Source organism: Ochlerotatus camptorhynchus, unplaced genomic scaffold (genome assembly GCF_037179485.1).
Source record: "Ochlerotatus camptorhynchus isolate MF236.1 unplaced genomic scaffold, CSIRO-AGI_Acam_v1.1 ptg000432l, whole genome shotgun sequence".
Lineage (NCBI taxonomy): Eukaryota > Metazoa > Arthropoda > Insecta > Diptera > Culicidae > Ochlerotatus > Ochlerotatus camptorhynchus.
Genome location: NW_027040918.1, coordinates 8,492,306 through 8,553,253, shown reverse-complemented (window position 1 = coordinate 8,553,253; position 60,948 = coordinate 8,492,306). Strand labels below are relative to the sequence as shown.

General features: G+C 41.5%; 3 protein-coding genes across 5 annotated transcripts in view; 2 read left to right on the top strand and 1 right to left on the bottom strand.

Moving 5' to 3' along the window:
* Nucleotides 1-2,440: 2,440 nt before the first annotated feature.
* rig (rigor mortis) lies at nucleotides 2,441-13,568 on the top strand. 2 transcript variants are annotated; one of them, XM_065234204.1, is made up of 11 exons: nucleotides 2,441-2,830; nucleotides 2,895-3,442; nucleotides 3,506-4,124; nucleotides 4,618-4,851; nucleotides 4,911-5,269; nucleotides 5,344-5,586; nucleotides 5,648-5,941; nucleotides 6,010-6,694; nucleotides 6,763-6,856; nucleotides 13,052-13,215; nucleotides 13,279-13,568. In XM_065234204.1, the coding sequence occupies exons 1-11, from the start codon at nucleotides 2,652-2,654 to the stop codon at nucleotides 13,400-13,402; spliced, it is 3,543 nt and encodes a 1,180-aa protein (XP_065090276.1). In that variant the 5' UTR covers nucleotides 2,441-2,651; the 3' UTR covers nucleotides 13,403-13,568. The 2 variants fall into 2 exon arrangements, with proteins under 2 accessions (XP_065090276.1, XP_065090275.1); XM_065234203.1 differs by having other exon boundaries at nucleotides 3,497-4,124.
* Nucleotides 13,569-13,666: 98 nt separating this feature from the next.
* LOC135711390 (uncharacterized) lies at nucleotides 13,667-36,824 on the bottom strand. Its single transcript, XM_065234262.1, has 6 exons — nucleotides 36,729-36,824; nucleotides 36,550-36,665; nucleotides 36,395-36,494; nucleotides 14,619-14,787; nucleotides 14,181-14,432; nucleotides 13,667-14,113 (listed from the first exon to the last, which is right to left on the bottom strand). The coding sequence occupies exons 1-6, from the start codon at nucleotides 36,761-36,763 to the stop codon at nucleotides 13,673-13,675; spliced, it is 1,113 nt and encodes a 370-aa protein (XP_065090334.1). The 5' UTR covers nucleotides 36,764-36,824; the 3' UTR covers nucleotides 13,667-13,672.
* A 5,343-nt stretch (nucleotides 36,825-42,167) lies between these two features.
* Nucleotides 42,168-60,948, top strand: part of LOC135711387 (cytochrome b5-related protein-like) — a 22,931-nt gene continuing 4,150 nt past the window's right edge. Inside the window, exons 1-3 of one of the 2 annotated variants that reach the window (XM_065234258.1) lie at nucleotides 42,168-42,389; nucleotides 48,711-48,964; nucleotides 49,027-49,418. In XM_065234258.1, the coding sequence (XP_065090330.1) occupies nucleotides 48,743-48,964; nucleotides 49,027-49,418 (614 nt within the window). In that variant the 5' untranslated portion in view covers nucleotides 42,168-42,389; nucleotides 48,711-48,742. Of the gene's footprint in view, nucleotides 42,390-48,702; nucleotides 48,965-49,026; nucleotides 49,419-60,948 lie in introns of both variants that reach the window. The other variant, XM_065234259.1, reaches the window with a different exon arrangement.

Below are 60,948 nucleotides of genomic sequence, written 5' to 3'. Positions count from 1 at the left end.
TTACATTTGAATAATAATTACTTTCCTATTTTATAACATAGGAAGTATTTGTCAACGCCGGTGAAAGCTAGAGTCGGTGTATAATGAGTCACGCCAAGAGAATAACATTTGAACTCGCATCACGGTTTTCGGAAGATTTCCATTCTTTTCACTTGGCAACAGAGGACTTCTACAACAACTTCAAATGACTTCTAGCGAGAGAAAAAATATTGCGGCTGCAGTAAATCATTATATCAGTGATTTTGTCAAATTATCTTAACAAAAAAATAGTAGAAATTCTCATTACTAATCATTACCGAGCGTATCCCATGACAATTTAACGCTCACTGCGTGTTTATGCTCATTTCTTCGATTATATTTTATATTTTATTGCAATACCTTTCGTGGAACTTTCATAGCATCGTAATGTTTATTTACTTTGCACGATAGGTAGCCGGTTTGACAGTTCAATAGGTAGACTTGGCTTCACTCTTGGCGTGACTCATTATACACCGACTCTAGTGAAAGCAAACGCAAACGGAAGTAGAAGAAGCTGAATGAAGACGATGAATGATGACACCGCTTCGTGTTTTGATTTGCGCTGTACCGTCCGCTCAGTTGTGTGGGTTCGTAAATGTATAGATGTTGGTGTGCGTGTTTTCGTTCAACGTTGTCTCGTCACAAACCGTTTGGCGCTGTTATCTGTCTCTAAAAATCCAAAGAGTGAAGGGGGTCTGATGGCGATGTCAATAATACAAGGTCTGGAACAACAAGTAGCTTGCTGGTGTTAGAAGCAAAAATGTTGTTGCAAGCGAATGCCGATGTCACGGCAGCACAACATTCCATACTGCGAATAGCAGACGTGTCGTCACAGAAAACAGCTGTTTCGTGTAAAAAGATAAACATTGCGATGAAATACGACCACCACTAGACATTTTCACATTTCACTAATACCAATACGCCGGTTGGGCCAGACCTTAACATAGGTCTGATGGTAGGTACACCTGTACACTGCAGTGTACCAAAGGAACTACATATAGGTGTTCTAATGTGTCAAATTCATGATTCAGCGATGTTGGATTTTTGTATGGGACAGCGACCGAGTTTGTTTCCAATTTGCTGTAAAACCGCTCTTCCCCCCCCCCCCCGCGACCTCCTCGCCTATATAGTGACAAAGCTGTATCACCATTTGTATACCCACCATGCAGTGTACACTCAAAAAATATTGAAATCTAAATAGTATAAAAGTTACGCTAAATCGCAGCTCTCCGTACCGACGCAAAGGTCGGTATAAAGGGAGAGAATGCAAATTTAGTATAAAAATGGTTTATGCGTGCCATAGTATAAAATCGAAATATACTTTCAATGCATAGATTCGGTTTATTCGAGAGAACGTATTTTTCGCTTCTTTATTTTATTTATGGAAAATATTATTGTTTTCAAATAAAAATAAAAATTGTCTCAGGAAGCTTTTTTAATTAGTTTATTTTTTGAATATTATATAAAAAAAATACTTACAATTTCGATGCTGCCCAGCAGATCACAGTCGCAGTAGAAATCCGCCGGGACAAAGTTCTTCACCAGCACGAAGCTCCGAAGGGAATCCAGATGGTCTTTTTCCTGTCATTTTAGTAAACACTGATCGAATTCCACTTCGTTATTCGGACTTAGTATAGTTTTGACGAAAATTTTAATCGAACCAATGTATACATTTTGAAAAACCATAAAATGCATAAAATTTAATATATATCCATTTTGTAATATTTTTGAGTGTACCTTTTGCATTGTACAGGTTGAAATCTGGCCTCCCTGAAAGTGCGACGGTGTAATCGATGCAAACACTGTTTGATTAAAGCCCTACAGTAAAAGTATGGACGTCTGTCAAAAGTTGTTCCAATCGAACCGTCAAAATGCACCGCTTTGCTCGATTGGAACAGCTTTTTTCAGTTTTGTGGTGTCAGTCGTCCATACTTTTACTGTAAGGCTTTATGTTTGATCCGCACAGAAATTCAAAACAACCCAAAATTAAGTTCGTTTCACTCATCTCCCATGTTCCGTACGATAAGCCAAATTTGGGTAAACCGGCTCAAAGTAGTTTGCATTTAAGGACGGCAAAAAAAATTACCCATCGCTAAGTTATTTTCAATTTTTTCTACCCAAAATTAAGTTCAATTAACTCAAATTTGGGTATATCGCATATTACTCAATTTTGGCTTCTCGTATGGAACTAGACGGTTGAGTCGAATCTTTCGTTCTATTTTTGACAACAATAGCGAGAGGAAATGAAACGGGCAGAGGTCAAATAACTCAAATTTGGGTTTAAAAAACCCAAGCGGTGGGTAGTTTTGTTTTTCTGTGCGAGGTTTGATCCGTTTTTCTCTCTTTCGCGCGTGTTTTGTACGCGACGGCTGTTACACCGTCATTTTTTTGCACTCGGAAAGTCAACACACGCAAAGGACAAACAAAACAAAAGAACTTCGGTTTATCGGTGAATGTGCGTATTAAATTTTGATTTTTCTAACATCAACCGTCTCGTTTCGATCCTCTTCGTCGAGTTAGAAGATAGAACATAATAAGCTGTTACGGGACGCCGAAAAACGTGGATCTGATCTGTTTATCGAAGTTTTCAAGCTCAAAATTTTAATAAGTAACATTATCTCGAATCATTGACGATGGAGTTGGATATGAATGGATTAGTGGTGCCGAACATGCAGGTTTGGTACCGGCAGAACAGTTTCATCAGCACTCCGGACAATGGATTGCTGTATTATTCGCGATCGGACGTTAACTACATTGCTCCTCTTGTGAAGGGTCAGTTGCCCCAGGTGAAGATCATCAATGTGAAGTCTACGTAAGTTGTCATGTATTTTTTTTTATGGTTATTAGTCGTCTTAATAATGTTTATGTATATTTAGAATTAAGGCTTTGGCCTGTTCTCCAGACTGGAGCGAGCGGAGAGAGTTTGCTACTCTGGACGAGCAGAATAATTTGCTGTTATGGGATGTCGACCAGGGAAATTCCATCAAAGGTCACAAAGGCCACATGTATAAGCTGTGCAGGGTGGAAAACCGTGGCGGCCAGAGCAATGAGGTGACCTCGGCGATTTGCTTCACCCTGACCGAAAAGATTATATCCTGCGAGTATTCGGTTATGATTATTTATTGTCTGGTGACTGATACGTATAAAATTTATGGTGACTTCATCAAGCCCAATAATACGGTGGTTGTGATTTCGCCCTGTCCGACGGATCGAGACATATTTGCAGTAGGAATGAAGAAAGGGTTGATTCAGTTGATTTCCATTCGCGATATGACGGTTATTCGGAATATGCGAGGCCACGATAAGGAGATCGTGTCCATCGACTGGATGCAGATTAGAGTAAAGCCGGAGCAAGCCAACTGGCGACAGGAAGAACGCCCCAAGAAAGAGGCCCATAAGAAGAATGGCAACAAAACAAGAGGAAGTAAGTTTTTCGTGTTTATTTTATGTATTTCGTTTAATGATTAAATCAATCCAGAACCCGCAGATACATCCGCTGCCACAGCCACGGAAAATTCGGAAATTTTCGATATCTACGACTACAACGAGAATGAGGAAGAATTTGGTACCATAATCGATCGGGAGTCGTCGAGCTATGATCAGCGAGATCGTTTCCGGGACAAAGTTCACTCCACGGAAGGGTTCAATTTTCTGGAAGAGTGCCAAAACTTGAAGGAGGATTTGATCAATGCAAGGCAGCAGCAAGAACAGGACAGTGAGGATGTAGCAGATGATGCCGAAAAGCCACATGAAATCAATACCGACGACGAGAACGAGCTGGACGAAGCTGAGAAGTTCCGAGATTTCATTATAGTTGACGATGAAGGAAAGGAGGACGCCGAGGAAGTGAAAGATGATGAAGAGGAAGGGGATTTGAAGATGATCTTGGTAACCGGAAGCCGGGAGAATGCTATTTTCTTCTGGGATCATGAGTCGGGAGTGGCCATTGACAAGATCATGCTGGCCAGCAAGCAGAGCTCCAACAATCGGCTGGGTATATTCATAACGGCTGCTTGGATGAATCCAACGAAGATCGTTGCGAACAATGCGTCGGGAAACGTGTACGAGTGGAATCTATCGTTCTTCTACCGCGCATCTCGGGTGAGGTAAGTCTCAGTGTTTTGTCAAACCATCGTTTTAAATATGGATTTCATAATGTTTCCAAGCCTTGTGCGATCGAGAGTTTTTCGTGATAGAATATATTGTAATCTTCTGAATTCCTTCAGAAACATCTTCTAAATACCTTCGGAAGTTTCTTCCGATTTCATTTGAAATATTCTTATGACTTGCTCCGGAGATTATTCTGACTTCTCCTGAAAGTGCGAAAGTTTTGTCCTCCGAAATCTTTTTTTTCTGATTTTTCCGTGTAAATTTTTGGGACACAACCTTAGAAAACATAATCCTGCTTTGATGGTGTGCGTGCCCATAGAAAACCCGTGTGAAGCGCATCCACAAATCGATTTTCATCGCATGGTAATCAAAAATGTTGACACAGTTTTTCATACACTGATTCGTTCACACTTCCTCTTCTGTTGTGAGCCGTTAGGTCAAGTTTTGATATGTGAAACCTAGTAAACTCTTAATATTTTTTTTCTGTAGAATGACAGCCACTCAGAACCCCAACCGATACCCAGTGGACATGGCAATCTATTTGGTACGGTCTCGTGGCCCCATCGGTGGAGGTGATCCCAAAGGGAACTACGTGTGGTGCCAGTCGATCAATAGAAAGATCGTTGGTGTGTCGGTCACCAAAACGCCGGAAATCGTCGCCGATCTGACTTGTTTGGCTACCGGAAATACGTGCATTGCAGAGAACCCACTGGAATCGACGATGTAGGTTTTTCTTCTTCTTTTATTTTCCCCAGCTTTAATTTATCATTATTTCTTTCCAGACTGGCTATCGGTTGCATCGATCGAAAACTGGCCACGCTCAATCTGGCCAGCTTGGCATACAACGATGTAACCTGCGTTCCATTTATGAACAAGATTTGCAGCAAAGTTACGGCTCTCGATTGGCATCCGGTGCGGGAGAACTACATCGCGTTCGGGACAGCCGAGGGGCGGATCGGTATACTTGATACCAACGGGCCGAATAACGTTCCGGTGCTGATGAATTCGTTCCTGTCGACCGATGTGTATACGCTCAAGTGGTGCGAAATGACGGATGAGTTCCACCAAAAGACTATGGTGCTGTTCGCTACTGGAAAGTCGAAGATTGCGTACTACAAGATAATCGGAGTTGGTAAGCACGGTAGGTAACGGTTTAAACGTGTGATCGGCGCGGAAACGTAAATAAAATCTATCCTTCTGAACGACTACTTTCAGATCCCATCGAGCTGCATCAGTTCGGTATGGTTTCAAGCGTGTCAGCCTCCGGGCATTACCTGTTCGTTGGTACCCAGGATGGTTTCGTGTTCATCAACGATCTTAGCAAGAGCTTGACTCAGCTGTACCACCGAAGCATTTCGCGGCGGTACATTTGTTCAATGCAGTTCAAGGATAACGTTCTTGCTGTGGCATCCAACGAGATCAACATTCGGCTGATCGATTTTAGCAACGGAATGGATGGTGAGTCAGTGACATTTATGGTGATTGTGATTACCATGCCTAAATCCCATTTTCCTTTCAGATAAAGTTGACGACAACATCACAACGCTGACGGGTCACCTCGAGGGTGTATGCTGTTTGAGATGGGGCCACGGAGACAGCAAACTGCTGGTCTCCGCAAGCTTCGACGATACGGTTCGAGTTTGGGACACGGCCAATGGCAGCTGCATTGCAGTGTACCGGAGCATCGATTCGGTATTCTGTGCCATCTTCTCACCGATCCAGGAAAATATCGTTATTCTAACGGGAAAGGGCATCACATTGTCATTTTTCGACTACACCAAGTATCCTGTCACGGAACATTCGCTGGTCAAGAGTAAGCTAACATTTTATGAATTTTGCAAGGATTTTGTTTTGGAATTCAATAATTTTACTTATTTTCAGAACCACGTGTTCTAGTCAAATGGGCAATGGAGGAAAAGAGAAACGACAAGAAAGCATTACGAGACAGAAAACGTGCCGACAAACCTTTGGAACAGTTGCAAAAATCTCTTGACACGTTACAGATCTCCGATAACGCTCCGGCGCCGGACGTGGTGGCAGTGGCTGTAAATGGTGATTTAGCGGGTCATATTGAAGTTGAAGAAAAACCTACAGCAAAATCCACGCCGAATGTGGACGAACTGGCGGATCATTTGAAGGAGATCAAATTCAAGGAAATCAAACCAGCACAGTTGAACTCCAACGTACCGACGACGTTCCATCTGACCTATAGGGAAATTAATAAGCCAGCCGATGTGCTGGCATGCATAGTCAAGTTGACCAGCTACGAAGAGCCAAACGAAGATGTGGATGAAAATGGCGCAGAAGAACAACTGCCGGTCATTAGCGAATCCACTGAAACCGATGAAAAGAGGTACTTCAACGAGAAACTGTTTACGAGTGAGAAAGATCTGAAAGAGCTTATCGAAGAGGAGACTAAGAATCACATCGTCGCACATACGGCATCCATTGGGACCATCCTGTTGCCGCAGATTGGTTTCCGGTTAAAAGAGGAAATCATTCGAAGGATTGCTTCGAAAACACTCACCGACCAGTTGGTAGCGTTGGCGCCGTCAATTTCTTACGAGTAAGGGGTGGACTTTATCCGATCAAAGGATGAGGCTTTAAAGGTTGTTATTTTTTTTGTCTCCGTAGATTTTGGCGCAAGTGCTGCGAGGCTTACGGATATCAGTTCCTAGAGAAGCAGTATACCCTGGCATCGATTCCATACTTTTTGGCTAGTCACAAGGTAGGTTCACTTATGCATACGGAGTGTTTGATCGTTGATTATAACTATTTTATGTACAGCTTTTTTTTCGTTATGGGGTTATTTTTATTTGGGAAATGGCTCTAATGTTGGCCTATGGATCTAAGATTGGGCCCATCGCTAAAAATCTGCTTTGTATCAATTTTATCTAGATGAACGCGTCATTGGGACTGTTACTTACCTTACCAATCAGGCTAAGGCCTGGTTGTCCTCTGCTGTCCGAAGAAGTCGTCTCCACTCTACTCGATCCATGGCCACACTTCGCCAGCCTCGTAGTCTGCGAAGGGTCCGCAGGTCCCCTTCTACTTGGTCGATCCACCTTACCCACTGCGCGCCTCTTCTTCTTGTTCATGTTGGGTCGCTTACTAGAACCATTTTCACTGGGTCGTCGTGCGGCATTACTACGACGTGCCCAACCCACCGTAGTCGCCCAATTTTTGCAATGTGGACGATGGATGGTTCTCCCAGCAGCTGGTGCAATTCGTGGTTCATTCGCCTCCTCCACGTTCCGTCATCCATCTGCACTCCACCGTAGATGGTACGCAACACTTTCCGTTTGAAAACACCAAGGGAGCGTTGGTCCTCCACGAGCATAGTCCAGGTCCCGTGGCCGTAGAGGACCACCGGTCTAATCAGCGTCTTGTAGACAATCAACTTCGTGGGCCGCGAATTTTAATCGACCGGAGCGTCCACCGGAGTCCAAAGTAGGCACGATTCCCTACCATAATGCGTCTTTGAATTACTCTGCTGGTATCATTTTCGGCGGTCACCAGTGAGCCCAAATACACGAACTCATCGACCACCTGGATTTCGTCACCGTCAATCTGAACTCGGGGTGAGAGGCTAACATTGTCTTCCCTAGAACCTCTTCCTTTCATGTATTTTATCTTTGATGCGTTGATGGCAAGTCTAATCCGCCTAGCTTCAGCCTTCAGTCTGATGTACGTTTCCGCCATCATCTCAAAGTTCCGTGCCATAATGTCAATGTCATCGGCGAAGCCAAGAAGCTGGATGGATTTCCTGAATATCGTACCACTCGTGTCTATCCCAGCTCTTCTGATCACACCTTCTAACGCGATGTTGAATATCAGACACGAAAGTCCATCACCTTGCCGTAACCCCCTTCGAGATTCAAAGGGACTTGTGAGTGTCCCCGGTACTCGAACAACGCACATCACTCGATCCATCGTCGCTTTGACCAATCGAACTCTCTTGCAAATGGTGACAGGCGGCGGCAATGAATTTGGGAGAGTACCTTGTAGGCGGCGCTCAGCAGTGTGATCGCGAGGTAGTTGCAGCAATCCAACTTGTCGCCCTTTTTGTAGATTGGGCATACGACACCTTCCATCCACTCCACCGGTAATATCTCCTCCTCCCAAATCTTGGCAATTACCCAGTGCAGCGCTCTAGTCAGTGCTTCACCACCGTATTTTAATAGCTCACTTGGTAGTTGATCTACACCAGTTGCTTTGTTGTTCTTTAGCCGACCGATCTCCTCCTCAACTTCTTCCAAGATATAGTGGGATGATAAAGTTCCCTGGGAGATTTACTGTCATTGGAAACAGTGGCTTGCTGTACTCTGGAAGATGAGCACTATCAAAGTCAATCAAAGTCTGTGCAAAGTTATCCTGAATCGGATACTCCGGCATCAGCAGGCAGGATTTCGTGCAGGAAGATCTTGTGTATTATCACGCTCGGCATCATCCTGGAGCAGGTCAATGAATTCCAAGAGTCCCTTTATTTGGTATTCATTGACTAGGAAAATGTTTTCGACGGACTCAAACACGAGCATCTGTGGGGCGCCCTGAAATGCAAGGGAGTCCCGGATAAAATCGCCAACCTCATCGAAGCGCAGTATCAGGCTTTCACGTGTATAGTTCTGCAGAACGGAGCCTTGTCAGACCCTATCCGGGTAGTCGCTGGTGTTCCTCATCGTAATCGGCGAGATCATGCTGGGTGCAATTTACCGTGTACCGAACCGTGGGCTCCTTTGGCAGCCTATCACCATGGAGCATCTCAACGACTTCGATTTGGCTGATGATGTTGCTCAAATAGCACAACGGCGCTCTAATATGCAGAGTTAGCTCAATGACCTAGCCTAACGCTCCCCTGGGGCGGGTCTCACCATCAACGTCAACAAGATCAAATCGTTGGATGTCAACACGGGCAAGCCTTCCAACTTTACGGTAGCGGGGCAAGCAGTGGAGAAGGTTGAAAGTTTCCAATATCTTGGCAGTCAAATAGCGTCGGACGGTGGGACCAAGAGCGACATAGGTGCACGAAACAAGAAGGCTAGAACTGCCTTTGCGAGTTTACGAAACGTATGGAGATCAAACCAGATAAGTCAACGCACCAAAATCCGAATTTTCAACACGAACGTGAAATCTGTGTTGTTATACGCCAGCGAGACGTGGTGTGTATCACCAGAGAACACTCAGAAGCTTCAGGTCTTCATTAACCGATGCCTGCGGTATATAATTCGTGCATGGTTGCCTCACAACTGGATCTCGAATGCCGAGCTCCATCGTCGATGTCATCAGAAGCCGATAGCAACATAAATTCGAGAGCGAAAGTGGAGGTGGGTCAGCCACACACTTCGACGGGGCGGAAACGAAATCTGCAAGCAAGCGCTGGATTGGAATCCGGCAGAACATCGCAGCAGAGGCAGACCCAGGGCGGCGAAACCTCAACAAGGAAATAAAGCAAGTCGATAGGAGCAAAAGCGAGCAGCCGCCCAGGATAGAAGTCTTTCACTTTGGCGATCTAACTCCCGTGCTAGTCGTGCTTGTCGCACACTGGATGTACTGAAACGGCCAGCCACAGATGGTGGAGCAGGATTTTGTGGAGCACACAGTAAACAAATAAACGATGTCATAGCATATCAGTCGACTTCACATATGCACAAGAATAGTGCCAATAACACTGACATTCCCGACACAATACCATCGACTCGGTATTATTTGGACGATTACAGCCAGCACAATCGGCCGCTACTGTTTGTTCATTGTTTGTGGCCGTCGCAAGGTAGTTTTCTGAAGCTGACTCAGACAATGATCGTATTTCGTGTCCCATGTCGTAATGGAGGTTAGCTTGTGGGATTAATGGTTGTCAAAAGAAACATCATCGACTGCTGCATTCCAACAACTCACCGTCACCGTCCATCGACAGTTTAGTTCGTCTACGTTGTTCCGAGTTCTTCCAATTACTCTCTACGGAAAGAATGGTCAGGCGAATACATTAGCGTTTCTCGACGACGATTCTTCAGTTACGCTGACTGAAAAATCGTTGGTGAGCACTCTTGAAGCGAATGGCCCAGTAGATTCTCTGTGTATTCAGTGGACAGGTGGAGTTAGAAAACAAATAACAGACACATGTAGAGTGCAGCTTGACGTATCGGTAGTGGGAAACAGCAAACGATACAAGCTCGGTGAAGCGTACACCGTGGAGGATCTTGGCCTACCCGAACAGTCATTACATTTCGACGAGATGTCTGCGCGCTTCAAACATTTGTAGGGTTTACCTGTGCAAAGTTTCGACGCCGCAGTTCCAGGTGTTTTAATTGGGCTGAACAACACGCACTTGCTGGTTACGCTCAAGCTTCGTGAGGGTCGAGTAAACGAGCCAATCGCAACGAAAACCCGTATTGGATGGGCTATCTATGGCTGCCAACGTGGACCCGAGGCCGTTCTGCAGCATCGCCAAATGCACATCTGTGCGAAACCTGCTGATCAGAATTTACACGATTATGTACAAAGTTTCTTCTCCCTTGAAAGCCTTGGAGTTGCCTTGGTACCGCAAGTAGAAGGATGAACAGCGGACCCGTAAGATTCTGGAAGAAACGACTGAACGCACAACCAGCGGACGATTCATGACAGGACTTTTGTGGAAGCATGACGAAGTGGCGTTTCCCGACAGCTGGCCTCTAGCGGAGAAGCGGTTGAAGTGTTTGGAGAAGCGGTTGTCATAGGATCCGCAGCTGTATAACAACGTTTGTCAACAATTATTGGACTACCATAAAGCGACTACCGAAGAGCTGCGTCAATTTGATCCACGTCGAACCTGGTACTTGCCTCTTGGTGCAGTACTACATCCTAGAAAACCGGGAAAAGTTAGGGTAATCTGGGACGCTGCAGCGAAGGTAAAGGGCTTTTCGCTGAACGCAATGCTGTTAAAGGGCCCAGATCTTCTGACATCTCTACTTGGTGTGCTGTTCCGATACCGCGAACGTGAGGTGGCCATTTCATGAGACATCAAAGAAATGTTTCACCAGCTCCTAATCCGGGAGGAAGACCGTTGTGCTTTGATGTTCCTGTGGAGAAACTTTCCCAGATATTCCGATCGAAGTCATGGTAATGAATGTTGTGATCTTTGGTGCGTCGTGTTCTCCAGCTCAATCTCTGTTCGTAATGAACTTAAACGCTACGTAAAACGAAGTCGAAGCCACGATTAAACACCGTCACTACGTGGACGACTACCTTGACAGTCTGTATACGGAAGAGGAAGCAATCGAATTGGCGTTGGAGGTAACGGCAGTCCACTCAAGGGCTGGTTTTCAAATAAGGAATTGGCAATCCAATAGAACGGCTGTGCTCGACAAAATCGGCGAAGTGAATCCCAGTTCCTTTAAGTGTTTCGCAGCAGACAAAGAGACAGGGAAGGAAAGGGTCCTGGGAATGGTTTGGTTTCCAGATGAGGATGTATTTTCGTTTTCTCTGTGCTTCCGGGACGAACTACAGACACTATTAGCAGGAGAAGTTGTTCCCACTAAACGGGACATGCTTAGTAACGATGAGCATCTATGACCATCTAGACATCGTGGCAGCCTTTGTTATTCATGGAAAGGTTCTTGTACAGGATGTCTGGAGGTCCAAGATATAGTGGGATGATAAAGTTCCCTGGGAGAATTACTGTCGTTGGAAACAGTGGCTTGCTGTACTCTGGAAGATGAGCACTATCAAAGTCAATCGTTGCTATTTCCCAGGTTATAGTTCCAATTGCTACAGACCCCTGGTTCTCCACATTTTCGTCGATGCTAGTGAGCAAGCCTACGCAGCAACTGCCTAGTTCCGAGTTGTTGACAACGGTCATGTTAGATGTTCCTTGGTATCCTCAAAAACGAAGGTTGCACCACTTCAATCTTTATCTGCTGTTTTGTTTATGGAGCTGTTGGCAGCGGTACTTGGAGCTCGTTTGAGGAAGACGATCGAGGAGAAGCATTCGTTAAAGATTCAACGTACCTGTTTTTGGAGTGATTCATCGACAGTCAACGCCTGGATTAAGTCAAACGCACGCCGCTACCGGCAATTCGTTGCGTTTCGGATCAACAAGATTCTCAGCTTATCGTCGGTAGAAGAATGGCGGTGGATACTAACGAAGCTCAACGCGGCCAATGAAGCCACAGAGTGGGGGAAGGGACCATCCTTCGAACATGACAGCCGATGGTTCCGTGGACCTGAGTTCTTTAACGACAACGAGCAAGAGTGGCCGAGTGATTGCCGTGACGAAATCGAACCGACAACCGTAGAACTTCGTCCTGCCTTTGTTTGCAAGCATCTTGACATTGAACCGATGGTGAAAGTCGAGTGATTCTCGCGATGGGAGCGGCTAATACGAAGTGTTGCATACGTTCTGCGATACATCGACAATCGGATGCAGCAGAATGAATTGACAGAAAGCTGAACGGTGTTTGTGGCGGATGGCACAGTCTGACGGATTTCTAAATGAAGTTGCAGTGTAGAAGCACAATCTTCAGCCAGTTCCTACAAAATGTCGTCTCCTGGTTCGAACCAGCTCGCTTGCTAAACTCACTCCAGCGATTGACGAGTTCAACGTGCTCCGGTGGTGTACAGGACCCTTGAGTAAGTAAGTAAGCAATCACTTTACCGTGAAGTGACATTCGTAACAAGGGCCTCAATAGTTTCGCCACAAATGGCCATGTTACACTTTTTTTTATTTCGTCCCACTGTGCGAGAGGTTAGCTTTTAATCAGCAAGTGAGGCTGCGAATGTGCCTGCGTCTCGATGTTCATCAGTAGCAACAACTACAGCTATCGGGTCGCTGTGACCTCTCGGTCAATAGAAACTAGCCGAGAAAAAAAATCACATAAACCGGAGAAAAGCTGTAAACCAAACATTTTTGCGTAACTTATTGATATTGATCTGATACCCCCAATTTCAGATTACCGAAGCGATCGACTACCTTTGCAAGCACAAGTTCTTCCGCGAAGCGTGGGCCATCTGCAAACTGCGCAAGGCGCAGGATGATCCCACCCACGACCAGGTGGCCACCGAGTGGGCCCGGTATCTGGAGACCAACGGAAATTTCGAGGCAGCTGCTCTGGTGTAAGTCATTGTCGTATTTTAGGCCTCCTCCGGTCCTACCTTGATGCTGAATTTCCATTTCAGGTGGACGGCATCGAAGAATTACAAAAACGCTGTGACAGCGCTGTTGAAGCGCCAGGAAATTACCGAAGATATTCAGCGTGCCATCGATGCGCTGACTGCCAAGCAACAGCAATCAACCGAGTAAAAAGTGACCTGCAGTATTTTAAGCTACTCTAAACGGTTTTCATTTTTATTTTTTACTTTAATCGTTAACTCCGTTGTTTCTATCACATTGATACTGACTCTGGCAGTGATATTTGAACTGAAAAGTTGAACACGATTGAAATACATTACCTATTATTACATAAGACTGGTTGTCTTTGCAAAGTGTGAGATACAGGTCGCAGAGGATTAAAGCTTTTTTTTTGTGTTAGATCGGAAAATTCCTGACTGCATTCCGCTCATTTCCCGCTAACTAAGTTGCATGCAAGGGAAGATAGTTTCGGTTTCTGGACCTACAGCAGGACCAGTATCGTTTGAAGATGTTGCACCAGATTTGTCCGCATATCAGCTTCATTGGGATGATCATCAGCGAGTAGACCGCCAACTGGTAAAAGCGCTGCGATGTCCAGAGAACTGTGTACTTCAGTTCGTCTCCATCGAGTACCGCGTACCCATAGCCAATTTTCATGAAGCCCATCCGGTACGAGCAGGTAGGTACATTAATCTCCAGCAATTCTTGATTGTGTCGAAGATTAACGAGATTGAAAGTTGAGATATCCTGCCGCCTGTTGCGGTCAGTATTGAGTGGAACGTGATTCACCTCTTTGAAAAGGTTATTTCGATGAAGGATTGCAATTTGAGATGTATGATCGTGCCCGGAAAATATCACATTTGGATGAAACGTTTCAATTGCCTGATAAGAAGTACTACAATGTTATTTAAAAGTGTCAATTGTAATTTGAAGTTTGTTCCCAAATTACCTGTTCGGAGAAATAACCAGCTGCTTTTAGCAAACTTATGTGACTCAAGAAAATCGTTAACGATTCCGAATCGGGATTGATATGCTCTGCCGTAGGCATACTGCCGACGAATCGATTAATGTTGTAGAATTTTACCCTACGCAGCAATTCCCACGTAGGCTGTTCGCTATAGTACTGATGAAAGCGTTGGATGTTTCTTTTCATGATCTGTGGATCACGGTCCTCAATGTCGTTATCGCCTGGAATGTATATCTTCATCGTTACGTTAAGTCAGTTGATATATTTACAACATTAAGCGAGATAGGCACCCAAGTAACATTGCAAGATTTATCGAGGTTTTAAAGCATTCTACAAGTCTAAATCATGGTCTATGTACATAGCCCCTCATAAAACCAAAATTGCTACTTGGGTAGTTATGCGTTTCACCCGTAAACCTACCATCGACGTATCGGCTCTCGGTTGCGTGAATATGTTTGCGAATCGGGCGTAATACTCATCGTACTGGACATCGCTAGCCACGCTTCCCTCGTCCATCAAATCGCCCAGAAAGCAGATAACGTCCGGTGTAGTGTGCTGCAGGGCCTTGCGATAGGTTTTCGACAAATGCCTAAGCAAGATTATATGGTATTTGAAATGAATCTGGATCAGTTGAGTCTAAAAACTTTCTAATTTAAGAGAACAAGGGGCTAATCTAATTTTGGCAAAATGTTATTCAAAACACAAGAATTATGTAATTATATTATTACTGGCTTATTTTGTGATATATAATGACCGGAATGGGACCTCCCTTAGCTCAGTCGGTAAAGGCACAGCTACAAAGCAAGACCATGCTGGAGGTGGCTGGGTTCGATTCCCGGTCCAGTCTAGAAATTTTTCGGATTGGAAAGTTTCTCAACTTCCCTGGGCATAGAGTATGATTGTACTTGCCACACAATCATACTAATGCAAAAATGGTACAGGCATCGAAAGCTCTCAATTAATAACTGTGGAAGTCCATCTAGAACACTAAGTTGAGAGCACGCAATATGCCACACGCAATAAGCTTGAAATGCGAGGAAGAAGAAGAATGACCGGAAAAAGAAAATACAGAACGTTGCTTATTCTGCGAAAATTGTTGTAAGAAAGCGGTCTCTTAAAATAACTGATTTATAGTTGTTTTGCTTCATTTAAATAACACACAAGAAGAAATGAAAATCTTTGATGCACTGTTATTAATCTCCAACTACACTTTTGACATAAAATTAAAAAAAAAAAAAACGTGAAAAATACATATTATTTACCGATCACACTAACGGGGCAAAATAATCCATTTTTTCTGGGGTAAAACTGCCACTGGATTTCTTCACGGAATCGGTGGCAATCCACCAGTATGATTGCCGCAGTGGAAGCCGTGCACATTCAAGTATTGTCGGTGAGGCGAGCAGCTTTAGAATATCGAGTTCCACGTAGAACTCTTGCCAAATACCTGTCGCAGACGATTGAAGAGTTCGAAATGCAACCGATAATGGGGAGGTTCGATACAGTGTTTTCAGCAAAGCACGAGGAAGAGCTTGTAGAGCATATTCTCGAGATGGAAAAAAGCTTCTTCGGGCTCTCAAGACATGATATCCGAAGTTTGGCATATGAATTGACCGAAAAAAAAACAAGTTGAGTCGCAGCCGAGCGCAGCACGAGCGCAAGGCTTCAATAAAGTAGCCGTAGGATAGTTCTTTGACATCCTGGAGGGAGCGAATGTCACCAAAATTTTCAACGCAAGTCGCATCTACAACGTCGATGAGTATTTTAACCGTAAGTTATATTTTTATATTCAGTTTACGTTTTGTATAATGGAATTTCACGTTTCAGGTTCAAACTTAACAATCAAAACTGTTGGCTTTGAAAGGGCGTCGCCAGGTAGGATGTCTTACATCAGCCAAACGAGGGGTGCTAACGACCGCATGCATTTGCATGTCAGCAACTGGTCATTTTATACCACCCTTCCTCATCTTTCCACGAAGCAGATTAACGGAACAGCTGAAACAAGACGCACCTGCTGACACTTTATTTAGCTGTAACGGAAGTGGCTGGATGACGACGGACGAATTCCTAATGTGGTTTGACCATTTTCTTAGTCATACAAGGCCAACTGCTTCGAGTCCTGTCCTGTTTCTTCTAGATGGTCACAGCACCAACACAAAAATTTGGCCTTTGTGGAAAAAGCGAGAAACAACAATGTGACTGTCATTTGTTTTCACCCTCACTGCTCTCATCAGCTTCAACCACTGGATGTAAGTTTTATGGGACCTCTAAAGACTTACTTGTCCAAGGCTCAAGAACTATTCCTGAGAAGTAACCCTGGAAAGGTTGTCTCGCTAAATGATGTAAGTGCTTTGTTTGGTAAGGCCTACATTCAAGCAGCAACCCCTGCGGTTGCCATAAATGGATTTAGGAAAACCGGAATCGTCCCACTAAAGCGAAATGTCTTTAAGGAAGAGAATTTCGCTCCATCATTTGTGACCGACGTTCTGTTGGCCGAAGAGGATCATCGAAAACCGGATGACGACAATAAGCCTTTTCTCGGTTTCAACGAAATGGAGATCATGAACCCTCAATTTGCTAGAACACCCTTAGAATGCGATACAACGACCTCGGCAGTGCCTGATGTTTCTAAGAAACAAAACCAAAGCAGTCTGCAAGAAAAACTAAGGGAGGAAGGAAACGTGAGCAAACAGCAGAACTAACAACAACAACTTACCATAAAGCCCTTAAAGGTGCCCAGGCCATGAGAGATATTCAAAATATGAAAAAAAGAGAAACGAAGTTCTGCTACAATATCCGATGTACCAACTAAACGACGACGACGAGCGCCAGGGAAAAAAAGTTCCATCATTAACTCTCCGCAGGACACCCTTTGTGATCGATGTGGACTATGCTTCAAGGATTGTGCTACATTTCCCCGAATGTCGTTTCCCCTAATGCCATTTCCCCGAATGCCATTTCCCCGAATGCCATTTCCCCGAATGCCATTTCCCCGAATTCCATTTCCCGAATGTAATTTCCTCGAATGAAATCCAAAAATTTATAAAATACTTTGACTGTATTACATTTCTAAGGTTGGTTTCGCGAGCATTAAGAAGACATCTTTGAATATTGCAACAATTAACCTTAAAAGAACAGCTCATGATTAAAAGAAGGGAAGATCTCTGTTCAAAGTAAATCAATGGGGCGATAGTTTTAGTTAGGCGGCGGCAGTAACAGAAGTGGAAGTGTAAAAATTGGTAATATATTTTTAGGACATTTTCCCTTATTTTATACATGAGCAGTTTTTTCGAGAACTTTGGCAAAACTAATATCGATGATTTGACAGATTGGTAATACATTTTTAGGAGATTTTCCCTTCTTTTTAAATTTATTTAGGAGATTTCCAGCCGTAGACGTATTTTATCCTTCTTTTATAAATGTTTTTTCGAAAACTTTCTCAAAACTTGTGAGATTGGCGGTTTGACAAATTTGTAATGTTTTTTGAGGAAGTTTTTCCCTTTTTTATAAACGAGCAGTTTTCCGAGAACTTAAACAATATGTGAGGTCGATGGATTTAAAAATTGATAACATAGTTTTACGAGATTTTTTCTTTTATAAATTCAAATCGAGGAATTTGGCAAAACTCGTGAGATATATGATTTGACAAATGAATCGAGGAATGCTGTGAGTTTTACACTCACAACTACTGACAGCATTGCGCCACCTTCTATGGACGAAAAGTTAAACCGAAAAATAATGTATGCAGATTTCAACATTTTTATTAAATTTTCGTTTGTGGAGGCGAAACGAGAAAAAATATTTGGTAGGGGTGTTGCGCCATAATATAAGCCACCTTCTGTACCAATATTTTTTTTAAAGGTCCAAGAAAAAAGCTCGAATTTAATAAAAAAAAAACATTTTCCGATTTTCTGCGTACAAAACAAATCGCCAGTTACTACAGTAACTTACCAGCCTTAATTGTTATGATATATATCTAAGTGTTTTTACATTGTTCCTGTCTTGGCAATTCAGTATTTTAAACAGGTTTTTTAAACCTGCATGTCAGTATAACAATTGATATCTTAAAACTAAAAACTAAAACTAAATCTTATCTAAGTATAAAGGGAATTAATCGTTGCAATTGAGGATTGCAACGATTTTTGCCGGAAATTATTAATTATTTTGTTGGACATTTGTGCTAAAGTCTCAACATTCGAAATTCTATGTACTTTGGTAGTACTGTACCAAGGAGGCAACTTCAAAATCATCCTCAGAACTTTGTTCTAAACCCTTTGAAGTGCTTTTTTCCTGGTAGTGCAACAACAAGACCATATTGGCACAGCGTAAAGCATGGCCGGTCTAAAAACTTGTTTAAATATTAGAAGTTTATTCGTCAGGCAAAGTTTGGATTTCCTGTTTATTAGAGGATACAAACATTTTATATATTTGTTACATTTGGCTTGAATGCCCTCAATGTGATCTTTAAAAGTTAATTTTTGGTCAAGTATTAATCCAAGATATTTCACTTGGTTTGACGAGGAAATTGGAACTCCGCTCATAGTGACTATGTAACTACTACTAGGTTTCAAAAAGGAAGCTCTAGGCTTATATGGAAATATTATAAGTTGAGTTTTGGAAGCGTTGGGAGAAATCTTCCATTTTTGTAAATAGGAAGAGAAAATATCTAAACTTTTCTGCAGTCTGCTGCAAATAACACAAAGACTTCTTCCTTTAGCGGAAATGCCTGTGTCATCAGCGTACAAAGATTTGTGGCAACCCTGAGGCAAATCAGGGAGGTCCGAAGTGAAAATGTTATACAATATAGGCCCAAGAATGCTACCCTGAGGAACTCCTGCTCTAACAGGTAGTCGATTAGATTTGGAATTTCGATAATTTACCTGCAGAGATCTGTCAGTTAAATAATTTTGAACTAATTTCATAATATAAAGTGGAAAATTAAACTTTTTCAATTTAGCAATCAAACCTTCATGCCAAACACTGTCGAATGCTTTTTCTATGTCTAGAAGAGCAACTCCAGTTGAGTGGCCTTCAGATTTGTTTGAACGAATTAAATTGGTAACTCTTAAGAGTTGATGAGTAGTTGAATGCCCATGGCGAAATCCAAACTGCTCATCTGCAAAAATTGAGTTCGTATTGATGTGAAGCATCATTCTATTCAAAATTATCTTTTCAAAAGTTTACTTATTGAAGTAAGCAAACTTATTGGACGATTTTTATCCGGCTTCAACATTGGAACAACTTTTGCATTTTTCCATTTATCAGGAAAGTATGCCAAATGGAAACATCTGTTAAATAATTTTACCAAGAAAGACAAGGTACTCTCTGGGAGTTTTTTGATGAGGATGTAGAAAATTCCATCATCACCTGGAGCTTTCATATTTTGAAACTTTTTGGTTATAGACCTTACTTCGTCCAAATCAGTCCCCCAGGAATCATCAAAAATATTTTCCCGAGAGAAAATATTCAGAAAATCCCGAGCAACCTGATTCTCAATAGGACTAGTAAGACCCAAACTGAAATTATGGGAACTCTCAAATTGCTTAGCAAGTTTCTGAGCTTTTTCCAAATTTGTGATCAAAATTTTACCACCTTCTTTAAGCGCTGGAATTGGCTTTTGAGGTTTTTTCAAAATTTCCAAAATTTCTGGTTTCCAAAAGGGTTTGGAACTCGGGTCTAATTTAGAAACATTATTTTCAAAAGTTTTGTTCCTCAGGGCATAGAATCGCTTTTTAATTTGTTTTTGCAAATCCCGCCAGATAACCTTCATGGCAGAATCGCGTGTTCTTTGATATTGTCTCCTACGGACATTTTTAAGACGGATCAAGAGCTGAAGATCGTCGTCTATGATAATTGAACCTTAAGAGATGAACTAGCCTATGGCTAAAAATCTCTCTAATAAAGAAAAAAAAAATTGAATCGAATTTAATCTCGCATTTTGGTACTGAGGCAGCTCTTGCTTCAACTATAGAAGTAGTCAGAGATTCAAGAGCATAATTAATTTCATCTTTGGTTTGCAAAGGAATGTTTGGATCGAAGTTATATTCCATAAATGTTCTATATTTTTCCCAATGAGCTCTATGGTAATTGAAAATAGAGCTGTTGGGATTGCAAATCATTTCTTGGGATATTTCAAAAGTTACTGGAAGGTGATCAGAACCGAAGTCAGCATGGGTAACCAATTGGCTACAAAGTTTACATGAATCAGTTAAGACCAAATCAATAGTTGAGGGATTTCTTGCAGAAGAAAAGCATGTTGGACTGTTTGGATATTGAATAGTGTAATAACCTGCAGAACAATAATCAAACAGAATATTACCATTGGAATTGCTTTGAGCATTATTCCATGAGCGGTGTTTTGCATTAAAATCACCAATAATGAAGAATTTAGACCTATGACGGGTAAGTTTCTGGAGGTCACCCTTGAGAAAATTCTTTTGCTGGCCTACGCATTGGAATGGCAAATAGGCAGCTATAAACGTAAGTTGTCCAAATTTTGTTTCAACAGAAACTCCCAAAGTTTCAAAAACTTTGGTTTCAAATGAAGAAAGAATTTTATGTTTGATTCGTCTATGAACAATGACGGCAACGCCACCACAGGGTCCATCAAGACGATCATTTCTATAAATTAAATATGTTGAGCCCTTCTTAACCTTATGGTCAGGTTTAAGGAACGTTTCAGTTATAACGGCAATATGCACGTTATGAACTCTCAAAAAGTTAAATAGCTCGTCTTCATTATCTTTAAGAGATCGAGCATTCCAATTTAAAATGTTTAATGCTTTAAAATCCATTACTGAATTTTAAAGTCATGACAATATTATTAGCAAATTTTACTCCAGTTTGAATAGCATCAAACATGGAGTTAGATTTAAGCATATCAGAAATCATGTCAATTAATGATTTCTGTAAAAATTCCATTTTAGGGGCAGTAATGCTTCCTAAGTCAAAATTGTCAAAATTTCCGTTAGAACGTTGGTTAGTATTTTGATTTCCACCCGCTGCAATAAAGGGTGTCCACGATGAAATTGCCACACTATGAAATTGCTCTAACTTTTTAACCGTTGGGTAGAATTTAATGAAAATTTGGGTGGATTTAGTTCATAGTGCATTATTTACATCCTGCAAGTTTTAAAGTCCTGTGATCAAAACTCGCGGAAATGGAGTCGAAAGAACAGCTCGTGCGTGATAAAATCTTGCGCATTCATCACGAGAACAAGGATCTCTCGCATCGTTCCATCGCTAAAACGTTGGGAATCGCGAATTCCACTGTGTCGCGAGTGATTAAGGGGTTCGAGGAACGGTTGACCACCGATCGGAAGCCCAGAAGTGAAGGAAAAAGTATTCCGTACAACACCAAAAATCACAACCGCGTAGTTGGGGCCTTCAACCGAAATCCGAACGCCTCCGTTAAGGATGTGGCTAAGAAGCTGCACCTAAGCCGAAGTTTTGTCCAGAAGGCCAAAACTAAGGCTGGGCTTCGAACGTTCAAGGTACAAAAGGCCCCTAATCGCGACGAGAAGCAGAACAAGACCGCCAAAACCCGTGCCAGGAAGTTGTACCTCAACATGCTGACGAAAGTTGAATGCTGCATCATGGACGACGAAACATATGTGAAGGCCGACTTCAAACAGATCCCCGGCAACCTGTTTTTCACGGCCAAGGATAAGTTCAGCGTTCCGGAGCATGTCCGCACTCAGAAGATGTCCAAATTTGCGAAGAAATTCCTGGTTTGGCAAGCCATCTGCACGTGCGGGAAGTGGAGTGCACCTTTTGTGACCCAGGACACGATGAACGGACAGGTGTACATAAAAGAGTGCCTCTAGAAGCGGCTGCTTCCTCTCCTGAAGGCCCACAACGTCCCAACAATCTTCTGGCCGGATTTGGCCTCATGCCACTACTCCAAGGACGTGCTGAAGTGGTATGCGGACAATAAGGTCAATTTCGTGCCGAAAATGTTCAACCCTCCCAACACTCCGGAGCTCCGCCCCATCGAGAAGTACTGGGCGATTATGAAGCAGCACCTTCTTAAACGACCTAAGGTAGTGAAGACAGTCGAGGAACTGAAGAAAGTATGGGTTTACATGCAAAAAACGGTTGATTCACAGGTTGTGCAGAATCTTATGGCCGGGGTTAAGGCCAAGGTGCGGGCATTTGCGTATGGACTGTAAATAAAATACGAGTAAAATGGTAAAATGAAGTTTAATAGTTATTTCTCAATCCCTGAAAATTTGATGGCAATCGGATGAAAACTCGAATTTTGCGAATCAATTTTGTGTGTGGCAATTTCATCGTGGACACCCTTTAGCAGCATAGGTAGCTCCATTAACTCGTTGAACATTGTTAGCAGCGAGTGGAGTAGGTACAGATGAAAGATTTGAAGCAGGGGTGATATTTGTACCTACGGGCACGAATGTAGAATTTGTTCCTCGCTGACCGTTGTTAACAGCAGAGGGATTTGTACCTGGTCGGAAACGTGGAGCGTTTCCTACCTGACGGTTAGAACGAGATTGTAGGATCGCTTACATTCCCAAAAATTGGATTTGTGGTTTTCACCACAATTTGAACATTTAAATTTCTTAGGATCTTCCTTCACATGACAGTCGTCCTTTGCGTGAGAGGAATCACCACAATTCATGCATTTAGCTGGCATGTAGCTATTTTTAGTTCCGTGACCCCATCCCTGGCACTTACGTCACTGAGTGAGGTTTTGGAAATTTCCTCCAGTCTTCCTGAAGTGTCCCCACTTCACTCGGACATGGAGCATAAGGCTAGCTTTTTCTAAGGCCTTAAGGTTGTTTAGTTCACTAGACTTGAAGTGAACTAAATAAAAATCATTAGAAATCCCGTTGCGCGAATCGCCAGGACGGGATTTCATTTTCATTTTGATTACTTGGAGTGGCACAACTCCAAGTAATTTTGCCAGTTCATCTTTGATCTGATCCAGGGATTCACCACTGGGCAGTCCTTTCATGACAACCTTGAACACACGTTCAGTTTTGGTGTCGTAAGTAAAAAATTTGTGCTTCTTCTCAGTAAGATACTTGAGAAGACATTTAAATCCGTCCAAGGTTTCAGCCAATACACGGCATTCACCCCGACGTCCAATTTGTAGTGAAAACTTAACTTTCACGAAATTCAAAAGTTCCATGCGAAGAGCATGGAAATCGGAAGTGGTTATCACAATAGGGGGAATCTTTTCCTTCTTGGCATTAAGCCGGGAAAGTTTACTAGAATTTTTCTTGGATGATGGATCATTCTCATCATCCGTGAGCAAATCAAATTGATTACTCAAATTAATTTCTTCAGAAGGGGGGTCAAGTTTGCCCCTTTCTTTTGCGTTTAGGCGCCATAGCGGCAGTAAATTTTTATCCAAATCGACTTCCAAGCAGATTACTATAAGAATCTGAAGGATCGAATAGGAATTTTCCAAATCGATATCCAAGAAGGATTACCTCGGGTAGGGTCCAAACAAGGATCGAAGAGGAATAAGAGTTGAACAAGGTAGAAATTTTATTATTGCATGAGTATTGTAGTATTGAAATTGGGTTGTTAAAGGAATGACCATGAGTATGAGCGTGATTGACCGCCCACGGTTGCTAATCAGACCAGCTGTAGTTACACAGAGAACCAATGGACGATGCTTGGGACTAGCTATCATCCTCAATGTGTAAAAACTGATGATCTCAAATTAGGCAATACCAGCACCAGCTGCGCCTGAACGCAGGTCAAGAACCGCCTGAACGCGAAGGAGCTTGGAATTGAACCCACGGTCTTCTGCTCAGTAAGCAAAAACGTTTGCCACTAGGCAGACGAGCTCTTTTTAATCATCGAGTTGCAAATAAAACGATCGACGAATCTTGAATGTGGATGGGCTTATGATTAGACTCATGATGTTCTGCTCAGTAAACAAAAACGGTTGCTCTAAGGCCATCAAGCCACTCATATAACATTATACCGTTACTCAAGTTGTTATAACTATTCAAACCCGGCACCGACGACAACGAAAAGTTTTACAAAATACACGATAAACAAGCGATCTTACCTTACATTTTTAACATGAAAGGACCTTAGACAGCGTTTTTCTGCTCAGTAAGCTAGCCACTGCAACCAACTATCTTTCAAATCCGAAAACTAAAAGCTACGAAAGAGTACTTAGTCCTTTATTAAGTTCCACTTTCTCGCGACGTTCAATGTTTCAATTTGCTCTTTACGCATTGTTCAGACAATCATAACAAGCTATGACCGACGTGAAGATTGTTTTAGTCCTGGTTAAACAAGCTATTCAAATGAAATTACGTTCTCGAATTTCACTTGGTATGTAATGAACAACAGAAATTCATATAGTTTCAGCATCTGATGGTTAATTTTAAATATACTAACGGTACTGCTATCTGTCACTGTTTGCAAAAAATATCTAATAGCAATTACCTTTGTTGTAATACTTCCTTCAACGAAAACTAATTTTCTTGCATTGCCATGGTCATCTGGGAGGAGGTTTGCGTCTAGTGCTTTCCCCAGGAACCGTTTACGGCCACCAGCTACCGCCCGTCCAGTCTTGGGCGTATCCAGCGAAGCATCCTTCAGCTTGCTCACAATCTCCGACACTAGCGAGAGACCAGCAGACTAGCACTAGTGCAAGCCGTAAACTCACTGATTCACGGCAACGGCGGCCACCGAATCACTACTAAAACTCGCGGAAGACACATTATCAGCACTTTCCCCGGCTAATTAACCACTGCATTCGAGCAGATAAAATGACATTTACTACCACTCGAACTTTGAAATGAAACATTATTTTGAGATTTTTTCTACTATAACCTCGAAAAAAGTAGCCAACATTTGTGCGTTTCATAAAAAAATAGAAATTAGTTGGTCCAGTTTTGTGAAATCGCTGGTAGAAAGTCACGCCAAAACTGCTTGACAAAGTGGTCAATTTGCCAACCGACAAAGAGATTATGAACTCGGCCTAACGCATTGAAATGCTAATGAATTCACTTTGGCCTATGGGATTTGATTCGGTCGGAGCGCTTCTTTTGTTTTTGGGAATAATGGATGCAAACCTTCATATCACGCGTTCTCATTGACTTCGTTCCGTAGCTTATTAACTAAAGTATCGTACCAAACGCATAATTGACTAGTTAACTCTGAAATCAAGGATTTATTTGAAGCTTTCTGCTCGATTGGCCCAAAATGGACGATTAGGCCGAAGTAGTTCTCTACCCTACTACAATCGAATTCGAAGCAAAGGTTTAACGAATACATAAACATCGTAACCATGGTGGGTATATAAATGGTGATACAGCTTTCTCACTAAATAGGCGAGGAGGTCGCGGGGGGGAAAAGTACGGTTTTAGAGCAAATTGTAAACAAACTCGGTCGCTGTCCCATACAAAAATCCAACATGGCTGAATCATGAATTTGACACATTAGAACACCTATATGTACACTGAACCAATATGACATATTCCTGTTATGTGGAAATCTTATAAATTTGCGCTATAAGATAATCCATTGAAAATTATATGATTGAAAATGTGCCAGGTAAATTCTATATGAATATCTGATACATTTACAATGCTGATAATTTGGTAACTTTTATATGATCGTCGTATGATAAATGAAAATCGATCAAATTATAATAATTAACTGAAATGGATTTGAAACCCATAAGCATAAGCTACACTTTTCACCACAATATAATATATGTGTCATAAATCAATCGAAGTAAAGTTTGTGTGAAAATCACATGAAATTTACTTCTTCTTTTGACACATATATTTAATCGATTTCTAAAAATAAATCGAAAAATAAACATCAGGCAGTGGGAGCTTTCACAGTTGTGCCTTTTTTTATTGTAGCTGATTTGGGATTCGATCAAGGACTGTTGAGGTGTGATGCTTTCGGTGTCTGCACTCGATTTCACTGGGCCACGACTGACTTCAAGATTGAGCTCGTTCAAATAGCATGAAGTAAGAACAGCTCTCTCGACATGGAATGCAGTGCAACGTTATGCTCGTTTTGCTAGAGTGAAGACAAATAGCACTGACAAATTTATGTTCCGTTTCGGTGGTGTGGTTTGTTCAAATCTTTCTTAATGCACCTGTGTGCAATAAATCAACGACTAAATTATATAAGTTGATGTAACTGGTTCATGAAGTTCGAGTACTAGGGCTGGAATCTGAATTAGCCGTGTAGAAGGCTTACAATTAGAATCATAGCAAAGTAAATATTGCAGTAGAATCATTTTTTTTTCAATCTCAATACATTCTTTTCCGGAAACAAACAAAGATTATTCAATAGAGTATCATTGTTGTTAGTAGTATTTAGTTCAACTAATCATTTTAATGAGTGTACGATAACATCGTTGAAAATTGTTTCAATAATTTATAAAGAACAATCATGTAAGATGTATTTTATTGGGAGCGATATTCAGCCCAGAAAAACATGCAAAAACAAACGTTTGCTGTTGGATTTCTTAAAAGGCATATCTATATAACTATTAAATGATTGGGATGGATCTGTTTACAATCTTTAAACCTCAAAAATCAAAGGAAGCTATTCCAATGAGATATACATGTTTTCCTATACTGCAAAGTTAAATGACAGTCCAATAGTTTCTTCATGTCTGTTTACACGCGACATATCAACAAACGTCAAAAATCATTAAAAGCAACTCCAATAAAATATACATCATTATCTTATAAGATAAACATTTTAGTGAGCAATATTCATCATGAAAACAGGTATATTTTACTGGATTTTCTCATAGTGCAAACTTATATGATTTTCCATTAGTTTCTAGATGTCTGTTCCCACCCATGACATATCAACAGTTTTTCACCATGAAATATATCAGACAATATTCATATACTTATTACCTATCGCTAAACACGTTCGAAGCAAAGTATTATCAAGTACTAAGCAAGGTTGCAAAGACTCATTTCAGCTAAAATAATGTTTTTCGGAATAATAAAACCAAAAGATGGTATGATGGCATGTTTTACTTGTAACTTACAAGAAGAGGTTACAAAGTATGCGTTGGAAACATAAAACCTGTAAATTTTGCTTTCTATGAGTCACAATCAGCGATTTGCTGATCGCTCAGTGAGTGAGTGAGTGAGTGAGTGAGTTTGTGAAAAATCGCTGATTGTGACTCTCATGAAGTAAAATAAACAGGTTTAATATGTCAAACACATTCTTTGCAACCTCTTCTTGTATCCTACCAATTCAAAATTTGATCATGGCATCTAATTATTTCATAATTTAGAAAAACATTGTTTTAGCTGAAATGAGTCTTTGCAACCTTGGTACTAAGTATGTAAAATTACGATAGAAATCATTCCATATCGCAGTCATAGTTTTTAAGTGATAATCCAATGGAATCTATCAATCATCACATAGAATGAATAAATCTGCTGACATTGCTATGTTATAAGATGGATCCAATAAACGGTACATGTCGATTTGTTTCAGTGTAGTCACCTTGATCGTAGCTGCTAAAGCATATACTGTGCTTTGTTTTATTAGTCGTCATGCTTCTGGTTTCACCGATGTTTATTGTTTTAAGACACTATTCTGCTCGCAGCATTTTAGAATATGCTTCCCCGGTTTGGTCTCTATTTTACGTTACGCATATCCTTGCGATTGAAAGGATTCATATTCCTCCGGAATATTGTGCTAACTTTCCATAGAAGATTATACGACATCTAACAGAAATCTTTCTTCCGGAAGTTTAATCCCAACTTCCCCCAGATATTTCTTTCGACTGACCCGAAACCCCTTAGGATTCTTAGTTTTGCTTGCTTTGAGGCTCTAAATCTAATGAATTAAAATGCCTGACTATTACCGAACGCTTCAGCTGTTGAAATTTCGGTACAAATTACCGAGGTCGGTGTGTACTAATCTCAGAAATGCTGATTGAAGCATTAAAATATCTTTGCATCTCTTGTAATTAGGTGAACAAGGGGCAAGAAGAATGCACCTTAAGCGTTTTTCTGAAAACATTCATTTTGTTAAAAAAAAATATTTATCAGCAGTTGTTACGATTATTTGTAAGTCAATGGTTATGTACTTTTGATTCTTTGTGATTAAAAATACAATAACTTGGAAAATTCATACTTTTTAACACCCACTTTTTCAGCAGATTTTTTTTTATGTACGGGGCAAAAGTGCCTACCTGCACAAATTAACAGATGTTGAAGGAAAGCTAAATCTGAGCATTTTTAAACCACGTAGAATTATAATAAAAACATAGTTATGGTTTGAAAATTAACGTAGATTTGTATTATTTAAATTTTAGTGTAATTTGAACATTACCAATCATATCGCGTAGACTGTAGTTGCAGATATTCAAATTAGGCAAAATGGACAATCATTTCCGTTACATGTGTGAACCATGTGTGGCAATTCATGCACTTATTCCAGTTTTCACCGTTATCCGAAGGCTTGAAGCGATTGTGCTACATTTCCCCGAATGTCGTTTCCCCGAACGCCATTTCCCCGAATACCCATTTCCCCGAATGTGCCATTTCCCCGAATGCAATATCCCCGAAAAAAAAAGTTAGGAAATTTCCAACCGTTATTGCTGGCAATTTTCTTACTATATTTTGAGCATAGTGAGCAGATTGCAAACCAGATTAAATTTCAAGCCATGCAAATGGAAGGTTTATGAGAATAACCCAACTACCAATTAATTTGCTTCGAGTAGCTAGAAACGCATTGCCAAAGCACATGATGCTCACTATGCCCCTCTTTCCCCTATATTAATGTATTGAGCCGTTAAAAGCATTTTCATTTTTATATACCTATAGAATAATAATCCAAAACCAAAAAGACAGACCAAAACCAAAGAGTACAAAAAATTTGGCAAAATATCGTCGGTTTGACAAAATGGTTATAAATTTTAAGGAGATTTTGCCTTCTTTTATTTACGAGCAATTCTTTCGAGAACTTTGAAAAAAACATGAGAGATCGATGGTTTGACAAAATGGTAAAATATTTTTATTCCTACTTTTTTACATAAGCAGTTTTTTCGGGAAATTTAGCAAAACTTGTTTCGGAAATTATTGCAACCAAATTTCAACAGGTGACAGTAATAAACAGAAGTTTTGGCGATCAGTCCGCATCGTGCTCTCTTGCCGTGCGGATCTATTTGCTTTTTGCTGAAGGAAGTGTTACTACTACCTAAAGCTACAACAAATTTAAACAGCACTTTTCAGTGCTCAACCTGTAAAATTTCTACCTTGTTCAACTCTTATTCCTCTTCGATCCTTGTTTGGACCCTACCCGAGGTAATCCTTCTTGGATATCGATTTGGAAAATTCCTCTTCGATTCTTCAGATTCTTATAGTAATCTGCTTGGAAGTCGATTTGGATAAAAATTTACTGCCGCCATGGCACCTAAACGCAAAAGAAAGGGGCAAGCTCTTGACCCCCCTTCTGATGAAATTAATTTGAGTAATGAATTTGATTTGCTCACGGATGATGAGAATGATCCATCATCCAAGAAAAATTCTAGTAAACTTTCTCGGCTTAATGCCAAGAAGGAAAAGATTCCCCCTATTGTGATAACCACTTCCGATTTCCATGCTCTTCGCATGGAACTTTTGAATTTCGTGAAAGTTACGTTTTCACTACAAATTGGACGTCGGGGTGAATGCCGTGTATTGGCTGAAACCTTGGACGGCTTTAAATGTCTTCTCAAGTATCTTACTGAGAAGAAGCACAAATTTTTTACTTACGACACCAAAACTGAACGTGTGTTCAAGGTTGTCATGAAAGGACTGCCCAGTGGTGAATCCCTGGATCAGATCAAAGATGAACTGGCAAAATTACTTGGAGTTGTGCCACTCCAAGTAATCAAAATGAAAATGAAATCCCGTCCTGGCGATTCGCGCAACGGGATTTCTAATGATTTTTATTTAGTTCACTTCAAGTCTAGTGAACTAAACAACCTTAAGGCCTTAGAAAAAGCTGGCCTTATGCTCCATGTCCGAGTGAAGTGGGGACACTTCAGGAAGACTGGAGGAAATTTCCAAAACCTCACTCAGTGACGTAAGTGCCAGGGATGGGGTCACGGAACTAAAAATTGCTACATGCCAGCTAAATGCATGAATTGTGGTGATTCCTCTCACGCAAAGGACGACTGTCCTGTGAAGGAAGATCCTAAGAAATTTAAATGTTCAAATTGTGGTGAAAACCACAAATCCAATTTTTGGGAACGTAAGACTCGCAAAGCGATCCTATAATCTCGTTCTAACCGTCAGATAGGAAACGCTCCACGTTTCCGACCAGGTACAAATCCCTCTGCTGTTAACAACGGTCAGCGAGGAACAAATTCTACATTCGTGCCCGTAGGTACAAATATCACCCCTGCTTCAAATGTTTCATCTGTACCTACTCCACTCGCTGCTAACAATGTTCAACGAGTTAATGGAGCTACCTATGCTGCTATTGCAGCGGGTGGAAATCAAAATACTAACCAACGTTCTAACGGAAATTTTGACAATTTTGACTTAGGAAGCATTACTGCCCCTAAAATGGAATTTTTACAGAAATCATTAATTGACATGATTTCTGATATGCTTAAATCTAACTCCATGTTTGATGCTATTCAAACTGGAGTAAAATTTGCTAATAATATTGTCATGACTTTAAAATTCAGTAATGGATTTTAAAGCATTAAACATTTTAAATTGGAATGCTCGATCTCTTAAAGATAATGAAGACGAGCTATTTAACTTTTTGAGAGTTCATAACGTGCATATTGCCGTTATAACTGAAACGTTCCTTAAACCTGACCATAAGGTTAAGAAGGACTCAACATATTTAATTTATAGAAATGATCGTCTTGATGGACCCTGTGGTGGCGTTGCCATCATTATTCATAGACGAATCAAACATAAAATTCTTTCTTCATTTGTAACCAAAGTTTTTGAAACTAAGAATTCTAAGGGGTTTCGGGTCAGTCGAAAAAAATATCTGGAGGAAGTTGGGATTAAACTTCCGGAAGAAAGATTTCTGTTAGATGTCGTATAATCTTCTAGGGAAAGTTAGCACAATATTCCGGAGGAATATGAATCCTTTCAATCGCAAGGATATGCGTAACGTAAAATGGAGACCGGGGAAGCATATTCTAAAATGCTGCGAGCAGAATAGTGTCTTAAAAAAATAAACATCGGTGAAACCAGAAGCATGACGACGAATAAAACCAAGCACAGTATATGCTTTAGCAGCTACGATCAAGGTGACTACATATAGGTGTTCTAATGTATCAAATTCATGATTCAGCCATGTTGGATTTTTGTATGGGACAGCGACCGAGTTTGTTTACAAACTCCGTACTTTTCCCCCCCGCGACCTCCTCGCCTATATAGTGAGAAATCTGTATCACCATTTATATACCCACCATGGTTACGATGTTTATGTATTCGTTAAACCTTTGCTTCGGATTCGATTGTAGTAGGGTAGAGAACTACTTCGGCCTAATCGCCAATTTTGGGCCTATCGAGCAGAAAGCTTCAAATAAATCCTTGATTTCAGAGTTAACTAGTCAATTATGCGTTTGGTACGATACTTTAGTTAATAAGCTACGGAACGAAGTCAATGAGAACGCGTGATATGAAGGTTTGCATCCATTATTCCCAAAAACAAAAGAAGCGCTCCGACCGAATCAAATCCCATAGGCCAAAGTGAATTCATTAGCATTTCAATGCGTTAGGCCGAGTTCATAATCTCTTTGTCGGTTGGCAAATTGACCACTTTGTCAAGCAGTTTTGGCGTGACTTTCTACCAGCGATTTCACAAAACTGGACCAACTAATTTCTATTTTTTTATGAAACGCACAAATGTTGGCTACTTTTTTCGAGGTTATAGTAGAAAAAATCTCAAAATAATGTTTCATTTCAAAGTTCGAGTGGTAGTAAATGTCATTTTATCTGCTCGAATGCAGTGGTTAATTAGCCGGGGAAAGTGCTGATAATGTGTCTTCCGCGAGTTTTAGTAGTGATTCGGTGGCCGCCGTTGCCGTGAATCAGTGAGTTTACGGCTTGCACTAGTGCTAGTCTGCTGGTCTCTCGCTAGTGTCGGAGATTGTGAGCAAGCTGAAGGATGCTTCGCTGGATACGCCCAAGACTGGACGGGCGGTAGCTGGTGGCCGTAAACGGTTCCTGGGGAAAGCACTAGACGCAAACCTCCTCCCAGATGACCATGGCAATGCAAGAAAATTAGTTTTCGTTGAAGGAAGTATTACAACAAAGGTAATTGCTATTAGATATTTTTTGCAAACAGTGACAGATAGCAGTACCGTTAGTATATTTAAAATTAACCATCAGATGCTGAAACTATACGAATTTCTATTGTTCATTACATACCAAGTGAAATTTGAGAACGTAAACGTCGGTCATAGCTTGTTATGATTGTCTGAACAATGCGTAAAGAGCAAATTGAAACATTGAACGTCGCGAGAAAGTGGAACTTAATAAAGGACTAAGTACTCTTTCGTAGCTTTTAGTTTTCGGATTTGAAAGATAGTTGGTTGCAGTGGCTAGCTTACTGAGCAGAAAAACGCTGTCTAAGGTCCTTTGATGTTAAAAATGTAAGGTAAGATCGCTTGTTTATCGTGTATTTTGTAAAACTTTTCGTTGTCGTCGGTGCCGGGTTTGAATAGTTATAACAACTTGAGTAACGGTATAATGTTATATGAGTGGCTTGATGGCCTTAGAGCAACCGTTTTTGTTTACTGAGCAGAACACCATGAGTCTAATCTCAAGCCCATCCACATTCAAGATTCGTCGATCGTTTTATTTGCAACTCGATGATTAAAAAGAGCTCGTCTGCCTAGTGGCAAACGTTTTTGCTTACTGAGCAGAAGACCGTGGGTTCAATTCCAAGCTCCTTCGCGTTCAGGCGGTTCTTGACCTGCGTTCAGGCGCGGCTGGTGCTGGTATTGCCTAATTTGAGATCATCAGTTTTTACACATTGAGGATGATAGCTAGTCCCAAGCATCGTCCATTGGTTCTCTGTGTAACTACAGCTGGTCTGATTAGCAACCATGGGCGGTCAATCACGCTCATACTCATGGTCATTCCTTTAGCAACCCAATTTCAATACTACAATACTCATACAATACAAATGATAGATGCAATTTGAAAATTCTAACAGATCCGAAATGGCCGAATTTTAGTAAAAATCTGAATCATTGCCCATAACAAGCAAAGTTTCATTCAAATCGGAGAAAGTCGATTCAAAAATTAATTTTTTCCGCTATTTTGCCTGAAACTGCTCAATATTCCCAGGTAACGTAGTACTCGTGCTGCACATTTTTGACTGTGATGTAGCCTATGATTTTCGAAAGATTTCCTAACTTAAAGCAATGAACTTTTATTCGAGTCTAGTCAGGTGGTTTCGCTTCATACCTATTTCCGTGTTAACCTTCCAGTACTCGCGCCGTTGCACAAAGTAAAACACAAAATATAAAAATTAAACCTACTGACTTTGGAGCTCACTCAACGTGAAACTAAACATGATTCATGAAACTTAATACCCATCGACCAATATTTTGGAGACTATCAGGTTTCAAGAAGCGCTCTCAAGGTGAAAATATCATACTGTTAACAGGGTTGCTTCCACCGAGGCGTAAACACGTAAACACAAACACTGCTATAAGCAAATGTTTTTCGGAATTATTAAACCATTAGATGATAAAATGATTATTAGTACTTGTAAGTTACAAGAAGAGGTTGAACAGTATGTGTATGTCACATGCAACCTGGAAGTATTGCTTTCATTTCGTCACAATCAGCGATCTTGTGATTCGTGAACGTTCACTCAGAGTGAGCGTACACGAATCGTACAATCGCTGATTGTGACGATCTGAAAGCGGAATTGACAGGTTTTATGAGTTAAACACATTTGTTTCAACCTCTTATAGTAACTTACAAGTACATTATATAATTATAACATCTAATGATTGCATAATTCCGAAAAACATTTTTTAAAACTTAAACTGATCATGTTTGTTACTTCATGCGCGAAGTTAACGACTCACACAGTTGGAGATACTTAACGTCAAATAGATGTGGAGATGAATGTATATAGTTGATAGTTCCGTTAGAGTACGGCAGTGCGAAAATTGTATATAGTGAGTAAGGTCAATTTTGAGGAAGGTACGAATCGGATTGATCATCTCCTTTACCAAACTACCCTGTTGGGGAGGGATGGTGAGGAGTATGTGCCCACTCTAATAGTACATTCCGAGAAATGGCTCATTCCGGAAAATGGTCTTCCGGGTAGTGGTTTTTCGGGAAATGTCATACAATCACCCCATCTGGAATACGGTCGATTGGCATAGTCATTCTTACAAAAAAAAAAAAAAAAAATCAAATGGTCATGTGGTGTTTACGGTCATTTGGAATGAAATAACCGAAAACTACGGAATATATAAGTTCAGGACAGATCCACCCCTGTCATACGAACCATAACACCAGAACCGGCTTCTAGAAAAAAATAATTCACAGGTATGGAGTACGTGACAATTAGGTGAACAAGTAATTCGGAAAGAGTAGGGATTTAGCTTTCCATTAGGGTAGAGCGCTACTTCGTCGTAATCGCCCATTTCCGTTCTATCGATCAGAAAAGATTAATAATATCAATGATTTCACCGAGCGGCGCGGGTGGTGTAGTGGTAAGCGTGATTACCTCTCACACCAGCAGGCCTGGGTTCAATCCCAGTCAGCGTCGCCGGGATGTTCAGAGGCATAACATCTCTGATTACTACGGAATATATATGTTCAGGACAGATCCGCCCCTGTCATACGAACCATAACACCAGAACCGGCTTCTGGTAAAGCCGTTGGTCCCCGGTTCATGAGTTGATGGATCGATAGGTAGGGTCCAGGCGAGGGAGCTGCCTCCCTGGCGTCGGTAGCATTGGTGCTCAACACGGAAAACAAGAGCAACGGAAAACAAATCAAGGAAAAAAAAGATTTCACCGTGCACAAATAAATAATAGGTTTGTTCCAAAAGAAGCGCTCCTAGCGAATCTCGTTTTTCTACGTTTATCCGTAGGACGAAGACAATCTAATGGCGTTTCAATGTGTTAGGACGGAATTAAACTCGTAGGACGAATTTAGAATCAAGAAGCAGTAGGGCTAACTATCCCATTTCCGGCCTATTAAGCACTGTTGGCACACCTAGCAAGCGACGAATAATCGAAGCAACCTACAAATAAATGTATTCTCATAGTCTGAAATAAAATGCCATTCCAAGTTTGTCTCTCATCAAGCTAAGACGTATTTTCAAGTAGTAGTAAATCCGGTCTACGGCCATATCACATTCAAGAAGTACAACCCGCACTCAGTCTTTCTTAATCTAGCGTAGTTTAGCACCAACCGGAATGTTATTATTACTGATGGCTTCTAAATTTATTTACCTTTCCATACGTACCGTAAGATTTGATAAAGAGAAACACAATGTTGAGATATTGTTAAAAGTCTAACACTGCTTCTTGACGCCAAACTCGGCCTACAGATTCTAAACTTGGCCTAACGCATTGAAACGGCAATGAATTTACTTCGGCCTATCGGATGAAGTTGAAAATGGTTTCGGTCATTCATATCACGCGTTCTTATTGACTTCGCTCGGTAGAATTTGAACTAAAGATTTATTTGATGTTTTCTGCTTGATAGGCCCAAAATGGGCGCTTAGGCCGAAGTAGTTCTCTACCCTATTAGATTTTCAACAATATCTCCATTTTTTGATCAAATCCGTTCAAAAAAGAGTGGTAAAGCGCGAGTTGTGCTTAGTAGGACGGAAATTAGATCAAAAACACTTAGTCATCGAGAATAAATCTTAAATTCAGTTTTGTGCTCCCGAAGAGGACGGTCGTCTTTTTTACAAACATATCACGAGACCATGGCCCTTATTACCGATGTCACTTCACGGCGAAGTGACAACTTATCACTCACGGTGAAGTGATTCCAATTTGATTTACACGGCAGTCACTTCACTTCGTTTTCACCATGAACTGACACTCGTAATAAGGGCCCATATCATAGATAGTCAATTCATTTGGCAAATTTGATCTGATTTTAGAAACATGTTGAGTTAAACAAACTTGAGATAAAGTTCCAGCATATTCCTTTGCAGCATAGGGTAGAATTGATAGAAAACATTTAACCTATTAATGTACTCACCTGTCCGAGTCTAAATTTGCCAGCGGCCAGTAAAGCTTCTTATCAAAAGTATTTCCCAGTATCTGGGGATCTGCCACCAGTAAGATCTTGAGACACTTGTCTGAAATGTGATAGTTCGTTGATTTGTTTTTCAGTTGACAACGCATGCTACATACCAGTCTGGCATTCAATCTGAGCCCACTGTAAGCTGTGGAAAATGTGAATGAGGTATTCATTGTAAGCTATCAGAAGCAGTAGCGTAGATAAGTAGATCTTCCAGAATAGGTGCAATCTGCGGTGTAGGGAAACTTCTAGTTAGAATATTATTATCACACCAACTTTTTCGAACTCTTACTTTCCGATATTTCGCAATCGACACTTATCGAACATGCTGCAATAAATTAGCTTAGCACAACACGTTAAACTCACTAGCCTATTGACTAGATGTTGGTCTACTGATGTCTGGCACCGGTAGAAAAGACCAACCAAACTAAAATATTCCTCACGTAAGATAACGATTGATGAATATATGAAGAGTTTTTATTTACCTATTGATAAGGCCGATTTCTCCTAATCTTTTGCAACCTGTTTGATAGTGTTCGATGAAAATACATATTTAGGCAGCTACAGCGAAATGATTAAGCATTTTTTGGATGTTTTTGTTGTAATGTACATTGTTCGTATTCCAAGCACTTGAAACCCTAGAGTTTTAGACATCGTATGTGGGAGTTGTTTTGCCTTATCTTTCCAGTCAGGCTACACGGAAACAAATCCGATTCCATTTTCATGAATAAAAAATCATGAAATGAAAAAACTTGCCATCCCATGAAAGAGGATGCCTGTTAATGAGAGGATAATCGTTGCCAGATTTAGAACGCGGGTTCGTAACCTTACCATAATCCAATGTTATGCGCCAACCGATGCTGCCGAGCTACAGGACAAGGAGAATTTTTACAGTCAACTGAATTCCGTCGTGGATAAGGTTCCAAAGAGTGACATCAAGATCTACACTGGCGACTTCAATGCGAAGATCGGCTCTGACAACACGGACTATGAGCGTGTCATGGGACACCATGGTCTCGGCGAAATGAGCGAGAACGGTGAGCTGTTTGCAGAATTTTGTAACAATAACGATCTGCGGACGTTCCAGAAGGTGGCAGCGTAGAAGAACAATGGACGGCCATCAAGAATGCCTTTATAGAAACAAGCGAGAACAACTTGTGTGAGCTGCGCACCCAGAGGAAAGAGTGGATCACAGATGAAACCTGGCGGAAGATTGAGGAGCGTAGAGAAGCAAAAGCCGCGATAGAGCGGGCGAAAACCAGAGGAGCCAAGAACGAAGCCCGTCAACGGTACTCGGCTCTAGAGAAGGAAGTCAAACGCTCTTGCAGGCGGGACAAGCGAGCGTGGGTAAACTCCCTGGCCGACGAAGGGGAGAAAGCCGCAAACACTGGCGATATACGCCTCCTCTACGATATCTCACGACGCCTGAGTGGAGCAAGGATGAACCCGAGGATGCCAGTGAAGGACACGACTGGACAATTGCTTACCGACCCCACTGACCAGCTGAAACGCTGGTTTGAGCACTTCGAACAACTTCTTCAAGTTTCGACGGCCAACCAGCCATCAACATCTCGGCATGATCCGCCTAGGGTGCGGCGCATTACTCGCGTCAATTCCGAGGCCCCATCACTGCAGGAGATTGAAGCAGCTATCCGAAGCATGAGATCCAACAAGGCTCCAGGGTTCGATCGCATATCAGCAGAGATGCTCAAAGCTGACCCCATGCTATCCGCACAAATGTTGCATCAACTTTTCTGTAATATCTGGGACACCGCGACTTTTCCGGTCGACTGGATGCAGGGCACCTTAGTGAAGGTCCAAAAGAAGGGGGATCTGACTGTGTGCGACAATTGGCGAGGAATCATGTTACTGTGTATTCTTATCAAAGTTCTGTGCAAAGTTATCCTGAATCGGATACAGGAGAAGATCGACGTGACTCTCCGATGGCAGCAGGCAGGATTCCGTGCCGGAAGATCTTGTGTGGACCATATTGTCACGCTCCGCATCATCCTGGAGCAGGTCAATGAATTCCAAGAGTCCCTTTATTTGGTATTCATTGACTACGAAAAAGCTTTCGACCGTCTCAATCACGAGAATCTGTGGGGCGCCCTGAGACGCAAGGGAGTCCCGGATAAAATCGTCAACCTCATCCAAGCACAGTATGAGGCTTTCACGTGCAGAGTTCTGCATAACGGAGCCTTGTCCGACCCTATCCGGGTAGTGGCTGGTGTGAGACAAGGATGTATACTATCAGCGCTACTGTTTCTCATCGTAATCGACGAGATCATGGTAGGTGAAATTGACCGTGTACCGAACCGTGGGTTGCTTTTTTGGCAGACTATCACCATGGACCATCTCAACAACTTCGATTTGGCTGATGATGTTGCTCTACTAGCACAACGGCGCTCTGATATGCAGAGTAAGCTCAATGACCTAGCCGAACGCTCCTCTGCGGCGGGTCTCACCATCAACGTCAACAAGACCAAATCGTTGGATATCAACACGGGCAACCCTTCCAACTTTATGGTAGCGGGGCAAGCAGTGGAGAATGTCGAAAGTTTCCAATATCTTGGCAGCCAAATAGCGTCGGACGGCGGGACCAAGAGCGACATAGGTGCATGAATCAAGAAGGCTAGGGCTGCCTTTGCGAGTTTACGAAACGTATGGAGGTCCAACCAGATAAGTCAACGCACTAAAATCCGAATTTTCAACTAGAACGTGAAATCTGTGTTCACATAATTTTAATATTACATCCAAAAGGATGCACTTCAATCATGTCGAAAATCTCATGTAATTTTAATGGCTAAAAAAATAAACAAATGCACTAATAGCAGTGTGATTTCAGTTCATACACTGTATTAATGATAATTTTGTCCTTTTTGGCAAGTAATATTACACCATATTTTTGACACGATTGAGGTGCATCCACTTTGATGTGATATCAAAATTAATTTTTTGCTGTGTTGTTATACGCCAGCGAGACGTGGTGTGTATCAGCGGAGAACACTCAAAAGCTGCAGGTCTTTATCAACCGATGCCTGCGGTATATAATTCGTGCCTGGTGGCCTCACAATTGCATCTCGAATGCCGAGCTCCATCGTCGATGTCATCAGAAGCCGATAGCAACGGAAATTCGAGAGCGAAAGTGGAGGTGGGTCGGCCACACACTTCGACGGGGTGGAAACGAAATCTGCAAGCAAGCGCTGAATTGGAATCCGGCAGGACATCGCAGCAGAGGCAGACCCAGGGGCTCATGGTGGTGGAGCCTCAATAAGGAAATTAAGCAAGCCCAGGTCAAGGCAAAAGCGAGCAGCCACCCAGGATGGAAGGACCACGTTGGCCCTTTGCACCGCTGGTCGTGCACAGGACCCTTAAGTAAGTAAGTAAAACAGATTCTGAGATTCATCCGATTGAAAGCGCTTTCGTCTTCTTCGTCTTTTTCTTCTTCTTCTTCTTCTTCTTCTTCGCATTTCAAGCTTACTGCTTATCGCATTATTAGCTTATTGCGTGCTCTCAACTTAGTGTTCTATAGATGCATTTCCACAGTTATTAATTGAGAGCTTTGGATGCCTGTACCATTTTTGCGTTAGTATAATCAACAGTCAATACGAAACTAACGATTTTAAATTGGCTCACTACTTGACTAGCCTATTGGTCCCAAGCAAATCGACTAACGTACCCCATTCTAGTATAAATTCCAGTACTACACTATGTTTGTTTTGATTCGCTATGAAAGTTTCACAGAGGGGTTAGTGGATTTTCCTATGTTTCGAGGGGTGAATCGATTAGCTTGGGACCGAAGATAGTACCAGAGCTGAGCCAAAAAGTTGAGCTCGTTTCTTCGGGACCTTCTGGTCTTAGAGTTACCTCTATGGTATAATTGTGTGGCAAGTACAATCATACTCTATGCCCAGGGAAGTCGAGAAATTTTCCAACCCGAAAAATTCTTAGACTGAATCGGGAATCGAGCTCAGCCGCCTCCAGCATGGTCTTGCTTTGAAGCTACGCCTTTACCGACTGAGCTAATGGAGGTCCGATTGAAAGAGTACCGATTCTAAATTAGTAGGGCTTTACAGTATTCACACTACCGTACTATAACGGAACTATCAATTCTATACTTACATCTCCTCATCCATCGTATAAAATGTTCACTTTAAGCATCTCCAACTAAGTAAATCGTTAACTTTACGCGTGATGTAATATAACAAATCAAAGCAATAAAATCTAACTTACCGGTTATTGTTGCGAAGGAATTCTGAGAAGAGACTCAAGGGAGTTCCATGGATAGTTTTGAGAAGCCTTTCTAGAGAATTCTGAGAAGAATTCCATGTGATTCTTAAAATAATAGGTAGCAGAACTCCTAGATTAATTGGAGCAGAATTTCAATATTTTTCTGGAGTGAACTGCACTGGACATCTTAAGGTGAATTTAGAAAAATCATAAAAGCAGTGCTGCGTGATCGGATAATTATCTTCACTGATGATTGATTAGTTCATTTCCAATGATTATGATTAATGAATAATTATTACATTATGTGAGGTATATGACTCCCTGGCGTCGGTAGCATTGCTCCGGCACTCAGCACTCAGTTTCCGTACTGATCGACCTCAGTTTCCGTAAGATCGACCGAAAACAGATCAAGGAAAAAATATATGATTAATCACTAACGCTGTGAAAAGAACTACCATTATATTTGTTGTAAGATCTTATGAAACATATTCAGAGGATGTAAGATACCTCGATGTACTTATTTGTCGTATGTTTTGCGTGTTCATATCAAAAGTATGTTCCGCTTTCCTCGATAAAATGTGTCAAAAAACCCATCGTCTCTTTTCGGTGTATGCTTCAAGTGATACGCTTCTAACTTTGAAAATGTCTCGCATAAATCTCACACCAAAAAAAGCCCTTCTAGTACCATCGGAGTACTTGTCTAACCCAATTCTCCCATACGTTATTGCACATGATTTTACGATTTTAATTACAATTACGGCACCAAAACAGAAAAAAAGTTCATGCGATAACGGAAGCACGATTGTGTTCGTATCCCCAACACAACAACGTGTGTAGGGCAGAATAATTCTATATGTCGAGAAAAGAAATTCACTGCTTGTAGCCGCTATAGGTGAAAGTAGGGCAGTTTCGCCACCTTCAGAAAATCATCACTAATGATACTAAACTCAGTGGGAAATTCGAATGATTTTTAACCAAATGGATAGTTTCAAGCCCTATTTAGATCATGAATAATGCAACTAATTATAGACCATGTTTTCTGATTGTGAACTCTTATAACATTTTTGCCATGTTGAGCTAGTTTAACATCTTTCGAATATTCGCATTAGAGAAACGCAATTTTTCAGACTAAAATAAAATGGATAGTTGAAGTAGGCTTCAACCATTAAGCCTGCAACAGATTTTTTTTGTAGGTTAGGTTAGATTTTCTTTATAAAGGAGGCTGGGACTGGTTCGTCTCCAGAATTTTGTTTTTGAAAAAAATTGTCAATAATTTGATTTTTAAGCGGGTGGCCACATTGCCCCATTGGCTAAATTGCTCCACTTTCCCCTAATCACAGTTAGCTGTGCGGCGGAAAATGTGTGAGAGAGTGAATTCATTTTATAGACACTGGTACTGCGCGCTTAAAAACGGCCACCAAAGTGTGACAGTATTTGCGAGGTTAGTGGAAGGCAATCTATTTTTTTTTCAGGGCGATAGCAAACAGCATCGCATACTAAGCCGCTGTAGTACTAAACGAGACTCGTAATTTAGAATAGTATTCAGAAAGTGGGTCGGGTTCAGTCTGTGAAAGTTCGCGTTCGAGTGCGGATCCAGCGTGAGTGGTTTCGAGTGGAGGCGCTTGATTGATTTTGAGTCGCAAAAGCCAGGCAGAACGAAGGGGGAGCGAGTGAAATTTTGACCTTTGCTGGGTGGATCGAGACACGGTGATAAGTGCACAAGGTATGATAAGTTTAATTTTCGGTCTACTTTTAGAACACAAATGCTGGATTTAATGGTATCATGATAAACACTGATTAGCTGACCATAAAGTATTTTGCCATCGGAAAGCGGTTTATGGATTTAATTTAAAAACCATGAAGCAAGACATATATTCATAAACGAACTATGTTTAAGGTTTGGTTGAAAATATTTAACAACGATAAGCCTTGTTTTCATTGAACTATTTTATTTGATTAGTTCAAATTATTTATTGCTTTCAGTTTTAAAAGCCTGATATCGTTGTAACCTGAAATTGTAACCCACCAGTTGCAACGACTTGGCCAGGACAGCTCCAGGCGGAAGGAGACTTCTAAGAGTTAGGGATTAATCCCAAATTACTATCTATCAGTAAAGGAAGGAAATGGGCCTTCTTCTTGACAACATTTTGGAACTCGCACCTCCTACAACTTTGTGCAACTTGGTACATCATAGTATAGCTACTAGAGAGGTTCAAAATAAAGATTTTGCTCCGCCAGACTCAATTGATTCTAAATCAGGTCCTGATCCTGATCCTGAGCTTATTTTGATGCGAACTCATACTGCACTGAAGTATATATGGGAATTAGTATGGGGAAAGTGAACTTTATGTTCTTAACTTCCTAGCACTTCGCCATAATAATTTACGGAGCTAGCTATCTGCTCAAGACCACTTTTTGATTAGACTTCAAGGTAATTAGTTATTAATTGATTTCATAAACGATAACTTTCTGATATGATTAATTAAATAAATAAATAAATAAATCGACTGCTTTCAGGGCATCCTGCACTGCATCCTGAACGTATGACATAGTAGCCTGGATTTTTTGCCCTATTCTTCGTGCCACGCACACCAGTGTTGCCTGCTGAGCGGTTTATGGAGCTTTTTAGAGGAATATAATCTTCATAATTTTGTGGGTAATTACTTAATAACTAATTATCCTAACGTTCAATTCAAATGCGGTCTTTAGCAAAGTTGCAGCTGGGGACATTTCCGTAAATCATTATGAGACCAACCCCAACTTGTAACACCAATGACCTTCTAAAAAGGTCTAAAATCGCAAAAAATACCTCTAATTTCTGAAATGGCTTTTAAAACATATTGAAAATCCTCGAAATAATCGTGACAACCTTAACCACGTCAAAACTCCTAAAAAAATATTTGTTTATACACACATTCTCTTGCAATACAGTGCCTTCCCATTTCTGGCAACATCTATTACCTTCCACAGATTCGTGCTACTGCTTTCTAGTAATTTTGTCATGAAATACCAATCTGATATCGCTAAAGAAAGGTCTAGGATGATCATAAATTGAATAAAACGTTCGATGAGTTTTATATTTAGAAAGCATAGAAGTCAGAAATAACATGTGCTAAAAACGATTTAAGTCTGGCTGAAAGTCTCACTAATAACAATAACCTAACCCTAACCTGTCTATTTAAAATCAAACATATTCGTAGAACAAACATTGTCATTCGTCCAGTAGTTGTGCACTTCTCACTCGTTTCATCCAACGGATTTAAATAAAGAACAACCGGTTATTTTATTATCTTCTAGGAGGCAACATGCTGAACTGGAGGGTTGACTAACGAAAAATAACTTGCATATTAATAGTTTCCCTTGTATGTACACTGGAACCTCCATTTGCGAACCAAACCGGGGGGTTTGTAAATTGAATCGTAAAAAAACTCGTTATTTGGGATTTACTTCGTTAAAAAATCCTCGCTATTTGGAATTTACTTCGTAAATTTTTTTTTTGAAAATAAAGACTGATTAAAAGTAAATTGGTACGCACAAAAAGACCTGTAATTCGTGATTCAATAATTTTAAAAAGTCCATTAATGGTTGATTAACAGTACTTTTATTAAAACTGCAAAGTTATAGCATTAGATGGTTACATTTCTCCGGTTCGAACGAATGGATCTCATCAACGCCCGCACAGTGGAAACGGACACGGAATCAGCGCATTGGCGACAAAATCGATCTTGTTGACAGCATACCGCTCCAGAACCACCTTGGAGTAGTGGCAGCTGGCCAAATCGGGCGAAAAGATGACTTTGCCCCTATGCTTGTGGATGAATGGCGGCAATACACGCTTTTTCAGGCATTCTTCGATGTAAACTTGCAATGTCATCACCGAGGATGTGACGAATGGCTCCGTTTTCAGGGCACAACTGCAAATCACTTGCCAAACCATGGCCTTCTTCGCGAACTTGAATCTTCCCGGCACGTCCCCACGTTCAGTCGCGATGTAAAATTTTGACCGGGAAGCTGCTTAAAATCGAGTTTGACGTATATGTTTCGTCATCGATCAAAGCCCTTGTGTTTCGTCAAAACACGGTCGTACAAGAGCCTTGTACGCTTTTTGGCCATGGAATTCTGCTTCATGTGCCGGTTCAGATTTTTACTGGCTTTGTATGACTTGTATCCTTCCCTGGCAAGGATGTTCCGCGCCGTTTGAAAGTTGGCGTTGTATCTTCTGGCCACATCGCGGATCGAAAGACGTTGTCGAAAGACGTCAACACCTTCTGCTCAGCTGACGATCCCTGGTTCCAGTTTTTTCGTAGGTCCGCTTATTCCTTATTCCACACTCAGGGTTTCCTTGTAGGTTTTGAGCACTCGATAAACTGTTGTTTTTTGGCATCTTCAGCACTTTAGCCAGCTTGGACCACTCCGGATTTTCCAGGTGTTTGTGCACAATATTTTTTTCTTCTTTCGAGTTCCATTTGACGTTATTTCTGAACGCGATCGACTACTTTGATCAAACTTGCACCAGTTGTTTTCTATAGAAGTGTAAACAATCCACTGATTTTCGATTCCCCACACTATAGGCGTGCTAGCGGCGCGCGATGGGCGTATCAATTTACTTATAGTCAGCCTTTATTGTCAAATACCCCACAATATTGGTATTTTTGGAATCGGGGTGATGGGCAGGAACCGGAAATCCATGGCTGACGCCATTTTGCTTCCGAATACAGAAAACATGAACGTTCTGTCAAATAATGAGTATTTTTGGAATATGGGTATTTCAGGATTAGTCACCCCGGCTAGGAACCGGAAATCCATGTCTGACACCATTTTGAAATCCATGAGGGCGGCTTCCAGTTACAGAAAAACTGGGAAATGTCAAGGGGTGAGACTCGGGTGAGACAGTTTTACTCTGCGTTGCTTTTTTGCAGCGAGTAACTCGCGCGTAACTCAATGCACCTCAAAATTTAATCGACGTTCATCGATGTTTTCTCCTCGGCTTACTCCGTTTACCCCGAGGGGTGTGAAACATCTAAAATGGCAAGTAGATGGCAGACAAGAATAACCTCTTTTTTTAAATCAGTGTATTTTTGTCAGATTTTTTTCCTGCTTTTCGTTGGATTTGCTGCATCTACTTTTTCGATGCTGCAAAAGATGCATGAGATCACAGTTGATTTCAAGGTAGATGACAGAACAGCGATAGGTAAATATAGGATAGGAAAATACATTTTAGTGTAAGTACGTAGCGAAAAGCGTTCGTTGCGAGAGGGGCGACATATCTAAATTTCAATTCTAGATGCTCAAAATATCTCACACTAGCGAAACAATCTTCGAAAAATCTTCTTTCATTTCTCGCATCTACTTGCATCGCGCATCATCTTTTTGCAGGAAATCTTCAGAATCGTCATCAATTTTCGTTCTATCTACTCAGTGTGCGCGCAGCTAGCCACAGCAAAATACAATCTTTCCTGCATCGTAGATAGAGTTGTCCCCCTTGGTCTACGCCATTTTGAGTTCTAGGATGGTGGCTTCCGGTTAGAGCAAAATAGGGAAATACTGTCAAATAACCCTCAATATGGATATTTTTAGAAAGTGGTGTCATGTAGAGACCGGAAATATATATCTGACGCCATTTTGAAATCCAAGATTTGGAGAAAATTATTGATGTCTTCATATAAATACAGAAGTTCTCGGAAGCTTAAACATTCTTAGGACATTTGAATTAAATTCAGGGCAGTACAACCAACAATCAATACGAAACTAACGATTTTAAATTGGCTCACTACTTGACTAGCCTATTGGTCCCAAGAAAACGATTAACGTACCCCATTCTAGTCGAAATTCTACTACTACACAATGTTTGTTTTGAGTCGCTATGAAAGTTTGACAGATAAAATGAGGGGTTAGTGGATTTTCCTATGTTTCGAGGGGTGAATCGATTAGCTTGGGACCGAAGAGAGTACTCTTAAAGGTAAACTCGTTTTTGCTGATAGAGTAACCTTTAAGCTGAAATTAGTTTTATTAGATATACCTAAATTCATGTTGCATGGCATAGTTTTTAGGTTACTTACATTTCTAGTCTTTTACGTTCATTGTCCGCCTGCTTGTAACAAGTGTGTTTTTGTTAGTACAAATCTGTCATTGTGAACTGTTTTTACAATTAATATTCGTTTTAATTATAAGAGAAAATATGCCTACTTACTACAAAATAGGAATAAATCAATTCTATCCCATAGCACAAACCAGCAAGCCGGGGAAAACGCGTTTTAAGATTAGTTCGTAAATTGCTTCTTATGCGATGGAACAACCTGTTTGGTTGTTTTTTCAAACTTTTCCAGAACGAAGTTGTAAAGTTCATCCAGTGTTATGAAAATGTGTGTGATTAGCTACGGCTTACAGTTTTGATAAAAACGCAACTGGGACCGACTTGCGATAAGTGGCACGTTATTTTAATAGATATTCAGTGTTTCGGCATGGCAAGTGGATGTAATTTGCCACTTTAACTAAAATTATTAACTGTTAATCAATAAATGAAGAAGGTTCAAACCAATGACCGAAACGTCGATGATAATAGCATTAAATCAACGCTTTTTTTTCGGAATGAAACACTGTATAGCAATAAAAATATACAATGTGTGCAGTAGGGTGCTTCATTTTGCAAAGTGTGTTAAATTAATTATAGGCCAACCTCAGATTCGATTCATAACCCTAAAATTTGAGCCTGCGCATGGTTTGAAATATACATGGAAATTTCTATGGATTTCTTTAAAAAATCAGTTATATCGCCCAACATTGGTTCTACTGGTTCAAATGTAAAAAAATAAACATTTTGTTGCTATGACAATGACCAGAAAGCCTGTTGCTGTTACCATCACTTTTACTGCATATCGAGAAAGATAGAAATGTGAAACAATTACAAAAAAGAGAAGATTGACAGATGAGAATGTGCCAGACAACAGTACCAATTTCATCATAACAATAACAGGCTTGTTAACCATCATGTCATGACATCATATCAAATTTTATCGTTTGGGCAACTACAGGAAAAGTTAGAGCAATGTATGTAAGTGAAACACAATATTTTCCCATACTAATTCACCGAAATCTCCATACAAACCTCAATCCATTGGCTCATATTATGGGGTATTGCATCGAACTAGAGGGTGGCCTATAAGAAATCTATCACTTTTTTTTTTCAAAATGAAGCACCCTAGTGGTGAGGTGCTGCTCTTTATTACATACCTCCGAAGCATCATCTAATTACAACTTTGGTGAACGAGTGTGCTTGTTTTAAGTTCGTCTTTATAGCGATAATTCCACGCCATGTCATGACGGTTGTAAATTACATTTGTCGGAACTCGTGTACGGCAACATGAAATTGTAAGTTGCGCTTTAGTTTGTCTTACTAAGCCGCGCTTGTTGTTTTACACAGTGCACCCGATTTCAAATCAGTTTAAGATCATCTTCTCGAAACTTTTGCTCAGTAGTAGAGTTGTAGATTCAACTATGACAATTTGAATTTTCGATTCGTTTGTGCAGTTCTGAAAGTGAATTTGATATTTGTTCTATAGAAAATTATCTCAGGTATAACTATGACCAGACCAGATCATCCAATATCTACTGTCTGACCGCCAAGAAAGTCTCATGAAACGTTGTTTACATGTTGTTATCAGATTGAATCAATGATTAGTTGAATGCAACGTGCACTAGTTCGAAGCTTGTTGATGAAACACTTATCAACGTTTATTTACTAGCGCCAACCACAATAGGCAGTTCCAGTTATTTCGACATGTTTAGAAAAGTGTTGCTTCTGATAATCTTCCAGTAGGGGGTTCACGCTTGTTCGGATGATTTCAGTAAATAATCGCCTCTCATATTGAAGGGGCGTCAAGTAAAGTCAGAAAAGTTTCCGTCTGCCGTCTATAGAATACATTGCTCACCTATAAGAGATATCTCAAGGTGACCAATCAGCATACTGATTAATTGCTACACGCACTCGGTGCACGCTTTGCATACTAATGATCTGTTCTGAACCATACTTTCTTCAGGTGCCCAGCGCGCAAACTAGAGCTGTCAGTAGTCGAAGTCATGTCGGAGAAGTCGAATGGGGCGCCCACGCTAATCACAACGATCTCCAACAAGTATCCAACCTTTCGGGATGAACCGTTGAAAACGGTTTACCGCTGGTTGGAGGGCAAACGTCACGATGACGGTGCCGAAGGTCTTTGGCGGATACACGACACGTTGTACGACCTGACGGAGTTTGTCGAACGACATCCGGGTGGCCCTGAGTGGATTCGGCTAACAAAGGTGAGTCACTTTAAAATTTGGTTACATGTGTAGATTGTAAGAGGAATAACAATCGTCCACAGGGAACTGACATCACCGAAGCATTTGAAACGCATCACATCACCAGCAGGGCGGAGAATCTACTTCCCAAGTTTAAGGTTCGGGACGCCAAACAACCGCGAAACGTGAGACTCACGTTCAAGGATGACGGTTTCTATCGAACTCTGAAACGAAGGGTTCGCGATAAGCTGCAGGAGATCGATAAAACGCCCATCAGAACGTCTCAAGTGATAATCGATTCGCTGCTGGCAGGGGCATTCGTGTTTGCATTTTTGGCCATGAAGTTCAACAGCTATCTGCTGGCCGCTCTCAGTGGAGTTTGCGTCAATTGGACCATGATATGTGCGCACAATTACTTCCACCAAAAGGACAACTGGCGCATGAAGCTATTCAATTTGGCGTTCTTCAGTTACAGGTTAGTAGCATTAAATGCGCCCAGGTCAACCGGTTATAAACATTAAGGTGATTCCTTAAAGAGTCCACAAATGGCACCACGTAGGCTATACATGCACTTCCACTTTGAATATTCAATTTCACCCATCTCGGAAATTAATGCCCCATTTCACCTGAAATTGCTACTTCATGTATGCTGCAGTACAGCAAACGTAGAGTAATAGTTTCATTGTGGTACGTATCGCAGAAGCTGATATTTGTTCACTTAATGTTTTGAAGTGGCTACGAAAATAAGGATCTCACAGCGAAACACCTTAACAACAAATCAGTTTGCTCTTATACTTAGTTTGATACAATCTTAATTTCAAAACACTGTCAGTCTTGTTTTAATAATCAAGTCTTGACATTTTAGTGAAGTTGTCTTTGGTTAGAAGAATTAAAACTAATAATTTTTACCGAACAGTTCAGCTGGTAAAAGATCGCTTAAAATTACTGAACTCGGTTATCATTTCTAAGTGTGTAAAATCAATTTTATTAAACTGTTAAAGTGGACCACTCCTGATAAGATTTTTAAAGCAAGCTTGATTATACCAATAAAGCTAAAGCAACAATTAGTAGAAATATTAATAAAATTTCCATCTAAAGTTATTATTATTATTATTATTTATTAGTGACACTTTATCACTTCTGTGACATTCGTGTCACTTTTTTATGACAGATTGAATTATCTTACGAACTAAATTTCTTTGAATAAATTAGCATCTTTCAAATATTTAATTACTGCCTTTTCTTTGCTGGAGGTGTTTGCAAGAACATTTGTTATTGCCCCATCGATTCCACAGTTTTGCCTAAATTCGGCAAATCCTCTGCAATCCACAAGTATATGATGCACAGTAAGTCGAGTTCCACAAAAACAGCACATTGGTGGAGATTTGTTTTCCAACACGTGAGAGTGAGTCAGCCGAGTGTGCCCGATGCGTAATCTGGTAAGAGCTCGCTGCTCAGATGAATTTTTTCTGTCAACAAATTTGCCTGCAGTCGGTTTGATTTGACGTAGGTGTGCCCAGGTTTGTCTCCACACATTTTCCCAAATAGAGATGAACTAGCCTAAGGCTAAAAATCTCTTAAGAAAAGTCTTAAAAAAAAAAAAACATTTTCCCAAACACACCAAATGCTTTGTTTAATAAACCGCACAGCATCCTGGGGTGGAATTGGCATGTTTGGTGGAATTCCCTTCCACCCTTGATTGCCAGTTTGTCAGCTTCCTCATTTCACCAGAACTCCTGCGTGACCGGGAATCCAACAAAGCACAATTTTAGTTCCAATAACTTCGCGTTCAATTGCTTGGATCCAAGGATGGGTTGATTTCCCATTTTGAAGAGCGTCTAGTCGAGTCGGTAAGGTATTCGGCATGGAGACTCCTGTTACTGCTAGAAACAGATCAGATGCTCGCTTAACCACTGGTAGGTCGGCTACTGATTTGTTTTTTCCACAAGTCGTATTGCTAGTTGTGATAGGCGCTGGATAAGTATTAGACGAAATGGCAGATACCCCGCTTCAGCCATAATGGAGGTAATTGGACTAGTTCTGAACGCGCCAGAAGCTTGTCGTATCACCTCATTATATGTTGGGGTTAGAGTACGTTCCATAGCTTCGATGTTGATGCTGGTGAAACCTAGGCCGTACAGTAGCTTGGAAGTCACGAGAGCTGAACCAATGGTAAGGAGAGTTGAACGGTTGCTTCTCACTAGACGGCGTCCCAAAACTCGATGCATGTTTAATCGCTGCACACAGCTACGTTTGGTTTCTGCAAAGTGCTGAATAGGATTAATTTTCGCATCTATCAACACACCAAGAATTCGCATCTTTCTAACACGTGGTATAGGAGTACCATTGACTTTGATAGCCCGACCACGCTTTCGATGTTTCATATTGCAGATGTGTAATAACTTTGATTTTTCCGGAGCGATAGCAAATCCAACGCTCGTAGCCGTAGTTGGTTAATTCAGTAACTGCATTTCGTAAGTGTGTCCGTATTTGTGCAAAGTTTCGTTCCTTAGCAATCAAAATTACATCATCAGCGTAAACTACAATTTGAACATTTGGTGGCATCTTTTCGAAGATAGGTTGCATTGCGACTAAAAATAGTGTGACCGGCAGAATAGATCCTTGTGGTACACCGTTTTCTGCAACACGCATGCTGGATGTTGCTCCATTAGCTGCAACCCTAAATGTTCTGTGGTTAAGGAAACTAATGATGATGTTCAACAAGCGGCCGTTTATTTTCCATGTTGTCAGAGTCTTGAGGATTGCGGGTCTCCAGGTGGTGTCATAGGCTTTGGAAATGTCGAGTGATACTACTTCTGCATGTTGGTTCTCGCTGAGATTGAGTAGTGCTTCCAACTGCGCCAGGTGTGAATCGGTGCCTTTGCCAGCACGGAAAGCGTGCTGGCGAGGGTCGAGTTTGCCGTTGTTTTCAAGGTCTGTGAGGAGTCGACGGTTCACCATGCGTTCGAATGTTTTTCCTAGATAGCTTAGAAGGGCAAGGTCAGGTTTTGGAATTGGAATAACTATGCCTTCTTTCCACTCATCTGGGAATGTGCCACTTGTCCATACTTGATTGTACAACCTCAAAAGCGACAACTTCGCTGAGTATGGTAGGCGTTGTAGAAGAGGATAACCGATGTTATCATTCCCAGTGGAGGAGCCTCCTCGTCGATCTAGGGCCCACATCAATTCATCTATCGAAAATTCTTCGTTGTACTGTTTATGGTCCTTCGGGCGTAATGTTTTTGATGTAACATGCTTTTCCTTTAGTTTTTTCCTTCGAAACTTTTCTGTGTAATTTTCGTCAGATGATTTTCTTTGATATTCGTCTGCAAGCGCGTCAGCTACTATTTGTGCATCGTTGGTGACTCCTCGTGGGAGCTTCAGAGTTATCGAGTTGTTTTTTCTTTTCCCCTGTAGTTGATTGACTCGGGTCCATATTTGACTGCTAGGACTATTGGGATTTATGGTTTTCCCAACTTCCCTGCTTTGCTTCGCAGATCATCTTACGACATACTGAGCGGGCAGCTTGAAAAGCTTGGAGTGCTTCAACTTTCCGGGGATCATCGTTGCTAATTCGCCGAAGTGTACGTAATTTCTTCCTACGATGCTTCACTGCTTTTCCTACTTCGGGATTCCACCAAGGCACGGCTTTTACTCCCACTTTTCCACTGGTTCTAGGGATACTAGCTTCAGCGGTGGAAGTGATGAGGTGGGTGAATTGTTCTACGGTGAAGGACTCCTGAGGGCTCAGAGTTCTGCTACATAATTCCTCATATCGTTTCCAGTCTGCATGGTCGTAGATCCATTTTTTACGAAATCTGGGTTCAGTCGGAATGCCCGGGATATCAATCAGAATTGGGAAGTGATCGCTGTCTCCATAATCCGAGATTATTTTCCATGTAAATTTATTGGCAATGGAAGCGGTGCAGATAGAGACATCGAGGGCTTGTGTGTAAGCTGAAGCAGGGTCAATACGGGTGTGCGATCCATTGTTCAAGGCTACCATGTCTTGATCAATTGCTAGTTGTAAGATTTTGTTGCCTCTTTTCTGAGCCGAGTTTGTTTTGTGCGATATTCGGCTTCCCCAAGCAGTGGTGGGCATTCAAATCGCCTAGAAGAACAATCGGTTTTGGAAGCTCCTCAACCAAATTACGAAGTTTGTCATCAGCATTCTTATCATTAGGTGATAAATATACTGAAACCAGTGTCATTTCCATTGGTACATACAGCCTTATGGCTACTGCTTGGATATCAGCATGCAGTTGAAGTCTTTCAAAGGGTGTACCTTCTTTTACTGCCAGACCGACTCTTTGCCTACCGTGGAATGAGCAAGGACTAAGTAGAAGCTGATAGTTTCCCCCAAGGTAGTTGGCCGCAACTTGATGTTCCCAGGTGTTTGTTTCTTGAAGACATACCACTGTTGGTTGATATTTTGTAAGGAGAAGTAGCAATTCGTCACGATGCGAGCGGAGCCCATTGATATTCCATTGTATAGCAAAAGTACGAGATACTCTTCCTACTTCACTGTACGAATTGGAACTGGATGATTCTGAGAGGACATCGTCGTTAAGTGGTGATGACTCACGATAATCATTGGTGTTGGTGAGTATTGGTGTTGATGAGTATTGGTGTTGATGAGGATGCTGGATTAGTGTGGTCTGAAAGAACGCAAGTACACGAACAGAGCACGAATGCACTTGAAGTAGAGGATGCAAGAGAGGGTACTTGCCTGTGGAGCTAGGCGGCCCACGTCAGCTGCCGCCAGAGGCTCTTCGGGTAGACCCGGTACATCCCTGGTCATGGCCGACGTGGGATGCTTCGCGCTTGGCATATCACGCAGTGGAGTCTTGTAGATTTGAGAGATTGTCTTGTTATTCTTGCAGCTGGATGATTCTAGGAGATGCTTGTCATCAAGTGATGGTGACTCAGGATTTTCATTGGTGTAGAGCGGAATTGGTATTGGTGGTGATGCTGGATTATTGTGCTCTGAAAGAACGCAAGTACACGAAGAGAGTACGGACCTACTTGAAGTGGGAGAACAGGAGAAGATACTTGCCTGTGGGCTCAGGTGGCCCACGTCAGCTGCCGCCAGAGGCTCTTCGGGTAGACCCGGTACATCCCTGGTCAGGGCCGACGTGGGATGCCTCGCGCTTGGCGAATCACGTAATAAAGTTTTGTTGATTTGAGATGTTGTCTTGTGACTGCAAATATCTCTCATTACGCTTTGCTTCTGTGTTTGGTGGTATGGTTGATCATACAAGTCCGCATTGCTGAGCACATTCAGTGGAAGCTTTAGCACTTTGTTTTCGACTGATCCCCAAGAGGATTTGTTGGACACGGAGTGTCTGCCGTAATCCACCCAGGTGTTCATTCCTGACTTAGGCTCAACATTGATGCTGGTAATGGTGTCGTTATCCAATCGGTTTCCAAGGTCATGGTCCATTTTTATGCCAGAGTATTCGTCGGTTTCAGAGTCATATCGGGGGTCGTAGGTCGTGTCAGGGTCCATAGCCGGGTCAAAATTATAGAGTTGTGGTTGTTGGTCCATTAATTTCTGTTGGATTGATTTCGGTGGGTTCTTCCTAAATCCGCAGTCGAACCTTCTCTTTTCCTTTCTGGGGAGTCCGGTGGGCTGTCTTTCTTGTTATCAACACCTTTTCTCTTGCTACTTCTAGTAGGGTCAATGTCCATATGCTCAGGTGTCTTGTCAGTATGCTTCTGGTCGATTCTCTCAAGACTAATGTGAAACCCTTTGGATGTTGCTTTCAGAGCCGATTCCCTCGGTTGACTAGGTGCCACTAAGCGAGCTGCTTTCACAGTTGCTGCCAAAGGTGAAATTCTCGGAGCATCTGTAGGTGCATCCTCACAGTTGACAGTTTTTACAGTACGCTGGTTTAGTGCATGGGGTTCCCTCAATCAATTTGTGTATACCTGAGCAGTTTAGGCATATGAGTTGATTTTTGCTATCGTCGCAGTTCTTTTTTGTGTGGCCGAAGTTTGTACAGCGGTAGCAGAACATTGGAGATTGATAATATTGCCGTACATTAATCCGAAGTACACCAAAATAGATGTACTTTGGTAAAATCGATCCACTGAATGTGACAACAAGCAGTGTGGCGACGGTGTTTGCACGACGTTTTGTGATACGACGTACACTACACACACCTTGCTCTTGTAGGTGTTGCTTAATATACTCATCAGATTTGTCTATAGTATCCAGATCATACACTACCCCTTGAACAACATTTAACCCAGGGTGTTCTATTACTTCCACAGGAGTGTGATCCGGCAGTTCGGAGATTTGTTTCAGTTTTTCGCAGATTGATCGTGACTTTGTTCGAAGAATGTATCGGCTACCTCGTGCTTCCTTTGATGCATGGACTTTTCTAGTGTCAACAGAGCTCAGGGCTAGTATTACTGCGCTACCGATTTTTTTTTTTTTTTACATCAAAAAAGGATCGGATGGGAGGCTGAGTTCGTTTTCGTCGCTATTTTCGTCAGGTGTTTGACGTACTCTCATTAGTAGCGCAATAACCTGTCCGAGCTCATCTTCGCCTAGCAACCAGTCAGGTAATGTTCCCGCATCCGGTGGGTCACTGGGGGGTGCACGGTTGTGGCCGACCATGGGGCCGGAGAAGGGCACTGCGGCTTATGTTTTCACACTCACTTAAAAACTTCTATGCCAAAGAACCGAGAGCTTCACGGGTTCCCAGCTAGTTACTATACACTACTTGTTGCTAATATCAATAGAGATATGATGGTAATTTGTTTGCTTTGTAGCACTCCAGATTCGTCATAAGTCTAAATAATAACACTTGGTTCACAATTTTCAGGCACTAGTTGATCCGTTGAAGTAATTTTCGTGAAAAAATCCACGTTATATACACAATAATTTTGATATTATTCACAGCGCGAAGTAAACAAAACTGTAGCTTCGTGTGGTGATAATTTGCGACTGACCATCTAAAGTGCTCATACGAAGTGATGTGATAGATTAATTCTGATGTGATTTAAGGACCCAAGTCAGAAACTGGCCACTTTACGGAGGTTTCTAAAACCAGTGTGGTGCTGGGCACTTAAAATTATTACCATTGCACTGGATTTTGAATTCTCATTTCATTCGAGGTGCCACATGATGGGTTTTATTCGTTTTCGGACGTATTTAATCTCATGGCCCATACAAAACGGATCATGTTCCGGTCATATTTCCGGAATCAGTGGACCTGTTCCAAAAATATTCAGAAACGTTTTATAACTAGGATTTTAGTTCTTTTCATTTGGTGGTTGTTGTGCCCTATTCGGTTCAAAGGTTGCCGAGAAATATGTCTTAGAATACTTTTCATTACGTTCACACATATACCGGATGTTGTTCCGTCTATATCTCCGGAACCAGTTGACTGATTCTATAAATTTCCATAAAACTAGAAAACCTTTCGTTTGGTAGTAGTTGTGTTCAATTCTGTAGGACGGTTGATGAGAAACACGACTTAGTTCCCAAAATCCATGTGTTTTGGATCTTCAATATCTCCGGAACCAGCTAACCGATTCCTAAATTATTCCAAAGCATTCTATCGGACCATGCAATTCAATATTATCACCAACGGATTAATCATTGAATGCTGATGCCATTTGATGTGTCGCATGACCGTTTCTTGCTATTATTCAAGGGCTGTCCACAGGGTTGCGGCCATTCGTTTGAGCATGTGCATGACTGACCGCCCGCGGATGTTACACCGATATTGCCAAATCAGCTGCAATTACACAGATAACCAACAGATTATGCTTGGAACTAGCAATCATCCTCAATGTGTAAACACTGGTAATTTGACGTGATGCTCGCTTTCTTGGACGCCGAGAAATTTTCTACACTTCCACGAGAAATCACTGGGATGTTAAATAAAAGGATTGAGTATGCAGCAGGTTTGTTTTGGCCAACGGTACGCTGAATTACAGTTATAAAAAAGTCGAACGAATCTTGAATGTGGAACGGCATGAGATGAAACTCATGATGTTGTGTTCAGTAAGCAAAACCGGCCGCTTTCAGGTCACAGAACCCCTCATATCACATCACACCACTTATGGTCGAGTTATTGTAGCCATTAAAACTCGGCACCCACGAAAACAACAACAATTTTCACAAAACACACTGTGCGGAAGCATTGTGACTATGGCACTCTTTAATATGATGGGGCCTGGATTTTCTACTCAAGAAGCAATACCGGCTGTCTGAGGCAGCTGAGCCCTTCATATCACAGCATACCACTTATGGGAGTTAATGCCATAACCCATCGGCGGTACCCCTTACACCACAAAAGCCGCGGAGACCGACGATCTTTTAAACCTGGAGACATGAAGTTCTTTCAAAAACTGGTTTTCAGTACTTGTAAGTTACAAGGAGAGGTTGTAATTTATGCGTTTGACACATAACATCTTTCAATTTTGCTTCATGAGGGTCACAATCAGGAATTTTATGATCGATGAATATTCACTCTTCATGAAGAGTTACAGCAAAATTGACAGGTTTCATGTGTCAAACACATACTTTACGATTTTTTCTTCCATATTGCAAGTACAAAATATCATCGAAACAGCTAATTTCATAGTTCAGAAAAACATTTTTTATATCAAACGAATGGCCGCAAGCTTGGGTGACTTTTGCCTGGTGCTCTCCGGAACAAGTCCAGATATAGTCAAATGTGATTACAGATTACAAAGAATCAATGTTAAACCAATGGATTAGTCTTTGTATTCTCATGCAATTTAAAGTGTCACATGATCGATTTAGGTATAGTATTAAAGATCTGGCCACATCCCCCGGGAACATCCCGACCAAGTTCAGAATAATTCCGGATGCGATCAAATGTGGTCCTAAAAAATGGAATCAGATATGGATTTCCAGTCGTTACACGTCAATCCGATTCCAAAGATACCTATATTGTGGAGTAAAGACTGTACTCGGAAAAAGTAAGACACATTGATTAGTTTGTAACTTTTTAGCGTGTGGGTAAAATGGATGAAATTTTGACTGAAACCAGCTAAGAGTGTAAAGTTTACGCTGGCTGAATTTCTTCACATTCGTCAAAGTGATTATCGAGATGGCATCGGAGCAAGAGCAGAACCACCAAAACATCTTGTGCGCCGTCCTGGAAAATCAGACTGCGTCCCACAGATGGATCGGAAAACACCTGGGAATCCATATCATGCGATGATTTCCCGGGAGGTGAAATCATTCAAGGAGACCCAGGACCCGGTGACAAGGAGATAGCTGACCCGGTGAAGACCAGGAAGCTGTTGAGTTTGTTCAAGCGTCGGCCGAATCTTTCGATCCGGGATGTGTCAAAAAAAAAAAAAACAATGAAACGTGTCGGCATTCATGTCTTCAAGGTCCGGAAGGCACCGTACCGGAACGAAAAACAAATCACGGTGGCCAAAACCCACGCCAAGAAGATGTACCGGGAGTGGCTTACGAAACCGAGGTGCGAGACGAGACTTACATCAAGGCGGACACAAAGCAGTTGCCGGGGTAGGAGTTTTACGTTGCCACATCACGGTTGGCCGTTCCTGAGGAGGTAAAGAAGAAGAAAGTAGACAAATTCGCCAAAAAGTTTGGCAGGCTAGCTGTGGGTGCGGCAAGATGAGCCAGCCTTACATCACGATGGGTACCATCAACGGGCAAATCTACCGGGACGAGTGCCCCCAGAAGCGCCTAAAGCATGGCCCACTTAGTAACGGCACAACATCATTTGAGTCTATTTCGGATTTAAAATTACGGTTTCGAAGGAATTCTCGCACTTTTCCCTTAATACGATCCATCAAGCGGCGCACAACGGTCTCGTCCACTGTTTTGGCGATTTTATCCCACCAATTTTTCATCTGAGCTGCCGTTTTGATGACTGTATCTTTAAGGTTCAGTTTTCTCTTCATATTTACCCAGTAGTTTTCATTGGGCCTGAACTGACGATCGCAGTAGGCCGTGCTTGAAAGCTGACGTGTTTTTCTTTTGCTGCGTATTTTTCGTCAGCGGATTAAACATTTTTTTTTGTTTAAATTTGTTAAGTTGTGTACTGAAATTTAGTTTCAAGTGTTCATAAAGTTATCATTTAGTGATATATCGTGTTTTGCCTGTGTTTGCCTTGAGTGACTCGGTTGACCTTGAATCTAACCACTAAAATCAACGACGCTTCATTTTCATTGTTCGGTGTCGGTTTTCATTGCCTCCCGGGGGCCCGTTTTTCCGAGTTCAGATGTCACACTTTCGGCGTGTAGTTCTATTGAGAGATTCGTCACCGTGGGCGAATTTAAAATCGGTCCGGTTGGTGAATTAGCCCGGGAACGTGCTGATAATGTGTCCGTCGCGAGTTTTGTTGGTGATTCGGTGGCCGACGTTGCCGTGAAGCAAGTTTTCCGCTTGCAAAAGTGTTCGGCTGCTGGTCTCTCGCCGGTGTCGGAGATTGCAAGCAATCTGAAAGATGACTCGCTGGATAAGCCCAATACTGGACGGGTGGTAGTTGGTGGCCGCGAAAGGTTCCTGAGGAAAGCACTAGACGTGACTCTCCTCCCAGATGACCATGGCAATGCAAGAACATTTGTGTTCATTGAAGAAAGTATTACGGCAAAGGTGCATCATGAAATGAGATGCACAGCTTAGAGAAAATCAAAACTACGGAACCCATGGATTGGAGGATCAAATTAACATGGTGAGACCAGTCCAAACGCTTTTTACAAAAAAAAAAAAAACATAAACTAAATACGTGCCAGGATTCAAAAGAACATTTTGAAACTGGAAGTGTGTGTAATGCTAATATCCAATTGATGGAGGTAATACATACATGCGGGGCTTATTTTAAGTGAAAGCAACCTTGGAATGGGCGTGACTCTCCAGACATTCTGAAATGGGTTGCTGGATCTGCAATAGAGCTTTCACTTTCTATCTCCCGGCTGTCTACAATGACCATAAATGCGACATTGTAGTAGAGAGAGTACTTCACGGGAAAAAAAGAGTTCCCATATTCGTGAACCACAGCCGTGAACCATAGTTCTCGGTGTATATTTGAGACAATTTTGTTCTGGATAGCTGGCCGTGATTTTTAGTTCACGGTCCGTTCCCGTTTTCGGGAACGGATTTTTTTTCCGAGTTCCATAATAAAACTGCCGATCAGTGAGAGTTAGAGGGAATACACACACAGTAGTTTTCATTGGGCCTGAACTGGGGATAATTGGGCGGATTTAGGGTTTTCGGATCAAACTGGAATCTATTGTCATTGTACCATTGTTGAACTTCCTGGCTGTAGTGACAACTCGCAAAATCCGGACCTAAAGTCGCCGAGCCATCACGTGACTAGATGAAAGGGTGACTAGATGAAGGGCGCTTCTGAAGACATTTGGTTTTGTAAACCTCCGAGTTTATAATTTTCTCAGTGACGAAAACCGGGCCGCAGCAAATTCCCTGTCAGATCATATATTTGCGTGCAAATTTATCCGTAAAAACAAATCTGAATCTGCCAGGGACAACCCCTCGAGCCTTCGCCTTATAAAATTTTGGAAGCTGTCTGAAGTTGGCCTTTACATAGGTTTAATCATCCATAAGTATGCACCCACCGGACTTGGTCCGAGACATGATGAGCAGGTTGTCATACAGCTTTCGAGCACGAGTTCTAGCTAAGGTATTCTGCTTGAGTGATCGATTTGGTTGCCTACTCGTGCGGTAGCGGTAGCGTAATCTCTGTACTGTACTAAGGATGGCATCATACTTTTTATTCAAATCGCGATCGGACATACCTGGGTTGCTTCTGATGGACCGTACGAGTTTTTCATGGAGCTGACGGTTGGCAGTTCCACTCTGGCGTTTCCTTTGAGGCTTCTGATTCATCGTCAAGGTTTCCCTGTATGTGTTGAGCACGTGTCAAATGGTGTTTCTAGGAAAATTCAACACTTTAGCCATTCATTGACACTTTAGCCATCCATTGACGGCAATCGAATGTGCAGGAAGGCAGCTTCCACAC

Excerpts from the sequence above, each read along its gene's own strand:
- rig (XM_065234203.1), top strand. The coding sequence starts at position 2,652 with ATGGAGTTGGATATGAATGGATTAGTGGTGCCGAACATGCAGGTTTGG. Across the intron at positions 4,125-4,617 it reads TACCGCGCATCTCGGGTGAG|AATGACAGCCACTCAGAACC; the intron begins GTAAGTCTCAGT and ends TTTTTTCTGTAG. Across the intron at positions 6,857-13,051 it reads ACTTTTTGGCTAGTCACAAG|ATTACCGAAGCGATCGACTA; the intron begins GTAGGTTCACTT and ends CCCCAATTTCAG.
- LOC135711390 (XM_065234262.1), bottom strand. The coding sequence starts at position 36,763 with ATGTTCGATAAGTGTCGATTGCGAAATATCGGAAA. Across the intron at positions 36,495-36,549 it reads TCAGATTGAATGCCAGACTG|ACAAGTGTCTCAAGATCTTA; the intron begins GTATGTAGCATG and ends ATCACATTTCAG. Across the intron at positions 14,433-14,618 it reads CGAGAGCCGATACGTCGATG|ATATACATTCCAGGCGATAA; the intron begins GTAGGTTTACGG and ends GTAACGATGAAG.